Raw genomic sequence first — 72,089 nt, 5'->3', positions numbered from 1 at the left:
ATTTGAGACCCGATGTGTGGTTGGCCCTATCACCTGAGGGGCTGTATTGTCTCAAATGAAGTGTTTATCCTATTGTTTTAAGAGTATTTGCCTTCTCAATGAGTGTCCTCTGGTTCATATTGATTCCTTTTGAATTGCCCCAGTGCAAAGTGATAAGATTAAAACTGTTGACATTTTCTGTGCAATGCGTGCTTTGCTGGTATAAAAATATATTTACTTTGCACTGTGTGAACAATTTCCCTCAGTCTGTCAACCTTGTATAAACAATGAAGGCCTGATTGAGGTCAACCATAAGAGTAAATCTCAAATACTTACAGGATGACCACCTTTCCAATTTTATTAAAATCAGGTACAAATTACCAACATTTTGTTTTTCTGTAACACAAGCATTAACATTTACCTTACTATGTTGTCATCAATAGTTTACCGGGTTTTATGACATCCACGACATACCTTTTCAGAATTGGCTTTCTGTAATATCACTTCAGTAGACAACCAGCAGTTCAGTTTTGGCAGAAGAGTCAAGAAAACCAGCTGGAAATGCACAAATGTGTGAAACAATATCTCTGCCCTATTGGTATTTTGGAAGTCAGCGCACATTTTAAGGTGTAGGTTAGGCTGCTCGATAGAATACAACTGCATCCATTGGTACCTTTAAAATCATGCTCAGTTTCCTATCTTGTTTAACCTAGATATAGAGGTGTGAGCATCTGACCCTGCTTGTCTCGGATATGGTATCTCTGTTCAGCTGAATGACCTTATTCTGTCCCTTGCCCATTCTATAATCCATTGCATAATCTCTGGTATGCGGAGTTATTTTGGACTCCACTAGTTAGATATAAACCAGATAAATGAAAAGTCCAACAGATGGATACACAAGATGAGGTGCAAAAAAATCTTAAAAGAAATTGTGTCATAAAAATTGGATGAAACTCATGGTCTAAATTAACTTGTAACTGTTCACTGGAATAATTTGCACATAAGGTATAGGAACTGATTGATTCATTATGCGAGAAAATAGTTATCCCAGTTGACTGAAGAAGCCGTCACTAGGGTGAGGAAAGCTTGGTAATACTTCCTTCACAAGGTTGACTAGCACCATATTCTCTGGCTACATTAGGTGGGCAAGTGTCAAAATGCTCCAATAGTGGAAAATATTATGTATGTAGTTTGAGGTTCCTGCCCCTTTAAGAGACCTGGTCAGGTGACCTTTTGGGATGGAGCTTGAGTCCAATCTAGAATTGGCTATGGAGCTGTGAGCACCATAATTCAAATGTTCTTGTTCAGATTTACTATTGGTCTACCTGGAGTATAATTCCTGGTTCTAAAGGAAGCACCAATATAACGTACGACTATGATGGTGTCTGGCTCACGATCTATGCGCAAACTGGTTTTGGAAATAGGGTAAGGAGATAATATCAAGAGAAACGGTCGTGAGGGAACTCTGACTGCAGTTGACGCCAGGAAAGAAGGTGCTCACCAGGCAGAGAGATGGCTGAAGCAAAGGATGCATAACTGGGTGTTACTGAAATCATCAGGGAGAGCACTTCCGAGGGCACTCAGGCTGCAGGCGATGCAGGAAGAAACAGTATGTGAACACAGGCAGTGAGGGAGCAGCCAACGCAGGAACATTCACTGAGGGGACTTAGGCTGTGAACAGCAACTAGACTCGAGTGGCGAGAAAATCTCTGTCAGCAGGAGAACAAAATGGAAGACCAATTTTGGGTGATGGAACCATTTTGAGGCAGAAACTTGGATTTTATACACAGAACACTTTAATTTATTCTTAAAAGTGAACAAAGTGGCAGATAAAATCATTGGATTGTTTTGTTTTAATATCATCAGGAGCAGAACCTTTGCAATTGTAAAGATTCTGGAGCAACCAGAAAAATTTACAGAGAAGACTTTTCAAAATCTACATTGTTATGACACGGCAGTGAACCTTTTGTTAGTTTAACCAAATACCCAAAAAAAGCTCACCTCACCTTGTAACCCGTTAAAATATGAGAGACAGAGAACTCCCAAATTCTACTATTTAACTAAAATAATGTCATTTTTTTCTTGAACTCTAAAAGTGAACATTAAACAACAACTCTTCACAACTCTAACCCCCCTTTCTCTTAACTGCTTGCTATCTGCCTCCAAGTCTATAATAATATACTGTGCCAATAAAAACACTTAGTAAAGTTACATCAACTTAATTTCAAAACCATACAGCAACCATCGTCGGGGTCTCTTTTCTTCCGGCTGAAGATCTCCCTGGGTCATCATCTTTCTCTTACTGCGAACATTTTTTTATCTGAAAAGGTACCTTTGATAGGGAGTGTTTGGGTCTGTCTCGATGGCAGCTATTTGCTCCATGACAGTTGCTGTGTCTGACTTTCAAACTGCCTGCCTTTTTATACCCCAACATCGGATCATCTCATTGCTTTGATGTTGGCAAAAATAATTCATTCAAAATCTTTTGGGGTTTAGTATCTTGGGGCATAATTTAAACAGGTTAGATTTGAATTATCAAAACAGCAATCAACTCAGGCATCTATTTCACAGCCAAATGTTACTTTTTTTTTCAATTTTCCGGTACACTCTGAGACTGCTAGTTAATCATATGACAGGTGCTTGTAAGCTCTCAGTGCAAAACAACATTCATTCTCTCTTAACAGTACAGTACACACCTTCACCTTGATAACAATATGAAGTGTGAGGAAATTATTTCCCACCCAAGCCACTGATTATTTTGCAACTTCTCCATTTTTACAAATAAGTACAGGATGCAGGAGGGTCCATTGCCCAGTTTGTGATCACCTTAAGCAGGTTAGTGTAACATCAAAAATTTTGGAAGCTTCCTCTGAGATGCCTTGTGGGGCCATTTAGTTTGCAGCCTCTGACACAGCAAACCCATGGAAGCTACTAACAAGGAGCTTTTGAAATCACTACCTCAATCGAGTTGGCTGCCAGTGAAGTAACCCAGTTGGCTGACAACTCCCTGGGTACATCAAGTAGTGGAAAATCAACATGCAGTAGCAGCTATAGAATGATACAACGTGGCAAGACTAGCCACAAAGGAGTCAACATGTTGGACTCGAAGCCCAGTGGCATTGATTGGGTCATATTGCCCGAAATTGCTGAGTACAACCCAAACAAGAGAAGGGGAGTCAGAAAAAAAACAACCCTGAGAACAAGGCATAAGGATAATGCCACCAGCCAGGGAGTCGTCAGAGAGTCAGCTGGGTCTGTGGGAGAAGCAGGACACCCAGTTAAACATCCTGTTGATATGGGTAAAGCTGAGCACCTATGGGTCTTTGTCAAAGTGGAGGGGAAGGCAGTTAAAAATGGAAGTGGATATAGGCACAGGAATGTCCCTGATCCCTGAATCAGCCCAGAGTGAGAGGTTAAGGGCACTACCATTGAAGCCTGCCAAGATTATATGATGAGAAAGTGAGGAATGCAGATGCTGGAGATCAGAGCTGAAAAATGTGTTGCTGGAAAAGCGCAGCAGGCCAGGCAGCATCCAAGGAGCAGGAGAATCGACGTTTCGGGCATAAGCCCTTCTTCAGGAATGAGGAAGGTGTGCCAAGCAGGCTAAGATAAAAGATAGGGAGGAGGGACTTGGGGCGGGGCATTGGAAATGCAATGAGAGGTCCCGGAAGAAGATTGCAGGTCAAGAAGGCAGTGCTGAGTCCGAGGGTTGGGACTGAGATAAGGTGGGGGGAGGGGAAATGAGAAAGCTGGAGAAATCTGCACTCATCCCTTGTGGTTGGAGGGTTCCTAGGCGGAAGATGAGGCGCTCTTCCTCCAGGCGTCGTGTTGCCATGGTCTGGCGATGGAGAAGGCCAAGGACCTGCATGTCCTTGGAGGAGTGGGAGGGGGTGTTAAAATGTTCCGCCACAGGGCGGTTGGGTTGGTTGGTCCGGGTGTCCCAGAGGTGTTCTCTGAAACGTTCCGCAAGTAGGCGGCCTGTCTCCCCAATATAGAGGAGGCCACATCGGGTGCAGCAGATGCAGTAAATGATGTGCGTGGAGGTGCAGGTGAATTTGTAATGGATATGGAAGGATCCCTTGGGGCCTTGGAGGGAAGTGAGGGGGGAGGTGTGGGCGCAAGTTTTGCATTTCTTGCGGTTGCAGGGGAAGGTGCCGGGAGTGGAGGTTGGGTTAGTGGGGATTGTGGACCTGACGAGGGAGTCGCGGAGGGAGTGGTCTTTCCAGAATGCTGATAGGGGAGGGGAGGGAAAGATATCCTTGGTAGTGGGGTCTGTTTGGAGGTGGAAATGACGAAGGATTATACTATGGACATACACGGAACAACAAGTGTCACTGAAGGGTTCTGTGCTGGAGAAAGTTCAGTTCAGGGACCAGTCTGCAGAATTGCCACTTTACCTAGTAAAAGGCAAATACCCTGCATGATTCAGATGCGAGATGTTAGTGCTAAGGTTGAACAGGAGCATGGTTAGCAGTTTGGCAGACTCCAACATAGGTTTGCAAGAGATTCTGGACAAGTACAAAGATGTCTTTGAAGAAACGCTGGGGGAAATGAAAGGAGTTGAAATTAAGTTACAGCTGAAGTCAGAGGCTCATTCTAGGAATCTAAAAACACTTCTGCTACTGTACACCATCCGGCCTAAAGTGAATGGATTAACTGGAATGGCTGGTGAACCTGGAAGCGTTGGAAGCAGTAACCACCAGTGATTGGGCCACTCCATCCTGTCTTAGAAACAGATGGCACGGTGAGGATTTGTGATGACTTTAAGGTCACAGTCAACCCAGATCTGACTGTAAACCAATACCCCCTTCCACTCATAGAAGATCAATTCAGTGGACTGGGGGGGAAAGAAATTTTCCAAATTGGATCTGTCACAGCCCTATCTACAGATGGGAGTCACAAAGAAGTCTCAGTCGCCATTGACGATAGTGACAACAGGGGCCTTTTCTGCTCCATGTGACTTCCTCTTGACATCACATCAGCAGTGGCTCAGTTCCAGAGGGTCATGACTAAATACTCAGTAGGATTCCAGCAGTCAAGTGGTTTCTGGATGACATTTTGAGGGCTAGTTCCTCAGAAGAGGAGCATTTGAAAAATTTAGAACAAATCCTTAAAGGATTGCAGGACCATGGCTAACAAATGAAAAGAGAAACATGACTTCTGTTTAAAGACTATATTTAGGCCACGTAATTGATGGTGAGGGACTGCATAAGGTGCCCAAGAAGATGGAGGCTATCATGAAGGCCCAGAGACTTGCAAATTACTATGCACACTCATGTCTGATCTGGTAACTATGCTAAAACTGCTGTATTGGTTGCTGGGAAAAGAGGGGCATGGAAATGGATTCAGAAATGTGAGGTGACTTAGTGGAAGGGGAACCAAGCACTAAAGGTATGGGAATGTTAACAAATTTTGACCTGAAGTTGTCACTCCAGTCAGCATGTGACGTCTCACCTTATGGGATTGGCCCTGTGCTGTCCTACTGAAAGGTAAGGAAAGGCCCACTGCTTTTGCATTGAGGTCACTAACAAAGACACAGCAGGATTATGCTCCCATTGAAAAGATTCGACATTGCTTTGGGGTAAAGAAGTTGTCTCGTTTTCTTTTATAGCAGACATTTTATTCTACTGGGCGACCCAGAAAGGTCTAACCTCCATCTTTGATGCAGGGATGCTACCAATGGCATTGGCACGGCTGCAGGGATACGTACTGGCTCTGTCTGCCTACTCCACATGAGATCAAATGCCAACAGGCAGAAAAACATGGCAATGCACATACCTTATCAAGACTGCCACTACTAGTAATAAAGATTCCTGACTGGAACCTGAAAATTATGTACTTTTCCCAGGATAACAAGGCACTGGTATCAGTGAATCAGATGCGGTGCATTACTATAAGTTTGAGCTGCATGGTTCAAAGAGGGAGGAAAACTGTTCAAAATTACACCTTTATCTGTCCAGGAGGTGACAGCTCTGCGTATCAGACTGGTGGTTAACATTGAGAATGAGAGTTGTTATTCCTCCCCTGTTGAGGAGAATTGAATTGAATTTATTGTCACATGTACCGAAGTACAGTGAAAAGCTTTGTCTTGCGGGCAATATAGGCAGATCACATAGTTAAGTAGCATAGATAGTAAATAATAGGTAAACAGCGGCAAAAACAAAAACACAGTTACAGGCAAATGTTCAGAGTTTGTGAGTTCATTCAGTATTTTAACAACAGAAGTGTAGAATAACACTGCAACTTCACAGCACCAGGGTCCCAGGTTCAATTCCAGCCTCAGGCGACTCTGTATGGAGTTTGCACATTCTCCTTGTGTCTGCGTGGGTTTCCTCCGGGTGCTCCGGTTTCCTCCCACAGTCCAAAGTTGTGCAGGTCAGGTGAATTGGCCATGCTAAATTGCCCGTAGAGTTAGGTGCATTAGTCCGAGGGAAATAGGCCTGGGTGGGTTACTCTTTGGAGGGTTGGTGCGGACTTGTTGGGCCGAAGGGCCTGTTTCCGCACTGTAGGGAATCTAATCTAATCTAATCAAACTGTTTCAAAACCGGCTGGTACATATGTTCTGGCTTCTGTACCTTCTCCCCGATGGTAGAGGTTGTAGAAAAACATTGCTAGGGTGGGATGGAGAATGCTGGCGGCCTTTTCTTGACAGTGGGCCTATTAGATGGATTTTCTAGATAGGAGGTTGGCCTTTGTGATTGTCTGGGCCGTGCTCACCACTCTCTGTAACTGTCTCCGATCTTCCAGATGTCATACCAGCTAGTGATACATCCAGACAGAATTCTCTCCATGACGCACCTATAAAATTTGACAAGGGTATTCACTGTGTAGGAAATAGAAAACTTAGGTTTACATGGAGGAGCTCGCAAGGAGTCAACTATATCCGGCACCATCTTGCAGAAAGGTTCTGGAACGAGTGCACCCCAGCATGTTGTGAATGAAGGAGATAACTAGGAGCTAGATTTGGTTGAATATGGACTGCCAAGTTGAGAATAAAGTGGGATCCTTTGAATCCTGCACACTCATAAGAAAGGCCTCTTTAGCCATGTCAGTGGATTCATGTCGATTTTGTGGGACCAATCAAGTGACAGATGCTAATTATGGTTATGGATGCCCACCTCAAGTGTGCTGAGGTGGTGGACACCATGTCTGTATCGGCAGAAGCATTAACAGACCAAGTGGATGAAATATTTGCCAAGGTCGAAAACCCCAAAACAAGTCATGAGTGACTATGGTCCACAGTTTGTGGTGCATGAATTCAAGGAGTACTTAGAAAATCATGGAGTCAAACTTAAGATTGGCCCCATAACACCCTGTGGCAAATGGCCAGGTGGAGACATTTGTACAAACTTGGAAGCAGGCATTAAAGGCTTCACAAGGGGAAAGGGACTGAACACTGAATCAACAGCTTCCTCAGCATGTGACCAAACTGAAGGAGGCCAATGAAGCAATGTGCTGTGGTTCTGTTCGCCGAGCTGGAAGTTTTTGTTGCAAAGGTACAACGGAACGAGGACATGCCGCAACCCAAAGGACTAGCCACACTACCATACATCAAGAACATCTCTGAAATGACAGCCAGACTACTGTGATCACTAGGACTTATAACAGCACACAAGCCAACAGCCACACTCAGACAACAACTCACCAGAACGAAGGACCCGATACTCAGCATGAGCAAAACTAACGTAGTGTACAAAATCCCATGCAAGGACTGCACAAAACACAATATAGGACAAACAGGAAGACAGCTAACGATCCGCATCCACGAACATCAACTAGCCACGAAACGACATGACCAGCTATCCCTAGTAGCCACACACATAGACGACAAGCAACATGAATTCGACTGGGACAACACTACCATTATAGGGCAAGCCAAACAAAGAACAGCCAGGGAATTCCTAGAAGCATGGCACTCATCCACAAACTCCATCAACAAACACATCGACCTGGACCCAATATACCAGCCACTACAGCGGACAGCTGAAACTGACAACCGGAAGCGGCAGGGACAGGCCACTATAAATGCCGGAGGAAACACCACAGAAGCACTTCACAGGAGGCTCCCAAGCACTTAGGATGTCACCTAGACAGGGGACGAAACGTTTGCAACAAAAACTTCCAGCTCGGCGAACAGAAACCACAGCAACGAGCACCCGAGCTACAAATCTTCTCACAAACTTTGAAGTAGTGTGTACTTATTTCTACAAAACTATGAGAAAAGCACTTCTACACAATGGGAAAACACATCCTTGATGTAATCATTAGTCAACCATCCTGGTAGTAGAGAGTTATGGCTTTTTTTTTACTCTGAGAGACTCATAATTCATTGTAGGTGCAGTGTTGCAAACTAATTTCTAATGGGATGTCATAGGACGTCTGGAATCTGATGTTAAAAGTGGCAAGTTCTATTTATTCAAAAGAGCACATAGTTCATCGAGAAACATGTATTTGAATTAATTCAAGAGCATGTGCAGCTATTTCTGGTCATTTGAGGGAAGGCACAAATTGCTATTTTTGATTTAACATTGTTTTGCTCTTGCCATTGAGCTGTCTGTCCCATATGTCCATTTGATTCTACCCTCATCATTCAGGAGAGTTATGAATTTATTATTTGCCATATGATTATAATGTTCCAATCATCTTATTGTTTCTGATTGCAAGACGGGGGGTGGGGTGGTGGAGGTGTGGAAGGGTGGTGGTGGGAGGGCTGTTACTGATTTGAACTGAGTAGGAGGGGAAGAAGTGTGGTTGTACAAATTGCCACGGGGCAGAGTGTGATTATGAACTGGAGATCAGACTGAACTAAAAATCTGCTTCCAGGAGAAGGTAAGGATTTGGGTCAGTATAGATAATAAGGATAAACAGTCTTAACACAGATCCCTATGGAATAAGTCGGAACGTTATCAAAATCTCCATGATATTCCAGATGCATAATGCCGATTGAGCGAAATGGGAAAGACTTGCTCTTCATTTCCAGAATTGTGAGTTGAGCATTGGAGACTTCTCTGGGAGTCTAAGCAAGGAATCTTTAACCCTTTCTCCTCACTTGCCTATCATTGAAGTCGAGCTATTTTCCCAGATCGCACTTGTTACCTTTTTCAAATGTTGATGCAACATTAGCAATCTTTGATCTACGGGAACAACTCTTGACTTGCGCCTTCAAAGATAAAGCTTCTATGTTGTTGAACTTCAGTGTTAACTGCACATTACAACCGTGACAACTGACATACTCTACTGACAAGGTGACTTATATAAAATAGATGTTCGAACACCAAGTAAACGACAAAGAACTGCAGATGCTGGAAATCTAAAATAAAACTGAAATTGATGAAGAAATTCAGCAGATCTGGCAGCCTCTCTGAAGACAAGGCAAAGTCGATGTTTTGGGTACAGTGACAGCCCACCCACCACCACCCCCAGAACTGATTACAGCTAAGAAAAGGTGGTATGTATGTTGAAGTTACTAGGAGTGGGGGTGGAGGTCAAGGAGTGAGTGATAGGTAGAGATGGAGACCCGAGAGGGAAAGGACAAGAGTTGGACAGACAACGGAATGGAGCTGGGGAGAAAGGAAAGCAGATGATAGGAACCATTACTGGGTGAAAACAGGTTGGCTGTGATGAAAGCAGCCCATGACCAGGCCAGGGATGTGGGGGTGAGTAAAGGACATGGGAGGAGATATTTCTTCCACAATTATTTAACTTGATACTGAGTTCTGAAGGCTGTGAGGTTGCCGAGTGGGAAATAAGCTGCTGTTATTCCATCTGACTCTGAGCCTCACTGGAATTCTGCAGCAGGTTCAAGATAGGAATAGTGGCCAGGGAACATGGTGTGTCGATGAGATAGACAACTTGAAGCTCAGGGTCATTTGTGCACATGGAACATTGGTGTTCCGCAAAACGGTTGCCCAGTCTGCATTTTCTCTCCCCAATTTAACCATCACTGTTCTGATGGATCCTTGAATGTTTCTGTACAGTCTTTTATGATGTTCTGATTCCTAACATGGCTTTTAAAAATGTTACTAGCTATCCACTGCTCCCTTCTAGCCAGATGCTTTGTATTCAGAGTTTGTTCCCTTGACTTGAACTTGATACATCTCCCTGTTCTAGTCAGAGTTAATTTCTTTTAGTGTATAAAAGTATTTTAACTGTGGTCTGCTTTGGCCTTGTACATGACCATGATTAATTCAGGTTAAAAAAGAATTAAGAAAGCCAAAGATGTTCTTAACTTTGTTTTCATCTACCAAATGTTGTTGAACCATTGTCCTTGTGTTTGCTGACCTACACTAACTCCCAGTTTGAACATTCTGCTTCGAGTTTCCTCCACCTCTGACCCTACCCGACCAACTCCTGCAGCCTTGCTACCCTTCAGAGGATCTGTACCCTTCTAATTCAGGCCGCTTCGGCTCACCAGCTTTAATTTCCACCACAGTTGGCTGGACTTTCAGTTACCAAGGTTCTAAGCTCTGGATTTCCTTGATGAATGTGGAATTCTAATTGATTTGCATCTGCCAAATTGAAGTGGGATTCAAAGCAGACATTTCACCCAATTCCATGGATTTCTCACCCGTGAGATTCAGTTAAACTACCCTCCATCTCTTATTGAAAACTGGTAACCTTGATTACAACTAGGTACCTCTCATACAAACCTTGATCAGTTTGACTAATTTTGAGAGCTGCTGGGGTATGTATGGCTCAGAAAGATAGACTGAGGTGAAAAATTCAGTGTAGTACATGAAACTACATTTTGAGGAACTCAGCTGTACAGCATTCATTTCTGTTATGTTGGCAATGAGGCAGTCAACAAAGTTTAGGCAATTTGTGCTTCGCTGCATTTTGGTTTGACATTTCTGACACCTGAATTAACCTCCCAACATTTGTTCATAAAGTACATGTTTTTGTAAAGAATTGATTCACCATGTAAGTTCAATTGTAGTGGCTGAAACTGCAGCTCAATAAAACTGTGAGGGAAAACAAACCCATGTCCTTGAGTGAAGAATCACATGTCATGCAAATGTTATAATAGAACTAATTTTGGAACTATCTTTTCTGATATTTTCTAAACCTCCCTGGAAGATGGGTCAGGGCTTCAAAAGGTGTTTTGTTTCACAGATGATAAAAAGCTTTTGATGCCAAATATTTCAAAACTTCAAAAGGTGCAGTACTTCGATAAGGAGCTATGCTTCACGTTACATTGCGTATACATTGCGTAAACTTAGCTTGGATGTAATTTTTAAGTTTAAGGTATGAGTAAAAGATAATTATATTTTCAAAATAACCTATTGGTTTGAACCAAATGAAGGATTAAACCAGTCTGCTTCAGCGAAGGTACAAAAGTTGTATTTTTCCACAAGGAGTTTTTTTTTTGCAGTTATTCTCAGGATGTTGGTGCCTCTGGCTATGCCAGCATTCAGTGCCCATTCTCAATTACCCAGATGGCAGTTACAAGTTAAACACATTTCTGTGGGTCTGGTGACACATGTAGGCCATACATGGTAGCAAACAACAAATATCATTCCCTGAAGGATGTTAGTGAACCAAGTAGATTTTCCCAACAATCAGCAATGGTTTTGTAAAAATTGTGATGATGCTGTGGTTTGTCCTGGTTTATTTTGAGAGAGATTCACTGAGAGGTAACGGACCATCTTTGGTAACATAAACAGCTTATGAGGCCTTGTTTTATTTTAAAGTTGGAACAATAGAAGCAGCCTGGCTGGGTGTGGCCACCTCTCACAGACCAAGATTTCTAGAGGCTTTTTTCAGTTTTTAGTTATTAGATTCAGCAGTTGTTACTGGAGTCTTAAGGTAGAAGCTTTATTTTCCCTCTCTCAGTTACAGCTAGAAGCTAGGATTTCTCTTTTTATTACGAGTGTTGCATATAAGAAAATCTGTTTTCTCAATTTGCCTTTTTGCCATGGGGCATGTTTGCGGGATGTTTTATTGCATTGGAGCAGTTAATTAGTAATTACTGTAACTGTTACTCTGTTAAATTTTCCAATAGAGTTGTTATTCTAAGTTGTCCTTTCTTTTTGTTGTATTTTGCCTATAGTGTTTGAATAAATTGTGTTTTACTTAACATCAAGTAGTTTGACCAATCAAATTGCATTCAGCACACAGCACTTTACAGTTGCCTTTGAAATAAGGAAATGTTAGGGTCTCGGCTACTTTGTCAATATATTTTGAAAGGGTCAGGTCTGGTCCTTAAAACCATTAGACACTTCATCCCAGACATTTTTTATTAGGCCCCATTTGGAGTACTGTGTCCAGTTTTGGTCCCCACACCTCAGGAAGGACATACTGGCACTGGAACGTGTCCAGCGGAGATTCACACGGATGATTCCTGGAATGACAGGTCTAACATATGAGGAACGGCTGAGGATACTGGGATTGTATTCGTTGGAGTTTAGAAGATTAAGGGGAGACTTAATAGAGACGTACAAAATAATACATGGCTTGGAAAAGGTGGATGCTAGGAAATTGTTTCAGTTAAACGAGGAGACTAGGACCCATGGACACAGCCTTAGAATGAGAGGGGGTCATTTCAGAACAGAAATGCGGAGGCATTTCTTCAGCCAGAGAGTGGTGGGCCTGTGGAATTCATTGCCACGGAGTGCAGTGGAAGCCGGGACGCTAAATGTCTTCAAGGCCGAGATTGATAGATTCTTGTTGTCTCGAGGAATTAAGGGCTACGGGGAGAACGCTGGTAAGTGGAGCTGAAATGCGCATCAGCCATGATTGAATGGCGGAGTGGACTTGATGGGCCGAATGGCCTTACTTCCACTCCTATGTCTTATGGTCTTATGGTCTTATTAATTCAAATTCCATCATCTGCAATGGCGAGATTTGAATCCAGGTTCACAGAACATTGCTTGTGTCTGGATTAATAGTCTAGTTGACCCACATTTGAGGACCAGGAGGCATGGCTTTAGATCACACCATTTCACCCTGCACTATAGCAGTCTGGGCTTGCTGGTGGACACTAGTGGAAATGATGGAATTAGAATATTAACAGTCTGTGAGAACAGCAGTTCCATAATTCAGGAAACAGCAACAACTCTCCTGCTGTGGTTCAGGAAACATACTGATCTGTTGAAAAAGCAGATTGAACCTTGGTGAATCCTGTATGACCCTTGGAACAAGGATATTGACAGTCATGATGGCAGAAATTGACGCTTACATTGGACCATTGTCTTGCAATGGATATTGTGATCTCATCAGTTGCTGCACCCTGTTGGGTTTCATTGGTATACCTCTGGAGATTATCACTGCTCTACATTGGTAAGGAGGAGCATGAAATTCTGGGCTAAGTCCTGTACCTAGTTGATGCTGGTGCTTTGCTCCTTGACCTTATGCACAGCTTTACTGATTATGTACATCCGTCGGCCTGCTTCTCTTGCCTGCCCCATCAATATCCTCTTGTGCTCCTGTTCACTAATGTTTGCTAGGAACTGACTCTTGAGTTATTCTTGAGCATCCCTCCTTCCAGTGTGCATTGTACCTGGTATCTCACTATGTGGGGAACTGTCCTCTCTTCTAGTCTCTAAACTATACATCATTTCAGTATTTAAAACTGTTAACTGTGAGTTAAGCTTAGCAATTTCTCCATCGCTATCAGTGACAGTGCACCTATCTAAGTCAGGCCAGCACTGTCTCCTCCTCGGAGGTTAAAACATGTAGGTGTGTCAGCCCTCTTCCAGTTCTATACTGTTACCTCCTCTATACCTCACCTTCTTCGACACAGAAAGAGCAAGTGTGGCATGGTTAAAGAGCTGATAGTATTTGCATGCTGTGACTTATGAGTATAAGGTTTGCATCAGTGCTGAGTATGAAATAAATGGGATTCTTCGTAAGCAATGGGGGTGAAGTGAATGAAGGATTGATTGAGGCTTGTCATGGAGCTGATTAGGTAAAGTCATTTGAAGATCTGTGTCCTCACCTTGACAATACATCTCAAATCATTGAAATACCTTCCTGCATCATCCCTATGCACATCCCTGTTCCTAATTCCCACTGAGGAGATGGCATCCAGTCATGGGATATCTTTCCCAGTTTCCTCTTCAGACATCAGGACCTCCATTACATTCTCTCTTCTTCTCCCTCAGCCTTAAAGGCATTAATTCTGGATAAGCAAGGCGGTGAGAGGTTATTGGGTTTTTGGAAGCAGTGCGAATAAATCATGTCAACCATGATCTTATTGAGTGGTGTTCAGACTCAAGGACCTGAGAAGCCTTTTCCGTGATGAATTTATACATTTGTATGTCAGCAATTATTCATACACCCTCTGTCTCATAAGTTCAACAATTCCTCTGATATCACGGGTCAGATTTACTTTCCAAAACTCTCCAGCTTCCAGTAGTCACAATGCACCTCCCCTTCCCCTTAAAAGATACAGAATATCTTTAAGTAGTGCTAGCCATTCACAACATCAGACCTCTGCTGTGTAGAACCGATGAATAGTGCACATGGCATTGGCTACAATCAGCTAACCTCCAGAGCAGCAGCCACATGAGTTTACCACATGAACTGCGATTCACTGAATGTAACAAATAATATTCTGTTTAACTCTCAAAACTTTTCATTTATCAGGGTCTGCAATGTTTGCCTGCTGAAAAATCCAAACCGTAAGACCTTGCATTAGTTTGAGAAAGAGACTGGATTAAATTACCAGCTTGATTTGCAATATGAAATGGAGATTTCCTGGGTTTAACATCGAGACAGTGCTGTCAAATTGTAGCTTTACAAATTAATCAAAATGATTCTGTCTCAGTAGATTCAAGTATGAGTGCATTCTTGATCTATGTTTCAGCTGGAAGTTTGTATCGCACAAATCACATGCTGGTATCTTTTATTTTTTTCTACTCAAATTGTGATGTGTGTTGTGATATCAGAAAAAAAAATTCATAAATAATTGTCCAGACAACAGTTTCTTGACTACAGTTACTGGCAAGACACCTCAGGAAGGTAAAAGCAAAATATTACAGATGCTGGAAATATGAAATGAACAAAAAATGCTGTGGAAACTTATTTCTGATGAAGTTTCATGCAAAATGTTAACTTTGTTTCTCTATCCACAGATGTTGCCAAACCTGCTGCGGAGTTTTTACAGCATCTTCTGCACTTGGTTCACTGAATGAAACATATTTATGCTATTAAAGAATTAAAAGGATTCAGCAAAAAAAAATTCATGCATTTAAGATTTAAAGTTAAAGTTTCATGTTTGTTCATCATCTGCTATGATTCCTTTTCATATGAGAAAATGAGGATTGCAGATGCTGGAGAGTCAGAGTCAAAAAGTGTGGCCCAGGAAAAGCACAGCAGGTCAGGCAGTATCTGAGGAGCAAGAGAGTCTTAAGCTCTTCTTCAAGAATTAGGTGGAAGGTGAGGCCAAGGGGGATGAGAGATAATTGGGAGGTGGGTGGAGCTGGAGGTATGGTAACTGGAAATGCAATAGGTGAATGGTGGGGGATGATGGTGATAGGTCGGAGTGGAGGGTGGAGCGGATAAGTGGTAAGGAAGACAGATCTTTAGGACTGTTGGAGCTTGGATAAGGTGCAGGGACAGGAGATGAGGAAACTGGTGAAATCGACATTGATTCCACGTGGTTGGAGGGTTCCCAAGGTGGAAGATGAGGTTTTCTTCCTCCAGGTGTCAGGTGGCTAGGATTTGGTGGTGAAGGAAGCCCAGGACTTGCATGTCCTTGGTGGAGTGGGAGAGGGAGGTGAAGTGGTCGGGCACAGGGTGGTGTGGTTGTTCAGCGCATGTATACTGGAGATGTTCCCTGAACCGTTCGTAAGTTGGCGTTGTGTCTCCCCAGTGTAGAAGAGACCATATCGAGAGCAACGGACACAGTAAATGAGGTGTTTGGATGTGCAGGAAAATAACTGCCAGATGTGGAAGGTTAATTCAGGGCTTTGGATAGAGGAGAGGGGGGAGGTGTGAGTGCAGGATTTGCACTTCTTGCAGTGTCAGAGGAAGGTGCCGCAAGTAGAGGGTGGGTTGGTGGGGGCATAGACCTAACAAGGGAATTGTGGAGGGAATGGTTTCTGTGGAACGCACATAGGTGTGGAGAGGGAAATATATTCTGGTGGTGGGGTCTTACTGTGGGTAGCAGAAATGGTGAAGGATGATGCATTGCATCTGGAGATTTGTGGGGTAGAAGGTGAGGACCAAGAGAGTTCTATCCTTGTTGTGGTTGGAGAGTCATGAATGTTGGGGGGGGGGGGGGGGAAGGAGGGCCCAAAGGGGCTGAGAGTTACATGGGGGGCAGTGGAGCAACTGTAACAAGGATAGAATTCCCCAGTCCTCACCTTCCACCCCACCAATCTCCATATAAAACACATCATCCTCTGCTGTTTCTGCCACCTACAATCAGACCCCAACACCAGAGATATATTTTCCTCCCCACCCCTACCTGCCCTGTAGAGACCACTCCCTCTGCAATTCCTTCATTACGTGCACGCCATCCATCAACCCACCCTTCTATGTAATAGAAACAGTGAGGGGAAGAACATTTAAAAAGCTCCTTTACAGCAGTTCCACCTGCCGGAGAATTGCAGATCAGGACATTAGCAGTATTTTTAAAAACATTTCATTTACTCATTTATGGACTGTGGAAGTAACTAGAAAAGTCAGATTGACTGCCCATCCTGAATCACTCTCATAAAGTGTGTGGTGAATGGTATTTTTAAATGCCTGCAAAACATGTGGTAAAGTGACTCACATATTGCTGTCGTGAAAAGAGATTTTGAATTTGACCTGTAAAACTGAAAAGTCAGGATAGGATATCACCTGCATGGATACATTTCCACATGCCTGTTCCTTTTGTCGTTATAGACGGTGTTAGTTATAGGTTTGGAAGGTACAATCAAAGAGGCTTTAATGGCTTGTTGGCATGCATGTTGCAGATGGTGCCACTGTGTACCAGTTGATGGGTGAAGTGTTGATCAAGCAGAATGCTTTGCCCTGGGTGGCATCCAGCTTCTTTGGTGTGAATGGAGCTGCACTCACCCAGGGAAGTACCTTCCTTTGCCACCGCAAGAGGTATAAAACCTCTGCCCACACCTCCCCACTCACCTCCATCCAAGACCCCAAAGGATCCTTCCACTGTCCAGCAGAGATTTTCTTGCACATCCAAACACCTCATCTACTATGTCTGTTGCTCTTGATGTGGTCTCCTCCACATTGGGGAGACAGGACGCCAACTTACAGAACATTTCAGAGAACACCTCTGGGACACATGCACTAAACAACCCCACTGTCCTATGGCTGAACATTTCAACTCCCCTCTGACTCTATCAAGAACATGCAAGTCTCCACCACCAGACTCTCACCACCAGACGACTGGAGGAAGAAAACCTCATCTTCCACCTTGGGACCCTCCAACCACAAGGAATCAATATCGATTTCACCAGCCCTCTCATCTCCCCTCCCCCACCTTATCCCAGACCCAACCCTCCACTTCGGCACTGCCCTGTTGAACTGTCCTACCTGTCCATCTTCCTTCCTACCTATCTGCTCCACCCTCCACTCCGACCTATCACCATCACCCTCCCACCTTCATCCACCTATCACATTCTTAGCTCCCTTCCACCCAACCCTACATCCCTTCCATTTTTCCCTCGGCCCCCTTGGGCCACCTCCCCAGCACTTCTGATGAAGAGCTTATGCTCGAAACGCCAACTTTCTTCCACCTCGGATGCTGCCTGTCCCGCTGTGCTTTTCCAGCACCACAATTTTATCACCAAAATTCATTTTCATCCCAAATAAAATATGCTGATGTTTCCTTCCATCATAAGGTCTGAAGTAAGAGGGGCTGCTCATTAATGAAATCACAGTATTTATTTCCATTTTCAATTCTTCAAATATTGGACCAGTCTGTGTCTCCATGCAGAAGACCTGAACAGGATCCAGGCTTAGGCTGATGTAGCAAGTAGCACTAACACCACAAAGTGTCAGTCAGTGATTATCTTCAATTACAGTCTAATCATATTACCTTAATGGCCAGTGACACACCATCATTCCAGCCCTTCCCCTCAAAATTAAAACAAAATCGAGAGAGTATGAAAAGACACTGACAGCTAAAATAGAAGGGAATTGTTGACCAGAAATAGAACTGGACTTACTAATATAGAGGCTACTAGAGCAAGTCAGTGTTTAGGTATCACTCAGCAAATGACTCTCTAAAGGCTGTACAAAGTGAGAAGCATGAGGAAATATGTTCTACTTCCCTGGGTGAGTGCAGCTCCATTCACACCAAAGAAGCTGGATGCCATCCAGGACAAAGCATTCTGCTTGATCAACACTTCACCCATCAACTGGTACACCGTGGCACCATCTGCAACATGCATGCCAACAAGCCATTAAAGCCTCTTTGATTGTACCTTCCAAACCTATAACTAACACCGTCTATAACGACAAAAGGAACAGGCATGTGGAAATGTATCCATGCAGGTGATATCCTATCCTGACTTTTCAGTTTTACAGGTCAAATTCAAAATCTCTTTTCACGACAGCAATATGTGAGTCACTTTACCACATGTCCTGCAGTCATTTAAAAATACCATTCACCACACACTTTATGAGAGTGATTCAGGATGGACAGTCAATGCTGACTTTTCTAGTTACTTCCACAGTCCATAAATGAGTAAATGAAATGTTTTTAAAAATACTGCTAATGTCCTGATCTGCAATTCTCCGGCAGGTGGAACTGCTGTAAAGGAGCTTTTTAAATGTTCTTCCCCTCACTGTTTCTATTACATAGTTAATCGAGAAACCTGGCAGCTGCTCAAACTTGCCTGCTAAGGGAACATAAGTTAAATGATTCAGAAGCAGGATTTGCACTCGAGTCTAAATTATTCAAGTCTCGTATCATGTTAGTTAGTGCTGCCCCTGTTGCAATCAACTTAAATTTGTTCTAAATGACAATTACGAATGCTCACTTAATTTTTTTTTCTACCCAGCATGGTACAGGAGTTTGAACAGTTTATACTTCACAAAGTATGATGGATGTGGGTGGTGATACAGCAACTATTGGGGTTCAATTAGTTGAGCTACAAACTATGCTCTAAATAGGCAGATTTTGAAAGCAAACTAATGTTGATTCATGGACAAATGGATTTATTTTTCCCAGAACATAATTGTAAAAGCGTCACAGTTCCTGTGGAGACTAAATTTAAGGAATGCTTAATATCTAAAACTCAATGAGCTTTTCACGCACTAGGAACCACGCAAAACCATTATTAAATGTTGAATCAATTGTGTAGTTTTTGCAGAAAAAGTCATGAGTCCAAGAATTCACATGGCAAATTAAAATTTCTGCATCTGATTTGAGAGACACTGACGAAAGTTGGACCATGCAATGCAATCACTAGTCACTTTGAGATGAACATGCATTCAACTGCAAGAGAAATTTTATTGATGCTATTTAAAGGACCTGCCATAAAACATTCAAATAAAATGATTTCGAGTAACCTCCACCAGACAGATCTGTAGCCATACACATGTGCTACTTTGAACGACGTAGTCAAAGTGCAATCAAGTACATTCCTATAAAGAGGCCGATGGACCAGACCAGACCCCCTTAAAATATTTTAGGAAGGTAGCCTGCACTCTATCATTTTCTTATTTTAAAGGTAAATGGAAAGTGCCACGTTCCAAATGCCGTGCAACTGGTCCAACTACTCAACGTTCAATGACACACAATTTATTTAAACACTATAGTTGAAATACAAACAAAAGAAAGGCATTTATAACAATTTAACGATTGGAAAACTTAACCGAATAGTAGTTACAGTATCTATTTCTAATTAACTGTTTCACTATAGTAATATCCCATAACTACATCCCTTGACAAAAAGGCAAATTCAGAAATGATTCTTATATGCAGTTCTCCAATCCAGAAGGAAAAAAACCAATGAGAAATTTTGGAGAAAGTAGCAGCGAAGAGACATTTACTGAAGCTTTTGACTGTTGTGAGACCCCAATGACTTCTTATGCTGATAAGAAAACCAAAACCCAGAGATCTGGATCTTTGAGAGCTGGCCACACCCACTCAGGCTGTTTAAAACACCCCAAGGCCTCACAAGTTGTTTACACTAGTTGTCTTCAATAGCCAGTTCGGCACCTTTGCTTGACAATCTCTCTTCAAAACAAAGGACAAAATAAACTTTTAAAGTGACACCATCATCATGAAGGGAAAGATAAGACAAACAAATCAATCGCTATCTGGATGCCAAAAGAAATAAAGATTAAGTTGAAGGAAAAAATGAGTGCTTATAACAAAAATCAGAACACAATTGAGAACGAGGCTAACTATAGAAGGTTCAGATTAACATTGACAAAACAGATAAGAGAAGCAAAGAAAGAGTATGAAAAGAAGCTGGCAGCTAATATTGAATGGAATCAAAAGTCTGTTATTGGAACATAGTTAGTGGTCTTATGAGATGGAATAGAGCTGTTTGGAGACCAAAGTGGGAGATTAAAAATGGAGGTAATGTGCACAGCTGTTTTTAATCAAAGAAGATGGTGTTATCTGGATCATGATGAGGAGGTAGTTAAGGGTTTAAAATTGATAAGGAGTAGGTAGTTGGTAGTTTGTCAGTACTTGAAGTTGACCAGACATCTGGACCAAATGAAATGCATACAAGGATGCTGAAGGAAGTAAGAGTGTTAAATATTGAGGCATTAGCAATAATATTTCAGTCTCTCTTAGATTCAAAGGTGGGGCCAGAGGACTGTAGAGTTGGAAATGTTATATCCTTGGGGATAAAGAGTAGCCCTGTACTTCCAGGTCTTCAGTTTAACCACAGTATAAGGGAAGATTTAAAAGTGATAATTAGTGACAAACTTAGGAGTCATTTGATAGGTTGGCTAAAGAAGCCAGCATGGACTTGTTAAAGGCAAACTTAGTTTTCTAACATGTTAGAGTATGTTTTTGATCAGGAATCAGAGGTTCATGGGGGTAATTCTATTGTTGTGGTGTCTATGGACTGTCAAAAGGCATTTGATAAAGTAACAAACAATAGAATTGTGAGCATGGAAAGAGCTCATAGAATAGCAGTGAAAGGTGCAACACAGATATGAAATTGGCTGAATGATGTGAAATAGTACTGGTGAATGGTTCATTTTCTTAAACTGGAGAAAGCTTTATCATAGAGTTCTCTCAAGATTGATGTTAGGAGCCCTGATATTTTTTTAAGTCCCCAGTCTTGATGTACAGGATGCAATTATAAAGTTTGCAGATTATACACAATATAATGAGAAAGGTAGTTTAATACTTGATGAGGACAGGGATAGGTTGGTGGAATAGACAGAAATGGGGCTGGAAATGTGTTGCTGGAAAAGCGCAGCAGGTCAGGCAGCATCCAGGGATCAGGAGAATCGACGTTTCGGGCATCAGCCCTGCTGCGCTTTTCCAGCAACACATTTCCAGCTCTGATCTCCAGCATCTGCAGACCTCGCTTTCTCCTCGGAATAGACAGAAAGGTAGCAGATGAAAAGTAATGCAAGGAAGTGGTGAATTTGTTCATTTTAATAGGTAGGCTGGAGAAAGGTAATATTAAATGAAAGGTCCTTCTCTAAAGATGCTGCAGGAGTAAAGGGACCTGGGTTGATATATGCACAAATTATTGAAGATAACAGGACAGGTTGAATAGCAAATAAAGCCAATGGCACCCTGGCTGTAGAGTATTAAAAGTTATGCTAGAACCAAGTAAAAAACACATTGGTTCAACCTCAAATGGAGTATTGTGCCTGGTTTTAGGTTCCACACTTTTTAGGGTGTGAAGTCAGTCAAAAGGTTCACAGAAGTAGTTGCAGGGATGAGGAATTTCAGTGTGTAGAAAGGTTGGGGAAGTTGGACCTGATTTCCTTGATTAAGAGGAGGATAAGAGGCAATTTGATAGTGGTGTTAAAAATCATGAGCAGTCTGAACAAAATAGAGAGGGAGAAACTGTTCCCATTGGTGGAAAGACTGAAAACCAGAGAATGCACATGTAAGGCAATTGGAAAAAAATAGCAATGACATTGTGTGAGGGGAGGAAACGACATGTAGTGCATCCTTAGAATCTGGAATGCAATGCCTAACACTGTGGTTGGTTTAGTTAGACTTTAAGAAGTGTAGTGGATTCTTAACTGAAATGGAAACATTTGCAGAGCTGTGTGGCAAAAGGCAGTGGAGAGTGGCAGGAGGTGAATTGCTCCTTCAAAGGGCCAATACAGATTTTGTTTTATTTCTCTCACAGGATGTGGGTGTCACTGGCTAGCCAGCATCTGTTGCCCGTCCCTAGCTGCCATTGAGAATGTGGTGGTGAGTTTCTACTATATGGGCTGTATGGCCTCCTTCTTTGCTTTAACCATTCTGTGATTCTAAGGAGAGATTGTGGATGCGATATAGTGTTTTTAGAAGTGCTGAGATGAGTTTCTGGATTTGGCAAGAAATGTTACTGAATTCTTACAGAGAGGGTGGTCTGTCTGCACAAAGGCTACAAAAGGTAAGGTTGGAGAGCCCATGGATCTGAGATACAATGCAAAGCCTGAGCTGAGACTGGGGATGAAGAAGCTCAGAAGAGGTGTGAAAAAGAGACCTAGACTGTCTCCTGGCCAAGCTGTCTGTGAATATCTATTCAGAATCTGACTCCCTAAAAATGGCATCCATTTACCAAACTACCTGCACCAAGCCCACTTCTCAATTTATTTATCCCAAGAAACCTGCAATAAAAGCCACTAACCATTTTATTAAAAAAATAACATTTAACAGTATAAACAGAATTAACAATTTGGCCTTGTATATTCCTCTCATGTCTATCCCAGTGGTGTCTAGCTGTCCTAATGCTTCGACACAATGCTGCCCCAGGGGCTGCAGTCTCAGCTCGGAGAAGGCTGCTGACATTTACTAATGGAAGCTGGAGATAACACAGATAACCAGCTCCAGGCCTCACAGGCAAGGATTGGGACTACAGCATCACTGCATGGACAGCAGCAGTCTCAGCTGGCTTGTTGAAAGGGTCAGTTGGAGCAGCAGTGATGACAGTATGCTCAGAGAGGATGGCAGTTTCCTACTTAACAGTGCCACTGTCACTCTCTCACAGCAGCTCCTTGGTGAGCTTTGTAACCTACTGGAACTCAGACTGCGGGCCTGTTGACTGAGAGCTGCAGCCATGAAGGCATCAGTCTGACTCTGAACGTCAGCCAGCATGGATCTCAGCATTATCCTCTGAGTGACCAATGGAGCACCCAGGGAGATGATAGCTTCCATTATGTTTCAATAAAAATTGCTGAAAGGGGTCCAGAGATTGCATTGCTCGTGAGTCCACAAGTGGACACCATGGCATCTCGGAATCTTTGGTTGTGCAAATAGAATTGGCCACCATCTGGATGGGATGGGCTCCAATTTCTATGCATGGAGCAGCAGGATGTTATAGTAGCTCTCAGGTATAAGGGGTTTCATCTGGGTGTAGTGGATAGGGGTATCATATGAAAGTGCATTCCCCTACCTTTAAACACCATGAGGTGTCATTAATATTCTTATTCTCCCAGGCCCTTGGAGCCAGACTATGGGTATTGGTCTCCCTGGCTACCTCCTTCCTTCACAGTTTTGCATGAAAGTCTCCTGTATCTCTTCAGGAAATATGCCCTCTTGTGCCCTTTTGACCCACCCTGGGATCTCTTGCAATGCATTCATTAATTGGGTGCTCAACTTGTGTAAGTTATATTTGGAATCGGTGTGAGGAGATAGTCAGCAGCTGTTCGTTTCCACTGATTATTGAACCCTTTCAGAAGAACAGGCTTCCTTTAATAGAAGCTGCACCAATCTTGTTGCTAGGTCCTGAGCTAAGTATTCAAACCAACAGCAACACAGCTCTTAAGCACACTGGGCCCTATGCGAAAAGCATGCCGATTAAGAAACAGCCCAGATTTAGTGGAATCAGGTATGGGTAGCTTGCATTTCACACTCCCACACCTGAGAACAGACTTAATGGAATTTTTAGTATCCGTAAGAACAGGTTTACCCGTATCTGTGAATCTCATTTCTCACCACACACACCAGGAAATTGGCATGAAGAAACTAAACCTCAAGTACAGGGCGACAGAAAAAAACAGCACCATTAAAAAAAGACTCTTTAGAAACCTTCCTTGAATGAAAGCATTGGTTACCAAAATAAATGTGTTTGAAGAATCTGATCTGCTGAAACGAGAACAGTGTTACTGAGAGTTGGTGAGAGCTCCAAAAGAGTTTGAAAATCACAAGAATTCAGACTGAACTCTACAGTACTTTGGCAAAGGACAATTTTTGTTGAGTTATTTAGAGGCTTTATTTCCAGGACGTCTCATTATTTTGTGTGATCATCCAAAACTCATCTCTAACTACTAACTCACCTCCTCGCGGTGCCCCCTCTTCTGATGCCAGCTTGATTTTTTTTCCACTCACTGTAGCTGGAAGAATTCACCAATGCTGAAAAATGTGTTGCTGGAAAAGCGCAGAAGGGCTTATGCCCGAAACGTCGATTCTCCTGCTCCTTGGATGCTGCCTGACCTGCTGTGCTTTTCCAGCAACACCTTTTCAGCTCTGATCTCCAGCATCTACAGTCCTCACTTTCTCCTAGAATTCACCAATGGCAGGATAAGCTGGCATGTACCCTGATTCATGGATCTGGTACCACCTGGAAAAGTACCTGGCACTCCAGAGTTGTCCTGCACTACCAAAGTCTCTGAGATTCCATGGAGAAATGGCACTCCATTATGTGTCAGGAACTTTGAGATCTTGCTGGATGGTGCCTTTCAGAAGGAGATTGTCCTTTTCTCTGAGGATGGTCACCAAGGCTCATTCCCTACCACTCTCACTATTGTATGCCGCATCGTCCATCACTCCCTCTCAGCTACCCAGTCCCCCTACATTACTAATTCCGCAGGGTTCCAGTGCTCACTCACTCAGGACCCCTGCTGATCTTTGCCCCACATCAGTGCTAACCACTATACCACCCATTTTCACCTCACTCCAACCCTCCCTGTCTTCTGTTCCAGGAGAAAGTGGCATTTAAAACACTTGAGCGAGTATAGGGGTGTTAGACATTTGATTCCTTACCCCACATGATAGGGAGGATCCCAGCTCTCCTACAGAGATTCAGAGACATTCAGATGCCAACTCCAAGTAAGAAGCATTATTCACTGTTGCGTAACTCTCTCAATGCACAGGAGGATAATGATTATGTACTCCTAACTTTATTATATCCCTTGGTCATGAAGCTTTGACTGCTTTTTGTATATTGCAGATACAAACAGCATGCCCACTGAGACCATCATAATGGGGGCTGCCCTGCAAGATAACCCCCTCCCCTGCTCCTGCGGAGAACAATATGGAAGTATCGGAGGGAGCACTGGAATGGCTGCCTCCTGGACCACCCCCTACCAGCTCAGGTTCAGGCATCGTGCTCGGCATTTTATTTAAGCATGACTTGGAGGTGCCGGTGTCAGACTAGGGTGAACAAAGTTGAAAATCACACAACATCAGGTTATAGTCCAACATGTTTATTTGGAAACTTTTTTGAAGTGCCGTTTCTTCCTCAGGTGATTGTGGAGAATAAGATCATAAGACACAGGATTTATAGCCAAATGAGTACAGTGTCATGAAGATGATTCTTTAAACAATTTTAGATCAAGTCTTTCATCTTTTAGAATGGGATGTGTTGATTTCTGTTCCTTGATATGTAAATCCCAGAACTTCTTTTACTTTCTCAAGAAATGTCTATCTTTTCTAACAATAGGTGCCATTTCAGCTCAGACAATGCATTAAGGTGTGAGGTCTGTCTGTGTCCCAATGTTGATTTCTAAAGTGGAATTTACAGAGTTTTACATGGAGTCATGCAGTTTTTGAGCAAAATAAAATGTAATTCTGAAAAAACAAAATGCACCCCATAAACTTATATGTGTGCGCTGGCAGGAAAGACAGAGTGAGTGTGTGAGTGCATGTGATAGTGTGTATATGTGTGTGAGTGTGATGGGGTATACGCCTGTGAGAGAGTGCATGCGTGGGTGTGAGTGCGGAGAGTACATGTGTGTGCTTATGAGAGAGAGCATGTGTATGAGAGAGAATCTGCATGGGTGTTTGAGTATGTAGGAGTGTATGTGTGTTTAAGAGAGTGTATAGTACAATGGGGTCGCCTGTAGTGTGACATGAACTAAATATCCCGGTTGAGGCCATTCCCATGGGTATCGAACTTGGCTATCAGCCTCTGCTCGGCCACTCTGCATTGTTGCTTGTCCCAAAGTCTGCCTTGGAGGATGGTCCCCCGAAGATCTGAGGCCAAATGTCCCGGACCACTGGAGTGTTCTCCAACTGGGGTGGGAACATTCCTGTCTGGTGATTGTTGTGCAGTGCCCATTCATCCGTAGTCATGGCATGTGCTCGGTCTCGCCAATATGCCATGCCTTAGGACATCTTTGCCTGCGGCATATGAGATAGACAACATTCGCCAAGTCAGATGAGTGCTCACTGGGTTCATGATGGGAGGCATCCCCACGTGTAATGGTGGTATCTGTGTTGACACACTGACACTCATTTTATTTAATCAGAGTCAGGTGGTCATAGAGTCACAGAGATATACAGCATGGAAACAGACCCTTCAGTCCAACCTGTCCATGCTGACCAGATATCCCAACCCAATCTAGTCCCACCTGCTAGCACCCGGCCCACATCCCTCCAAACCCTTCCTATTCATATACCCATCCAAATGCCTCTTAAATATTGCAATTATACCAGTCTCCATCACATCCTCTGGCAGCTCATTCCATACACGTACCACCCTCTGCGTGAAAAAGTTGCCCCTTAGGTGTCTTTTATATCTTTCTCCTCTTACCTGAGGTATTCCTCTTCGCTGTCCACTACACTTCCAACTTTGGTGTCATCTGCAACTTACTAACTGTACCTCTTATGTTCGCATCCAAATCATTTATGTAAATGACAAAAAGTAAAGGCCCAGCACCGATCCTTGTGGCATTCCAGTGGTCACAGGCCTCCAGTCTGAAAAACAACTCTCCACCATTTCCCTCTGTCTTCTACCTTTGAGCCAGTTCTGTATTCAAATGGCTAGTTCTCCCTGCATTCCATGAGATCTAACCTTGATAATCATGATTAGATTAGATTACTTACAGTGTGGAAACAGGCCCTTCGGCCCAACAAGTCCACGCCGACCCACCAAAGCACAACCCACCCATTCCCCTTCATTTACCCCTTTACCTAACACTACTGGCAATTTAGCATGGTCAATTCACCTAACTTGCACATCTTTGGACTGTGGGAGGAAACCGGACACGCAGACACGGGGAGAATGTGCAAACTCCACACAGTCAATCGCCTGAGTCGGGAATGGAACCCGGGTCTCTGGTGCTGTGAGGCAGCAGTGCTAACCACTGTGCCACCGTGCCGCCCATGCTGGGCATTATGTCACTAACTAGAGGGTGTAGGTTTAGGGTGAGAAGGGAATGATGTAAAAGGGACCTAATGGCAACTTTTCACGCAGAGGGGGGTGCGAACATGGAACGAACTGCCAGAGGAAATGGTGGAGGCTGGTACAATTACAACATTTAAAAGGTATCTGGATGGGTATATGAATAGGAAAGGTTTAGAAGGATATGGACCAAGTGCTGGCAAATGGGACGAGATTAGATTAGGATATCTGGTCAGCATGGACGAGTTGGACCGAAGGGTCTCTTTCCGTGGGTGCCAATAGACCCAAAGCAGGAGCGGGAGTCACACACCAGCAAACCCCCACCCCTCTCAGTGGTCTCCTGTCAGCACACTCCTGAGGTGGTCACTCTGAGCACCTGCAGCCTCCCTGCCACCATCAGCCCTGGGGCAGGGGAGCTCAAGCTGAGGAGGCTGCACTTTCCCCTGGGCAGGACATACTCAAAATATTGAGGCCCTTTGGTCACAACTGCCCCAGAGTCAGCCAAACGAACCTCCAAAGTCATTGTCTCCATTGCAGAACAGGATCTGCCCCATCCAAGCTGCAGAACCTGAGTCTGCACTGAGATGTAATGGGAGGGAGTGGAATCAGACCTTCTGGGGGCACACTGGTGGCACAGGTGGCCTGCCATTGTAAATAGGTTCTCACTTTTGAAAATAAATGTTCACTTTTTACCACCATCTGGTGTGCAAGGCTCTGCGTCAGCATTGCAGATACTGAAGCCACCTTTCCTTATCCCTACATTGTGTTCCATGGACCAAGGTGTGAAGTGACCAGGCAGCTGCTCACTGTGACCCAGGCAGTGGGTACATCGCAGGTGATTGTCGCTTTGGTGACCGTACCTCGTCTTCCCAAGTGCAAAGACATCGTTATTGGCAATCAGTCATTATCCGGTATTAACTAGTCAGGAGGGTTTCAGCAAAGAGTTGCCTACTCACTGTAAGCTAAGGCCTAAGAGTCACAAGGAATGCAGTGCTCACAACTCTCTCACCTTCATTGTACAAGTGCGTACCTACTGGTGTTGCTCTTTGAAGGGCCTCACGTCACTCAAAACTGCAGACCCCTTCCACACAGATCGAAACACTTGTCCTGCCTGCTCCAGTTGTGGTCACAGTCATTTTTATTCCTATAGGGCATTTGTTGTTAACAGGATGATGGAAGACAACAGAAGCTATTCTTCAGGCAATGATTTCCAGGCTGTCTCTTTACCTAGGTGAACCCCAAATCATGACCATCCCCTTCCAATTCGCCCTCCCTGTCAACAAGGTCACACTTAACCACCAAACCTTTCCAAGTCTGCATCCGTCTACATTATCTGCACCTTCAAAGCCCCAGGCATATGAGGTGGAAATGCCAGATGTGGTAGTACATTGTTCCTCAAACCACCTCACTCCAGGGTGCTGCTTGCTGTTGATGATCATCTAGTTTCCACCTACATAGAACATAGAACAAAGAACATTACAGCGCAGCACAGGCCCTTTGGTCCTCGATGTTGCGCCGACCTGTCATACCAATCTGAAGCCCATCTAACCCACACTATTCCATGTACGTCCATATGCTTGTCCACCTGTGAATGATAGAACAACTACTGGCATAGTAACGAGACAAGACAGTGTTAAGGAAGGTGACAGTTAGCAAGAAACCATCTTGACGTATGACCATCAAGAAAGGCCACATTGAACTTCTCACTTCATTCTCCCAGATTTCTCGCTGGAGCCCATGTCCTTCAGGAATGGAAAGATTCTGCCCTACATCACTTGTCAACTTCGGTTTCACCTTTAGATAATGTGTTGATCAGAACGTTGGAGAAGGTTTCTGGAAAGTGAACTATAAAGTCCTCTTTGTCTTTATCAAGATTTAGCAGCATGTGGTAACAACATAAAGAACCGACTAGACTTATTATCAACACTAACACCAAAAATGTTTTTGCTGAATATGTGGGAGGCACTGCATATTTAATTCTTTTGGTTTGGCCAATATAATGAGAAATTAATTCACCAATCTGTAAAATAAATAGATTGAAATCGAAGAGGAACGTGAATCTTGATGAAATTGAAAAGTATCAAGCAATTGAAATGATAAATGTCATTCCTGAACAAGAGATGCATAACATCTTAAACAAAGTTGTGAACCCAACATTACAATTAGCTCTTTCCATAGCTTTGAATATTCTAGGTGTAGAATTAAATAAAAAGATAAAGCAAAAACTCTCATTACTCTAGGGATAACAATTTTTACTTGAGTTGATCTTTCCCGACTTCCAATTTCTGAAGATGTTATGAAGGTACTGTGTAGAAAATAAATCCCTCAGCTGCCATGCTATGGAGAACTAAGAGACAAATGCAAGCAGCTAACAAGTAGTCAGTTTTTCAATCTGACCCTGTCCTCCCTCCACTCCGGGGAACATGAAACACTAACTGGTAATCCATCAAAATCGATAAAATCTACAACGATTAGTTAAAATGTTACAGACAAAGATAGGAATTAGAGTTAGCAATTCCATCCTTTTGCATTTTTCAACTCCATCACATTTAATTTAGATGATGATAGATATTTTCAAATCAACATGTTTGGAGATGTTTTTCCATATTTTGAAGCAGACGATCTTGAAACTGGGCACCTTAGCTCAGAGATGTGGACACCACCACTGTACCACACAAGCCCCAGTTTTGATAATACCATATTAATCCCATCACTTGGTTTATCATTCCATACTCTGACCTAACAAAAAAAGTTATCAACTTCAGTTTTGAAGTGTTCAATTGAGCTAGCTTCGTCAGATCTTGGTGAGGGAGTAAGTTGACGATATTTCCAATTCTTTTCGGTTGAAGACATCATCCCTGAAACTGGCACTTGAGAAAAATCAGAGGAGATCTAATTGAGGTATAAGATGTTAAAGTGAATTGATAAATTCAACACAGAGAGGATGTTTCCTCATATGGACCAATCTAGAATGAGAAGTTTTCGTTTGAGGATAAGGGGTAGCAGATTTAAACAGTGTTGAGGAGAAATTACTTCTCGCAAAAGGATTGTGAATCTGTGGAATTTACTCCCCCAGAGTGTGGGTGGATGCTGGTAGATTAAGTAAACTTATGGAGGAACTAGCTGGATTTTCATGGATTCAAGGAATATGGCGAGTGAGCAGGAAAATGGAGTTGAGGTCGAGATGAGATCAGCCATGATCATATCAAATTGTGGAGCAGATTCAAGCGGTTGAATCACTTACTCCTGCTCTTATTTTTTATGAACAGTCTGCCTCAGGTCTTCAGGTGATTGGCCTTAAGGTGATTGGCCTTCAGGGAATGCAGCAAAAAGAAGGATAACTTAGGACATCTTATGACTTCCAATACCTCTAACGATAAGAAAGTTAGCATTAAGGCACTTTACCTGAATGCTCGTAGCATGCGTAACAAAGCAGATGAACTAATGGCACAGATCATCGTGAATGATTATGATGTGGTAGGCATCACAGAGACGTGGTTACAGGGGGGTCAGGACTGGCAGTTAAACATCCAAGGATTCACAACTTATCGAAAAGACAGGCAGGCGGGCAGAGGGGGCGGGGTGCCTTGTTAGTTAAGAACAAAATTAAATCTATGGCACTGAATGACATAGCGTTGGATGATGTGGAGTCTGTGTGGGTGGAATTGAGGAATGACAAAGGCAATAAAACCATAATGGGAGTTATGTACAGACCTCCTAACAGTGGTCAGGACCAGAGGTGCAACATGGACCGGGAAATAGAAAAGGCATTTCAGAAAGGCAAGGTCACGGTGATCATGGGAGAGTTCAATATGCAGGTCGACTGGGTAAATAATGTTGCCAGTGGATCCAAAGAAAGGGAATTCATGGAATGCTTACAGGATGGCTTTTTGGAACAGCTTGTCATGGAGCCCACAAGGGAGCAGGCTATTCTGGACCTAGTGCTATGTAATGAACCAGACTTCATAAAAAATCTTAAAGTAAGGGAAAACTTAGGAAGCAGCGATCATAATATGGTAGAGTTCAGTCTGCAGTTTGAAAGAGAGAAGGCAAAATCGGATGTAATGGTGTTACAGTTAAATAAAGGTAATTATGAGGGCATGAGAGAGGAACTGACGAAAATAGACTGGAAGCAGAGCCTTGCGGGGAAGACAGTAGAGCAAAAATGGCAGGTGTTTGTGGGTATAATGGAGTACACTTACAGAGGTTCATCCCCAAGAAAAGAAAGATTATTCCGGGGAGGGATGAGACAGCCATGGCTGACAAAGGAAGTCAGGAAATGTATTAAAGAAAAAGAGTGACCCTATAAAGTGGCCAAGAGCACTGGGAAATCAGAAGATTGGGAAGGCTACAAAGACAAACAGAGGATAACAAAGAGAGGATCAAATATGAAGGTAGGCTAGCCAGAAATATTAGAAATGATAGTAAAAGTTTCTTTCAATACATAAGAAACAAATGACAGGCAAAAGTAGACATTGGGCCACTTCAAACTGATGCTGGAAGCCTAGTGATGGGCGATAAGGAAATAGCTGGAGAACTTAATAAGTACTTTGCATCAGTTTTCACAGTGGAAGACATGAGTAATATCCCAACAATTAAAGGGAGTCAGGGGGCTGAGTTGAGTATGGTTGCCATTACAAAAGAGAAAGTGCTAGAAAAGCTGAAAGGTCTTAAAATTGATAAATCTCCAGGCCTCGATGGGCTACATCTTAGAGTTCTGAGGGAGGTGGCTGAGGAAATAGCGGAGGCGTTGGTTGAGATCTTTCAAAAGTCACTGGAGTCAGGGAAAGTCTCGGATGTTTGGAAGATCGCTGTTGTAACCCCCTTGTTCAAGAAAGGATCAAGACAAAAGATGGAAAATTATAGGCCAATTAGCCTAACCTCGGTTGTTGGTAAAATTCTAGAATCCATCATTAAGGATGAGGTTTCTAAATTCTTGGAAGAGCAGGGTCAGATTAGAACAAGTCAACATGGATTTAGTAAGGGGAGGTCGTGCCTGACAAACCTGTTGGAACTCTTTGAAGAGGTGACAAGTAGGTTAGACCAGGGAAACCCAGTGGATATGCTCTATATAGACTTCCAAAAGGCCTTTGATAAGGTGCCACACGGGATGCTGCTGAGCAAGGTGAGGGCCCATGGTGTTCAAGGTGAGCTACTGGTATGAATTGAGGATTGGCTGTCTGACAGAAGGCAGGGAGTTGGTATAAAGGTTCTTTTTCGGAATGGCAGCCGGTGACAAGCGGTGTCCCGCAGGGTTCAGTGTTGGGGCCGCAGCTGTTCACGTTATATATTAATGATCTGGATGAAGGGACTGGGGGCATTCTAGCGAAGTTTGCCGATGATACAAAGTTAGGTGGACAGGCAGGTAGTACTGAGGAAGTGAGGAGGCTGCAGAAGGATCTAGACAGTTTGGGAGAGTGGTCCAGGAAATGGCTGATGGAATTCAATGTGAGCAAATGCGAGGTCTTGCACTTTGGAAAAAAGAATACAAGCATGGACTACTTTCTAAACAGTGAGAAAATTCATAAAGCCAAAGTACAAAAGGATCTGGGAGTGCTAGTCGAGGATTCTCTAAAGGTAAACATGCAGGTTGAGTCCGTGATTAAGAAAGCGAATGCAATGTTGTCAATTATCTCAAGAGGGTTGGAATATAAAAGCACTGTTGTGCTACTGAGACTTTATAAATCTCTGGTTAGTCCCCATTTGGAGTACTGTGTCCAGTTTTGGTCCCCACACCTCAGGAAGGACATACTGGCACTGGAGTGTGTCCAGTGGAGATTCACACGGATGATCCCTGGAATGGTAGGTCCAACATACGAGGAACGGCTGAGGATCCTGGGATTGTATTCACTGGAGTTTAGAAGATTAAGGGGAGATCTAATAGAAACTTACAAGATAATACATGGCTTGGAAAGGGTGGACGCAAGGAAATTGTTTCCGTTAGGCGAGGAGACTAGGACCCGTGGACACAGCCTTAGAATTAGAGGGGGTAAATTCAGAACAGAAATGCGGAGACATTTCTTCAGCCAGAGAGTGATGGGCCTGTGGAATTCATTGCCACAGAGTGCAGTGGAGGCGGAGCGCTAAATGTCTTCAAGGCAGAGATTGATAAATTCTTGATGTCACAAGGAATTAAGGGCTACGAGGAGAATGCGGGTAAGTGGAGTTGAAATGCCTATAAGCCATGATTGAATGGCGGAGTGGACCCGATGGGCTGAATGGCCTTACTTCCACTCCTATGTCTTATGGTCTTATGGTCTTTGTTCTGGATTTGCCCACAGAGTCACTTAAAGAGGAATAATTTCCTATCAAATTAATTCATCATTTTTAACAACTTTATCAGATCACTCCCCAACTTTAACATTGCAAAGCTATTCAATGCAGCCAGTAGTTTGAATCTGACCCTTTCAGCATGGCATTATTTGGAGTGTATATTATCCTAGCATTTCTGTTTCTGTTACTCTTGAAGGAAAAGGGTAGCCTTGATGAGGAGAACGATGGAGTGCAATACAACATTGCATGTGTTACTTCAACACCAAAAATGAATATATCTCAATGATAATAGACCATTGGACATGGTAACAATGACAAACACAAAATCTTTTAAAATTGGATGGTTGATTCTTTTTAACTCTTTTTATCCAGGCACTGGCAATAACAACAGCAAACCTGATCCTGTCAATCTTACAAAGTCTTCCTTACTAATATCTGGGGATTAGTAACATATTTGGGAGAGCGGTCTCACAGAGTAGTTAATTAACAGCCTGAAATCATACCTTACAGCCAATGTAGGCACACAAAACAGCACCGCTATCTCTGTGTATATTATGTCTCCCCCATTGTTACACAGCCAGCAGAAATGGCAGCACTATGATGCACAGTAAGGAGGGAGTTAGCCTGGGAGTCCACAACATTGATCACAGACCCCATGAATCTCATCTTTCCCCATGAAGTGTCATGGCATCAGATCAAATTGGGCAACACAACCTCTTGCTGATAGCCACACATATGTGTTCCCTCTCCCACAGCTGCTGATGAATCAGTGCTTCTTTTTAATGATAGATACTCAAACAGATCTAGCAACTCAAGACTGGAATCCATCAGAATTTTACTCCAACACAATCTGCAACCTCATTACCCAGCACGTCCTCAATTCTACCATGATTATCAATCTGGGGTCAACCCTGCTTCAATGAAGAGAGCAGAAGGCATGCCAGGAGCAGCAGATTGCTAAAACTGAGTTGTCAATATCATGAAGCTACAAAACAGGCCTACTTGTATTCTAAATAGCATAAGCAGGAAGTGCTAGAGAGATTTTTAGAGTCATAGGGTTATACAGCATGGAAACAGACCCTTCAGTCCAACCAGTACACTCTGACCACATTCCCAAACTAAACTAGTCCCACCTGCCTGTGCTTGGCCCATATCCCTCCAAACCGTTCCTATTCATGAACTTATCCACTAAACAGATCAGATCTAAGTTCTTCAGCCCTGCCATATCCAATCATGATTGGAGGTGGAGAATACTCCACAAACCTCTGCATCCTGAATGATGGGGACCAGCACATCTGTACAAATGTTAAGGGTAATGAATTTACAAGAAATGTCCCTCACAAGTGCAGAGTGGATGATCCATCTCAATTTCCTCAGAGGTTCCTAACAATAAAGACACCAGTCTTCAACCAATTCAATTCACTCCACGTGATATCAAGAAATGGTTGGAGGCATTGGATGATGAAAAGACTGTGGGCTCTGCAAACATTGCAGTAGTAGTAGTGAAGACCTATGTTTCAGAAGTTTCCATGCATCTAGCCAAGCTGTTCCAGCACAGCTGCAACACTGGCATCAATCCAACATTGATGGAAAACCTTCCAAGTGTGTCCTGTACATTTCAAACAGGACAAATCCAATCCAGTCAATTTACCGCTCTATCAGTCTATCCTCTGTCATCAGTAAAGTGATGGAGGCTCTCATCAACAGCAATATCAAGCAGCATTCGCTTAGCAATATTCTTCTCATTGACACTCAGTTTGTTGGTTCCTAGGACCATTCAGCTCTTGACCTTATTATAGCCTTAGTCCAAATATGGACAATAGACCTAAGCTCCAAAGTAAAGTGGCAATGATTGCTCTTGACATCAAGATCACTTTTGACTCTGGTATCAAGGAGCCTAGAAAACTAGTCAATAAGAATCAGGGTGTACCTTGTCTGCAAGTTGGAATAATACTAACCACAATGTTTGATTGTTGGCGGGCAATCATCTGAGCAGCAGGACATCCCTGAAGGAATTTCTCAGGGTAGTCTACTTGCTGAATCAGCTTCAGCTGTTTCATCAAATACCTTACCTCTTCTAACCATTATACAATTTTCTGCACCTTTCGCAACTCCTCAGATAATGAAGCAATCCATATGCAAACGCACCAAGACCTGGGCAATACCCATACCTGGGCTGTCAAGTGGAAAGTACTTTGATGCCACACCCATACCACATATCTCTAACAAAAGAGAATTGAACAATTCATTCTTAAAAACCAAATACATTATTTTAGCTGAGTACACAACTATCAGTATCTTGGGGGTTACCATTTACCAGAAACTGAATCGGACCTGATGACAGCGGTAAGTGGGCCCAGTGTGGACCTCATGTGGTGGTGATTACGCCCCTGCTTATTTTGTCGGGGTGAGCAGGGGCTTGGCATTGACCTTGGTGGCTGCTACGTCAGTGGAGGCCACATTGGCAAGGTAAGCTCAGCAGCAAAAGATGGCGCTTGAGGATCGGCAATCATTGGTTGGGTCCAGCGATGGTGGAAGAACATCACGGTGACATCCAGATGGGCCCATTGGTGAGAAATACGACTCTGACATTGGCATGTCTGGCGCATGCAGTAGCGAGGCATAGAGTCAGCCCAGCGGAGAAGGATAGTGCCTGAAGAGTGGCAACATCAATGTTAGTTGAGTCCGATGTAGATGGTGTTGAGGCAGCTGGAGGAAGGATAGCAGCACAAGTGTCATTGATGATGGGCTGGCTTATGACTAATGGTCTCTCTTTAGGCCATGTATTTCTAGATTTTTTTTCTTATTCTTCAAACTATTCAAAATGGCACTGATTGTGGCAACAGTGGAAACATTTTTCACTGTTTTTTACTGTTTTTCTCACTGTCAAATATATGTGACAATAAAAATCGTTCATTCATTCATAAAAATACTGTGGCTAGCAGAGCAAGTCAGAGGTTAGTGGTCTTTCAGTGAACAACTCATTTCTTGACTGACAAAAACCTGTCCACTATTTACAAGCTGCATATGAAGAGCATAATGGTCATTTACCTGGATAAATGCAGCTCCAATAACATTCAAGAGCCTTGACAGCATCCAAGACAAAGTAACCCGATTGACTGGCATAACATCCACAAGCATCCATTCCCTCCACTACCGATGCTCAGTGGCAAAAGTGTGCATTATCTACAAGATGCACTACAGCAATTCACCAAGGCTTCTTAAATAGCACCTTACAAACCCACAACTCTGACTGTCGAGAAGGACAAGAGCAGCAAGTACATGGGTACATCACCACCTGCAAGTTATCCTCCAAGCCACTCGCCATCTTGACCTGGAAATATAATGACAGTCCTTCAGTGTATCTCAGTCAATAATCTGGAGCTCCCTCACTAACAGCATTGTCAATCTACAACAATTGGACTGCAGTGGGTTCAAGAAGACAGCTCACCATCATCTTTTCAACAGCCAGCATACTTAGCCACCATACATACATCCCATGAATAAATGAAATGAAACTGTTAGAACACAGATAGAACACATAACATTACAGCACAGTACAGGCCCTTTTGGCCCTTGATGTTGCGCTGACCGATGGAACCAATCTGAAGCCCATTTATCCAAGATTATCCATTTTCATCCATAGGTACACAACAGTTGTGCCCAAGAGAACATTCTCTTCTGTTCAGCCCAAAAAACAGTTTTTAAAAATGCCGAACTTGACAAATCTTGGCTTAGCGAGACAATAAAGGGGACTAAAATTAGCATAAACTGCAAGAATTGAGCAAAATGTGGATGCATGAAATTTGTGCACTTTACCTTAAGCTATTGCTCTGACATCTTTTAAATGTGCACTTCAAATTGCAAACTTTAAAATTGCGTCCATGTTCTTATAAATTATTTTCAAATGTCACTTAGTGAATTGTGATTAAGTTAATGCTACTGAAAAACTGTTTGCAGAGTGGAGTTAATTTAAGTATAAGTTTCCAAAGCATAAGCTATCATCAGTGGATGTGGAATTGAGGAAAATTATGAATAAAACTAAATCAGCAGGCAAGGAAAACATAGAAATAAGTTTGGAACAGCACAAGACATATAAATGATATACGCATATCAAACACAAAAGGAAAATTCTCAAAATCAAAAGACTCTTGAAGAATGGATCTGCATTCAAACAGATGAAAATACAATACTAAACCTAATCTAGTTGGGAACAGAATTACAAAGAAGATCTTAAATGCCACTGGCAGTTGAGAGGCAAAGGACATACAAAGAGATTTGATGCATTTTATATTGTGTGCTGTATCATTTGAGAATTCTGTTTTATACAGGGGATGAAATTAAATTATAGCGGTGGAAATCACAATGAGCTGAAATTTGCTGCAAGTTGGGGTTTCAGTTGCATTAGCCTTGATATTGAAAAACAGCTTTACAGTGCTGTAGCACAAAATCTCATTCCATTTGTTACATAAACTGAGCTGCCAGGGCTTTCCTCTTGATATCACAGTCGCTGTTCAATTGTATTACTGTCTTATAACTTCCTCCTACCTATCTATTATTTTTTGTGACCTGAGATTGCACTCTGCAATTAAAAGTAGAAGCCATGGATATTAAATTTATTTTCCAATAACTAAACTGAGGCACTACCTTTTTAAAAGTAAATATAAATTTAAAAGGTTATTTGTAATGGGTTAGAACCTCTATTAAAATAACAAAAAACAAAATTGCATTAGCATTTGGAGTATGCTATTGTACTGCAAAATGTTTAGGCTTTGACAGTAAATCAGGTAAAAATATTCAGTCTTAGATTCTAATGCAGTACCTGTAACAATTGTGTTTAAAAATTTCTTTGTCTGTTAACATTTGTGGTTTTCTCGTTATTGAATGGTTGGAAAAATATATGTATCTGTAAAATTCTCACATCCAGTAAATGTCCAGCATAATCTAAGTTTCATACTTTACATTGTTTTCTTTTCATGATAAAATGCAACAGTCTTATCCAAAAAGAAGCTTTCATTGATCTGTATCATGAAATTCACAAGCACTTACAATTGTCTTTTAAGTGACAACAATTTATCTTCATCTCAGCAGTTGGGATTTGCTTATTTAATACAAGTCTCTTAAAGGAGAAGCCAATGGTAACTGCCAAATAGAGCAAATGGGCTCTCTAGCCATGAGGGATACTACAGAAAATCTGATGTATTTTAAGATAAGATTATGTCACATTTATTTGGAGTGATGGTGCTTGGCAACAATGCATGACACAGTGATTGGTGTAAGCCCTTCTAAATACAGGCATAAAGAAACAGCATTTTATGGACTAGGCCAGATCACTCAAAATGTTATTAAGCAGACAGCCCAGACCATAAATTTTCAATTTGTTTTGGTAAGTGTACAATGAAAATTACCAGGATTAAGTGAGCGAGGCTGACTACCAAGTTTTAAAACTGACAAAAGTTTATTCACAAAATTACACAATGAAACACAAAGAACAGGTAAAGAACACCTATAGAACCCAGTCTATCTAAACTAGACTTAATTATGCTGTTCCAAATACGCACAACAGTTCCAATAAGCAAACCCCCTTAGAAACCAGTATAAATAAATGGAAGAGATGCTTACAGGTTGAAGTTAGAAGGGCAGAGAGAGAGAGAGAGTTTGTTTCTACACAACTTACTGTTGAACTCCCAACTAGTTCTGGACTGAACTACAATGCTCAGCTAGAGAGCTGACCACTCCCCTTTCATTATATAGGTAACTTCTAAAACAAAACCACTTTGGCCTGAAGTCTCATCTGTTTACATATAAACAAAAAGGCCTCTCAATACCCTTTAATCTCTGTACCAAACCGGATTAATCGGCACCAAGAGCAGTTTATTACCCCTCTGAAAAAAATCAAGTGCATAGTATCTTGAGAAAAGGAACAGGTTTTTAAAGAAAATAAACCAGCTTTGTGACAAGTGGAATGTGTCGTTGAACTGAAATCTAAATGTCCCTTTTGGAGAAGTTCAACGAATCAGAGTTACACCCTAAAACAAAAGAAATTAATCAATTTAGTAAACTCCCAGTGTCTAAAACTGCACTTCAGTCTCTATTGTGTCCATCAGTAGTAGAAGGTCTCAATGGCACACTTGCTGCTCAGGGCCATCTGGAGATGACTGAAGGTAAGTAGTAAAAGGTTTAGTTACATTGGGAGCAGCTCAGAAAAAAAAAATCACAGCACTCATGACTTTGATGAAGAGCATTAAAAAAAGGAGCAGGAGTAGCCAATTCAGTCCCTCGAGCCTGCTCCGCCATTTGATGCAATCATGCCTGATCTCATTTTGGCCTGAACTCCACCTTTTTATGCACTCTCCATAACCTTTTAACACATTATAAATTAAAAATCTGCCTATCGTCTCTTTAAATATACTCAATGTCTCAGCATCCACCAAACTCTGGGGATGTGAATTCCACAGATAGAGTGAATCTCTTGACAAAATGTTGAGCAAGTTGGGTCAATCCTCATTGTAATTTAGAAAATTGAGATGTGATCTTATTGAATAATATCAGATCCTAAGGGAACTTGATATGGTGGCTCTTTCATTTTGGAGATGAGAAGGATTGTTTTCTGAGTATCATTAATTTGTGGAATTTTCTTCCCCAAAATATGAAGGAGGCTGAGTCTTTGAATTTGGTCAAGACTGGGTCAGACATTTTGTTTTGATAGACAATGTGTCAAGAGATGAAATAAAGAACTGTGGATGCTGAAATCAAAAATAGAAATTGCTGAGAAACTCAGCAGGTCGAGCAGCATCTGCAAAGAGAAAGCAGAGTTTCTGCTTTTGTTTTAGTGAATCAACAAATATGAGTGGGAGAACAGGCAGGAAAATGGTGTTGAGATCACTATCATGATCTTATTAAATGGTCTAGTTCTGCTCTTAGGTTTCACATTCCTTATAGATTCAGTTAGTAAGAGTGAGCACCTCCTCAAGTTATATCCAACCTGTTGCATGAACAATCCCTTGCACTGCTGACTATATTACATGAGTTCTATGTACTATTATACTGTTGCAAAGTTAGATTTGTTGCTGCTTCTTCAATTAAATCATGCTCTTTCAAGGATTATATGAGTCCTGAGGTTAAAGTATGTGTGAAAGACTTTTAACTCTTCAATGAACCAAGATGTTCATTGGTTCTTCACACCTTACTGAACTGTAAACTCATCAGATCTGCTCTTAGTTGAATGGTGCATTCCTGATGAAGGGCTTTTGCCCAAAACATCTATTTTCCTGCTCCTCAGATGCTGCCTGAACTGCTGTGCTTTTCCAGCACCACTCTAATCTAGACTTTGAATTCCCGCATCTGCAGTACCCACTTCTGCCTTCTTGTTTGAATGTTTATATGTTTTAATACTTTCAGCCCCTGATTTAGAAGCTGTTCTGCATTTTCTCCAAGATATCCAACTCTATGCTCTGCTTGGACCATGTCTGAAATAAAATTTTCCTGGCAGTATTATATATGATACCAAGTCTTCCAAATGTGATTGTTTTCCTTGCTTTAAACATTCTGAGAGAGCTTGACATGATACATGCAGAGAGGTTTTTTTATCTTCTTGTGGACGAGTACATAGTTCAAGCGGGCATAACCTCAGAATCAGAGATCATCCAGTTAGGACCAAATTGAGGAGGAATTGCTTTTCTCAGAGTGTCGTCAATTTGTTGAATTATTTTCCAAAGTAGAGGCTGGGTCCTTGAGTACATTCAAGGCAGAGATACAGAGTTTTAATCAGTTATAGAATAATTGATTATGGGGAAAAGGCAGGAGAGTGGATTTGTCATTCAATAGCAAAGCAGACTTGATGTGCCAGACAGTTTGCTTCTATTCCTATGCCTTATGGTCTTAAGGAGATCCTCAGACGTTCCCACTGCCTGGCAAAGATCATAGAGATGAGTCCAAGTATGGCATGTTATTTTGGGTAATGAGACTATCATTTTAATGATGGTATTTAAATTGCATATAAATCAGAGCTGCAAGTTAATTTTCTTGGAAAATCAGAAATGTCCCCATTATTCTGTAACATTATTCAATATTGAGAATTTTTAACTGATTGGCACTGTATAAATACATAAAAATGTTGAATATTACAGTTAGTACTATAATGACAATAGGCAGGAGAGTGGATTGCACACTTGCAACTAATCTTTTTTTGTCTTTTATATGCTTTAGCTTTCAGCTTTAGCTTCAGTTCTGATGGCATGCTTTACAAATGATAAGGCAAGATATCTGTTCTAGAGAAAGTAATATCTGTGACAAAAGAAACAGTGTTCAAGAAAGTTTGAGAGATGTATAGAAATAATATTTGGGCTGTTACTGGGATTGCTGACTTTGGGTGGAGGTGGAGCAGGGAGTAAATGCAGTTCAGTCATGAAGGGCACATATACTGACTTAACAAAATACCCAATATTTTAAATGAAAGTCAGCAACCACTCTTGTTCAATCCCTGATTGTTTGACATTTGATTTCCTTTCCCTGTCCTAGTGTTTGTAAGCAAAGCTGCCCCAGTGGTTATCACATGACAGGCAGAAGGCTGCTGACTTTCAGAAGAGAATACCTCCAAAGGCTTTGAAGGATATTCTCAAATATCTCCAAATATACAAGGTCCAGTTCAAGTAATATGGATGACAGTAATCTTTGGTGGCTGGCTGGCAACAGAACACTGGTCAACAGCTGCTGTTAACTCAAGTGAGACAGAAGTTTGGTGCTCCATGAATATGATGTTACTCCTCTGAGGTGGTCCCTCAGCAATTTTCAGAATCTGCTGACACTTCCACACTGGAAAGAGTGAGCATCATCTTGTACATGTAACAAAGTGGAATCAGAGTCCGCTCTGCTCTCTGACTGTGGCAGTAGGCAGGCCTGCCAATATGCCAATCACTTCACAGTTTGGGCCCATCAGCCTCTGTCTTTATGCCATCTGTCAGAATTATCATCTGAGTCTTCTGCAGTTGAACGTCTGCATGACTTCTGGGGAACTGACACACATCCTATCATTTTCGTCTGTCCTGGCTAGATCCTGCCTGTTCCTTGTAACTCAAAGTCGGATTCACCTTCTTATGTTTACGTAAGTGCTAATATCTAAGCTAATTGCTGTGAAAATCAAATCATGCGTCTTCAACAGTCTCATTGTCCCTATTGCACTTTCGACTCCTTCACCATTTTTTGTACAGGAGACAGTTCTTGTTATCTGAAAGGATAAGGTTGGGATGAGGAAAAGAGCAATGCAAAAGGTGTATGGTTGCACAATCTGCAGCTTTCGTATCAGAAGAGATTTTGTAATGAGAGCTAAGTGAGTTGTAAGATGGTGAGTTAGGTAGGAACACAGGATTATCTTCTAGGATATCAGACTCATCACTAACCATGGGTCCAATCCTGTGTGCCCTTCTCCATGAGGGAGTTGCTTCCAATTATAGGCCACTTCATCTTGCAAGAAAAAATGAAGTGTGTCAGTGAGTCTGGTACAGTTTTGCTGGACGATAGGCATGCTATCATTGAACTATTGTCATTCTGTGAGGTATAGGTCTGAGGCTTGCAGTAGTGTTATGGTGAAATGAGTCATGCTATATCAAATGCATTGGGAATTAAATGAAATGGGTGCGATGAATGGAACGAGGTCTGAAGCCAGCCATTCATTCCTCAACATACAATATTTAAAGATGCATTCACAAGGTTTTGACTTCTTGTCTGATGTCATTCTTTTCTGGCTTTGCATCAAGGTCCTTGGATCTATTGTTGGGATTTGCTGCAATGTTTAACTATTCCCACATAGTTCACACTGCTTTTTTTTAAGAAATAGAAAAATGGTAAATGCGTTATTAATTCTGGGCACCAGTCAATGTTCTTAGATAACAAGGAAAGATATAAATCACCATTTCCTGTGATCACAAAAATTGAAAGGCGATCCTTTGCGTAATCTAGCTCTTTGACCAGCACCTTGGATTCCAGCGTCTGCAGTTTTTTTTAAACTCTAATTATGTAATCCAGTGGCAATACAACAGGAGCTTACAAATCATTTTCTGTCAAAATTATCATTCAACCTAAATTGAAAGAAAGGCAGTAAAAAAGACTTGCATTTATATTCTGTTTTTTTTTAAACGCACAGATACTGCAAGGTACTTTCCATGAATGAAGCACATTTTGAACTGTTGTCACTGTTGTATTTAGCATGTGTGGCAGTCACTTCCTGCACAGCAAACTCCCACAGAGAGTAACACAATAATAACCAGATAATCCATTTTGGTAAAGTTGATTGAGAAATGAATAATGACCAAGATATCAGGTAAAACTCACCGACTTTTTGTTGAAATATGCTGCAATGCTACATTATAGTGTTCACCTAGATTTTGTGCTCAAGTCCTGGAGTGGACTTTGAACCCACAACCTTTTAACCCATAATAACCATTTCTAGTAACCAGTTAGTGCACCTCCAATTCAATTACATTTTCCATAGAACTATAGGAAGTTCATGGTACAGGAAGAGGCCATTCTGCTCATCATATCTGAACCACCTTCATCATGTCATCAAAAGAAACATTTTGACACAGGAAGTTTTCCTTTCATCTGTTTCTCATGCTTTGGGGTGTCTGTTACACCAAATATCTTTTGAGTGATGTACATCAAACGGTCTTTACATGACTCTAAGAACAGCAGGACATTACATTCTCCAGAAGATGCTCCTCTGTCACCAATTTTATCCTTCATTGTGTGTTTAGAGGTTTATCCACTCGGCAATCTAATAGTTTTGACAATTGAATTTCTGCTTTATTTATTATATTTTAGGCAATTGAACTTCTGCTTCATTGTTATAATTTGGAAAACAGATTTGGATTTTCCCTCATTTCATTATGTTGTTGACTGGATGACAAGATAGGAGAAAGTGAGGACTGCAGATGCTGGAGATCAGAGCTGAAAATGTGTTGCTGGAAAAGCGCAGCAGCATCCAAGGAGCAGGAGAATCGACGTTTCGGGCATGAGCCCTTCTTCAGGAATGGGGAAAGTGTACCAAGCAGGCTAAGATAAAAGGTAGGGAGGAGGGACTTGGGGGAGGGGTGTTGGAAATGCGATAGGTGGAAGGAGGTTAAGATGAGGGTGATAGGCCGGAGTGGGGGTAGGGACAGAGAGGTCAGGAAGAAGATTGCAGGTTAGGAAGGTGGTGCTGAGTTCGAAGGTTGGGACTGAGACAAGGTGGGGGTAGAGGAAATGAGGAAACTGGAGAAATCTGAGTTCATCCCTTGTGGTTGGAGGGTTCCTAGGCGGAAGATGAGGCACTCCTCCAGCCGTCGTGTTGCTATGGCATGGCAATGGAGGAGGCCAAGGACCTGCATGTCCTTGGTGGAGTGGGAGGGGGAGTTGAAGTGTTGAGCCACGGGGTGGTTGGGTTGGTTGGTGCGGGTGTCCCAGAGGTGTTCTCTGAAACGTTCCGCAAGTAGGCAGCCTGTCTCCCCAATGTAGAGGAGGCCACATCGGGTGTAGCGGATGCAGTAAATGATGTGTGTGGAGGTGCAGGTGAATTTGTGGTGGATATGGAAGGATCCCTTGGGCCTTGGAGGGAAGTAAGGGGGGAGGTGTGGGCGCAAGTTTTGCATTTCTTGCAGTTGCAGGGGAAGGTGCCGGGAGTGGAGGTTGGGTTGGTGGGGAGTGTGGACCTGACAAGGGAGTCACGGATGGAGTGGTCTTTTCGGAACGCTGATAGGGTAGGGGAGGGAAATATATCCCTGGTGGTGAGGTCCGTTTGGAGGTGGCGGAAATGACGACGGATGGTATGATGTATATGGAGGTTGGTGGGGTGGTAGGTGAGGACCAGTGGGGTTCTGTCCTGGTGGCAATTGGAGAGGTGGGGCTCAAGGATGGAGTAGCGGGAAGTGGAGGAGATGCGGTGGAGAGCATCGTTGATCACGTCTGGGGGGAAATTGCAGTCTTTGAAGAGGGAGGCCATCTGGGTTGTTCAGTATTGGAACTGGTCCTCCTGGGAGCAGATGCGGTGGAGATGAAGGAATTGGGAATATGGGATGGCGTTTTTACATGGGGCAGGGTGGGAGGAGGCGTAGTCTAGGTAGTTGTGGGAGACGGTCGGTTTATAGAAAATGTTCGTGTTGATTCGGTCATCCGAGATAGAAATGGAGAGGTTTAGGAAGGGGAGGGAGGAGTCTGAGACTGTCCAGGTAAATTTGAGGTCGGGGTGGAAGGTGTTGGTAAAGTGGATGAACTGTTCAACCTCCTCGTGGGAGCACGAGGCAGTGCCGATACAGTCATCGATGTAGCAGAGGAAAAGGTCGGGGGTGGTGCCAGTGTAGCTGCGGAAGATGGACTGTTCCACATATCCTACGAAGAGGCTGGCATAGCTGGGGCCCATGCGGGTGCCCATGGCTACTCCTTTGGTTTGGAGGAAGTGGGAGGATTGGTTTGAGAACGTGGCTGAAGAGCTTCTGGGCAGAGGAAATGACCTGGGGTGTGCAGTGAGCGAGGGACTCACTGAAATCCTTGTAGAGGGAGGAAGAGAACTTCTTCAAGGAAGGCATCCTTGCAAGAGGATTTGCAGTAGGTTAAAATCTTCTAGGAGAAAGTGAGGAGAAAGTATGACAAGATAATAAACATCAATTTTGTTGCTCACTTTCTTCCTGTTTCAAAATCAACCTGATAAAAATTAACATTCATCTGAACTTGAGAGATTTTACTGTTCCAACTGAGAGAAAATAGTCAATATGTTTGCAAAGTCATCTTAAACTCTCCTTTCCAACACCTTCAAAAATAAACAAAATACATGTAGGTGCAAGAATTGTATAAGAATTCTCAGGGTTCACTATAAAATAAAATGAATCTCTGTTTAATCTTTGTGATTTGTACCTGATCTGAAGTCATCCTTGTAGCCATTTACTGGCAGCACTTCATCATTTGTGAATAGACATTAACAGAGGTGCTTCATTATTTTTGAATTCATTTATACACAGCTTCTAGCCCATAGCTTGTAGACAAATAAAATACTACTGATGAGTCATGTGCAACTGATGGTGTAATTGCATATTAGCAGAAGAGATTTGTTCAGTGGGGTAACATTGGTATCGTATATGCTTCAAAAATATTTTCAAATTGGATTGGTGTCGGTTACATACCAATCATCTCTTTAGGATTTCAGGAAAACACCAGAACTTTTGACAATTTCTAAAACTGCAAGTGCCCATATAAGTGCAATCAACGGGCTTCTCAATTTTAGGTTTAACTAAAGTTCAACTAAAGGTGATTCAGTGGTTAGCACTGCTGCCTCACAGTGCAATGGACCTGGGTTCGATTCGTTGCCCCGGTTTCCTCCCACAGTCCAAAGACGTGCAGGTTAGATGAATTGAACATGCTAAATTGCCCATTGTGTTCAGGGATATGAAGATTAGATTAGATTACTTTACAGTGTGGAAACAGGCCCTTCGGCCCAACAAGTCCACACTGACCCGCCAAAGCGCAAACCACCCATACCTCTACATTTACCCCTATACCTAACACTACGGACAATTTAACATGGCCAATTCACCTGACCTGCACATCTTTGGACTGTGGGAGGAAACCGGAGCACCCGGAGGAAACCCACGCAGACACGGGGAGAATGTGCAAACTCCACACAGTCAGTCGCCTGAGGCGGGAATTGAATCCGGGTCTCTCGTGCTGTGAGGCAGCAGTGCTAACCACTGTGCCACCGTGCTGCCCACCAAGATTAAGTGCATTAGTCAGAGGTAAATATAGGATAATAGCGTGGAGGAATACATCTGGGCAGGTTACTATTCAGAGGGTCAGTATGGCCATGTTGGACCAAAGGGCTTGTTTCCACACTGTAGGGATTCTATGATTCTAACTTTAAAGTAGGTTCCATTGCATTAGCTATCTGTGGTTTAATACAGAATTTTAAGAGGAAAACAGGGTTAAGGATCAGAGAAACTGACTATAATCAGTTAAAGCCATTCCTTGATATAAGGAATTAGGAATGAAGAGAATTCAGACTGTCTGCTCAAAAGGGGTTATCAAGAATGGACATCTGAAGGAGAATAACATTAATCAACAATTCAAGTTGAGCAAAATATGTAGTTGTGTCAAAAATTTGTTCTTACTCCTCACTCTCTGCTGATGCTGAGATTTTTGAATAACCCATATTCCTACATTGGTTTATCTCTTTTTAGTCATCGAGTCATAGAGATGTACAGCATTGAAACAGACCCTTCGGTCTAACCTGTCCATGCCGACCAGATATCCCAACCCAATCTTGTCCCACCTGCCAGCACCCGGCCCATATCCCTCCAAACCCTTCCTATTCATATACTCATCCAGATGCCTTTTAAATGTTACAATTGTACCAGCCTCCACTACTTCCTCTGGCAGCTCATTTCATATATGTACCACCCTCTGAGAAAAAAAGTTGCCCCATAGGTCTCATTTATACCTTTCCCCTCTCACCTTAAACCTATGCCCTCCAGTTCTGGACTCCCCGACCCCAGGGAAAAGACTTTGTCTATTTATCCTACCCATGCCCCTCCTGATTTTATAAACCTCTATAAGGTCACCCCTCAGCCTCCGGCGCTCCAGGTAAAACAGCCCTAGCCTACTCAACCACTCCCTGTAGCTCAAATCCTCTAACCCTGGCAACATCTTTGTAAATCTTTTCTGAACTCTTTCAAGTTTTGCAACATCTTTCCAATAGGAAGGAGACCAGAATTGCATGCAATGTTCCAACAGTGGCCTAACCAATGACCTGTACAGCCATAACATGACCTCCCAACTCCTATACTCAATACTCTGACCAATAAAGGAAAGCATATCAAACACTATCCTATCCTATCACTATCCTATCTACCTGTGACTACACTTTCAAGGAGCTATGAACCTGCACTCCAAGGTCTCTTTGTTCAGCAACACTCCCTAGGACCTTACCATGAAGTTTCTATGTCCTGCTAAGGTTTGCTTTCCCAAAATGCAGCACCTCGCATTTATCTCAATTAAACTCCACCTGCCACTCCTCAGCCCATTGGCCCATTTGATCAAGATCCCGTTGTAATCTGAGGTAACCTCCTTAGCTGTCCACAACACCTCCAATTTTAGTGTAATTAGCAAACTTATTAACTATACCTCTTATGCTCACATCCAAATCATTTATATAAATGACAAAAAATAGTGGACCCAGCACCGATCCTTGTGGTACTCCACTGGTCACAGGCCTCCAGTCTGAAAAACAACCTTCCACTACCACCCTCTGTCTTCTACTTTTGAACCAGTTCTGTATCCAGATCTAACCTTGCTCACCAATCTCCTATGGGGAATCTTGTCTTCTGTTGCCAGTTCCAAAGTATTGTCCTTCCATGGCTAAACCCCGACCTCTTCTAGTACGGTTATTATTGGAATCTGATAGTTGTCTGAACATCATGGGCTATGGTGTGAAACAAAACAATCACGAGAGGACTCTAATACCTCTGCTCTTTGTAAGTTTTATAAATGACTTGGATGACGAAGTGGAAGGGTGGTTTAGTAAGTTTGCCGATGACACAAAGGTTGGTGGAGTTGTGGATAGTGTGGAAGGCTGTTGGAGGTTGCAATGGGACATTGACAGGATGCAGAACTGGGCTGAGAAGTGACAGATGGAGTTCAACCTGGAAAATAGTAAAGTGATTCATTTTGAAAGGTCGAATTTGAATGCAGATTACAGAATTAAAAGCAGGATTCTTGGCAGTGTGGAGGAATAGAAGGATCTTGGGCACACGTTCACAGATCCCTCAGAGTTGCCACCTAAGTTGATAGGGTTGTTAAGAAGGTGTATGGTGTTCTGGCTTTCATTAGCAGGGGGACTGAGTTAAAGAGCCACAAGATTATGCTGCAGCTTTATAAAGCCCTAGTTAGACCACACTTGGAATATCGTATTCAGTTCTGGTCGCCTCATGATAGGAAGGATGTGGAAGCTTTAGAGGAGGTGCAGAGGAGATTTACCGGGATGCTGCCTGGACTGGGGGGCACGTCTTATGAAGTTGAGGGAGCTAGGGTTTTTCTCACTGGAGCAGAGAAGGATGAGAGGTGACTTGACAGAGGTGTACAAGATCATGAAAGGCATAGATAGAGTGGATAGCCAGAGACTTTTCCCATGGCGGAAATGTCTATCACAAGGGGACATAATTTTAAGGTGATTGAAGAAAGGTTTAAGAGAGATGTCAGAGGTAGGTTCTTTACTCAGAGAGTAGTGGATGCATGGAAGGCAATACCAGCAGTGATAATCGAGTCAGATAATAGTAAAATGTGAGATATGTAGGTTCATTTGATCTTAGAACAGGATGAAATATCTGCAAAACATTGAGGGCCAAAGGGCCGGTGCTGGGCTGTACTGTGCTATGTTCCATGTTGAGTCCAGCAAGGCCTGTCTCAATGTCAGGAACAACTCATTGCATTTTTAAGGTAAGTTTTGGATGTGAAGGAAAGACATTTAACTTGGGAAGAGCAAACTGCCTATGAAGGGGCTTTGTTGCTGATTAATTATTACTTTAGTGCACTTCTCAACTCATTAATAGAAGGCTTTCTATCCTATCACCTGTCACAAACTAGATGCGAAAAATTCCTGACAGGAAGTCAGGCAATATATGAATTGGTGCTGTTGTAAATAGTGAGGAGGATGGACTTAGGTTATAGGAGGGTATGGATGGCTGAGCAGATAGGTCAATCAGTGGCAAATGGCATTCAATCCAAATCATAGCATATAGGATCATTGAATCCCTACAGTGTGGAACCTGGCCATTCAGCCCATCGAGTCCACGCTGACCCTCCAAAGACCATCTTACCTAGACCAACACCACCTGCCTCCCAGTCCCTGCAACTCTGTATTTCCCATGGCTAATCCACCCAGCTTGCACATCCCTGGACAGTATGAACAATTTAACATGGCCAAGTCACCTAACCTGCACATCTTTGGATTGTGGGAGGAAACTGGAGCACCCGAACAAAACCCACACAGACAGACACGCCAAGAGCATTAAAACTCCACACTGATAGCAACCCAAGAATCCCAGGTCCCTGGTGTTGTGAGACAGCAGTGATGATTACTCAACCAACGTGGGGGTACCATGTATTTGTAAGGCTGAGATATGGGGACAGAGGGGAAGCAGGGGACAGTTGTACATGTTCAGGAGCCCCAGATCTCCAGGGGGCACAGTATTTGATCACATCTGGCATGGTCATATCATGTGCCATGGGCTGGCCAATCCCCATGTCTTTGGTCCTGGCTGTACACACAAACATGGAGGCAGACAGATGACCACATGCTCGAGACAACTGGTTCCCCAGAGCGTAGCTGCTCTCCTGCATTCTCTAGCCTATGAGGGCCATTGACTCCCACAAAGCAGTCTTCTGCTTGTATACCTTCCTGTGCATGTGCACACAGTCCCTGGTTTCCATCATCAATGCATCTTCTCCTGCCTGGAACAAAGCAGATACATGGTCTCTGGCAGTCCTTCGAGTGCCGTCACAGTAAGTGGTCACAGATTTTCAGAATGTCACCTTCCCATCGCGATCTCAGGATTTAACCTGCTGGCAGGTGGGGTAGGTGTACCAGACAGTCTTGTCAAGGTATTGTCTGAGACTTCTGAACTCACTTGCTCATTTGTTGTAGAATTATCAAAATGTAGATGTCGATCAGTTTGCAGATGATACAAAGATCAGTAGAGTTGTGGATCATGTAGAAACTTGTCAAAGGATACAGCGGACTATAGACCAGTTGCAGAAATGGGCAGAAAAATAGCAATAGGAGTTTAGTCCGGGCATGTGTGAGGAGCTGCACTTTCGAAGATCAAATATTAAGGAAAATGTATCGAGTTAATGGCAGGACCCTGAACAGCATGGGTGTACAAAGGGACCTTGGGGTTCACATCCATAGCTCCCTGAAAGTGATCATGCAAGTCGATAGGGTGAGAGGGACTCTTGGGTTACTATCAGTGTGGAGTTTGCATGCTCTTGGCATGTGTGTGTGGGTTTTGTTCGGGTGCTCCAGTTTCCTCCCACAATCCAAAGATGTGTAGGTCTTCACAGTATGTTATGGACTAGGCCAGACCCCCTCAAAACATTTCAAGAAAGTAGCCCTAATTTTGCTAGTTGTTTTTAGCAGATGTAACACAGATATTCCAAGAGGGATGCAGCTGGTCAAACCACATAGGTTTAAACAAAACTTCTATGATATCTATTTCCTTCCTAATTTTGGATGTTTCTATAAGATCCCCCGTCATTCTTCTAAATTCCACTGGTGGGTGAAACTACGACAAGATGGCATAGCCTCAAGATGAGAGGAAGCAGATTTAGAATTGAATTGAGAAGAAACTTCTTCACCCAGAGTGTTGTAAATTTGTGGAATTCCCCGCCCACTGAAGTGATTGAGGCTTCCTCAGTAAATGTTTTTAAAGCTAAGATAGATCATTTTTGATGAGTAAAGGAATTAAGGGTTATGGTGAGAGGACAGGTAAGTGGAGCTGAGGCTACGAAAAGATCAGCCATGATCTTATTGAATGGTGGAGCCAGATGGCCTACTCCTGCTTCGAGTTCTTCTGTTCTTATATTTGAAAGAAGGTGTTATGGCATGCTTGCCTTTATTGGTCAGAGAATTGACTCTGAAAGTAGGAGTTTAAATTGCAGGTTTATAAGACTATGGTTAGGCCATACTTGGAGTAGGCGTTCAATTCTGGTCACTACATTACAGGAAGGATGTGAAGGCTTTGGAGAGGGTGCAGAAGAGGTTTACCAGGATGCTGCCTGGATTAGAGGGTATGAACTGTAAAAACACAAGTTTTTTTTTTCTGGAGCGGCGGAGGCAGAGGGGAAACTTGATAGAAGTCGATAAAATTATCGATGGATAGATAGGGCTGACGGTCAGAACTTTTTTTCCAGGCATTGAAATGTCTAAATTTGGAGGGCATGCATTTAGGGTCAGAGGGGGAATGTTCAATGGAGATGTGAGGGGTAAGGTTTATACACAGAGAGTGTTAGAGTCTGGAATGAACTGCCAGGGATGATGGTGAAGGCAGATACGATAGAGGCATTTAAGAGACTTTTAGGTAGGCACATGAATATGCAAGGAATGGAGGGATATGCACCAAAGTCAGGCAGAAGGGTTTAGTTTAATTTGGTGTCATGCTCGGCAAAACATCGTGGACTGAAGTTCTAGTTCCTGTGCAGCACTGTTCTATGTTCTATGTTCTACCTTCTAGCCAGTTTATGCAAATTGCCATTGGCGCTTAGTAGACATGAGAGAGAAGGAGCTGCATCCCCATGGTTAGAAGTGTGTGTCATAACTGACACTGATATTGTGAGAGATGTAGTGGAATAAGGAAGTACTCAATTGGCAGAACAGTGGATGTCTCAGCATTCCTGTAGGAGCAGTGTCAGCCTTCTTCTACGAGGGACAAGATTCATTATGCTTAAGAAGACAGATGTCAAGCACTCCTCAACAGCTCATGGACCCTGCTTCCCTGCTGTGAGCTGTATTGAGAGAAAGGAAGTGACTAAGTGGCACATGGAAGTGGATGGTACAGCTTTTAGTGCAGGTACAGGTGGTCAGAAGCTGGTGCTCTGGAGTTGTGAGTAAACAGCACAGAGGACCTACCAGATTAGTAGAATAGGATGTTGGGATGGGTGACAACAAGCAAGGGAAGATATGACTTATAATAGTGAGAGTGCTGGAGGTGCAGTCTTGGTTAGATTTGGGTGCAAGAAGTGTGTTAGAGCAAGTCAGAGGTTGAGACAGAGGAGTGTGCCACTTACCTTAGAGGTATGGAGAGGTTATTGACCTTCTTGTGACACTGCTGGCCATTCCTCTGAACTATGGAGACCACACTCACCCTAGTGGTGACCTCAGACTAGGCTGCCAGGCCTGGCAGTGTGGACTCCTTTGCTAGCCCTCCATAAGGTGGGATGACCCTCCTCTAGACCGTCTTTTCCATCAGGACCTCCAGGTCCCTGTCGGAGAATCACAGCACCATTTTCCCCCTTCTCAGACATCTTCAGAATGACTATCCTTCAATGAGCAGAGCAGCTTTGAGATGCCAGTGCTCATTCAGGTGGTCAGTGGTCTTTTAAAGATGGCACAGGCACCAGGGATGCTGGCCTTGGTGTGGGACTTACGTGAGTGGCGAGTTGTTCCAGAAACAATGAATAATAAGATGACACTAGCTTCAGGTAAGAGGGCCGCCAATAAAGCAAGTTCAGTAACTTAGATGAGAGATCTCACTTGGTCTTGTGGAGCAAATCCTGAATGGAACTGAACAAAACTGACACATTGCCAAAAATAACATACAACCAAACCTCATTTTTTCAAAAGATTTTTCTTTTCAAGCTCATGCATCCTTTGTTATCGATTCTTACCCCTTTTCTGCCTGCTACTCTTGCATAAGATCACACACAAGTTTAAGATCAATATTTAATATATTGGACAGTGACACCTAACTGTGGAACTCCATTAGCACCACTAATGCAGAACTGGCACTGTACCTGTTGCACAACTGAAGACATGAATTCATGTCTCTCAACTGATCTATCCTCATTCCTTCTCACTAGCAACTGTATTACTCTGGCTAAAATTCCATCAATTCCCACGAACTACTCACTCCGCTGAAGTTGCTTATATTTTGAGATGAGAGTTCTCACCAATCTGTTTCGTTTCCCAGATCAGCTTACCAGTAGTGGGACCAGATGGCTCTCTCCACACTCTCTTCAGCACTGCAGAAACCAGCATTCAACCGATCCTCACAGCAATATTTCAGGTCTGTGATGCTCCTTCTCACTGGCCTGCCTATTGCGGTCTTTTCCCACTCATAAACATGAAGAAATTCTGTGTTGTGCAGTTTGCCCAACACACGCTGATTGGACCACTCTACCTGATCACATCCATTAAGGAAATAACTTTGCAATACAAGTTGCCAATTTAAATTAATTGACACAAGAGTCTGAACTGGTGTCATTTGTTCCCAATTTTCTCAAGGATTTAAAAAAATACCATTACACTAGCTTGAGGAATTTTCTTTCTATATAATTCTCCCCTCTCTATTTGTTACTAATGGCATACCACTAGACTGTTGGATCATGTTTTCAGTCTTCTCTCCTCCATCTTCCCTTTTTCTCCATGTCTCCCTTTCCTCCTTGTGATATTCCCTAACTCATACTTTCAAGTGAATACTATTTAACTAGTATAAGTTGTTCAATATTCTGAGGAAGCACAGACCATGAGTTAAAGAGCTGGATAGGAAGTGTTCATGCTTTCGAACACAATGCTTAATGTTGCAGTGCTTGATGTTAATATTCTTGCTTCATTGTTCAATAGCTTTGCACTGTTTTTGGCATGCGCAAAATTCCAGCTTCTGGATGAAAAGCAAATCTGACTAGAAAAGAAAAGGATTATTGAGTAGTTTCCACAGTGGGAATTGGAACACAGAAGAAGCTATGATACATTGCATTCAGATAAATGGTGTAAAATAGGTTGCTAATTCATTATGGGTTGCTTTTGGCTCTGTAAAGCAAGCTGGAAATGCATTTATTCTTAAAATAAGTATAGCAAGGCATGTCACATTCTTGTGCCCAGTACCTTGTTTTTCACAAACTAAACAAAACATTGCTGGAAAAACTCTGCAGGTCTGGCAGCATCTGTGGAAAGAAAAACAGAGATAACGTTTCAAGTCCAATTCTGACGTAGGGTTACAGGACTCATAATGTTAATTCAGTTTGTCTCTCCACAGATGCCAGACCTACTGAGCTTCTCCAGCACTTCTTGTTTCAGATTTCCAGCATCAACAGTTCCTCGTTTTATTTTACCTTGATTTTCACCTGTGAGTGTATTGTTCTTAGGATCTTAATGCTTTTTTTTTCTATAAGCAGGTGTAAATGGTAGAATAGGCATTCAAATTGTAATATGGAGGCTTCAGAAACCTGAAGCAGCATGGAGACTTAAATAGGAACACTCATAATATTATTGATGACAGGAACCATGGGACCACAATGTTGACAATTTGAGATTGAAGAAAATTAAATAAATGGATAACATCATAAACTCAAAGAACAGAGTACACTTTGCTTGAGTTTCATCTGATAATAATCTTCATATTAATGCACAAAAATTTCATTGAAACACAGTCTCCATGTCCTCCTGGAATCATCATGTACATATGTGGAATACATCAGCCGAAATTGAACTTCATGTTGTCACTGATTGAAAATGCAGAGACAAATTAGAGAGGAATTGCAATTTGAGCTGCATTTGAGAACTAACCACCATGTTACATCTCAGAATTTAGTTCCATGTTTAAATGCAAAACCAAGAAGATTATCGCAGCAGGAAACTATCAATTCACAAAGATGCGCTAATTGCACGTAGTTAAATGAAATGCAATCATATTGCATAACTGATAATAGGATACTTTTTGAAATGCAATCATATTGGTCCAAATCATCTATTCTGGGTCAGAATGGCTACTTGCAAATCAAATCAGACAATGAGATACCTCCATACTTTCCAAGATTTTGTTGGGTATGAATCCAGTTTCCAGGATCTATCCCAACATACACAGTCTGATGAACCATACAGGCAGTATTGGAATGAATCTTCATAGAAGCTGGGTTCCTTTTTACTGCAATAGCTGTTGTATTTACCAAGTAAACACAGTTTAACCATCCCAAATCCACTCCAATAACTACTGAGAGAAGGTAAATGTTTGAGCTAAGTGGGTGAGGTGGTAGGCTGGCAGAAGAATGAATGAGATGTTAAGGTGGCAGTGAGGAGGATAGTGAGTTCAATATCAAGGCAACAGGGAGTGATTAATCATGTCAGACCGAGGATTTGGGTATTGGTGTTTGGGGCTAGAATGCAGGGGCAGTTGGGGTGAGGGGGCAGTTTGTCTGTGGAAGGGCTGGTCCTGGGTTTGGTGAAGGAGATGCTGTAGTTGTAGAGGTCAGAGTCTGAAGGAGTGGGTGATGGTCATGTGCCCAGATACAAGGTGATGATTGGGAGTTCATCAGGGGAAATTAGTGGTCAGTGCAAGTGACTGGGGGGTCAGATTTATTATTACCAAAGTATTTGAGTATCGATACTCAAAGGATCCTGACATAAGCTATCTTTGGTCCAACTGTTATTCCTTCAGTTATCATTCCTAAGATTTCTTCCCCTTGTCCTGAAGTCACCAATCTAAAGGTCATGAGTTCAATACCCACTCCTGAGTTTTGAACATATAAGTCAGACAAACATTCTCATAAAGGAGATGCCTTTGCAACTTTCAAATGAGCATTGAACCAAGCTCCCATCTTTCCACTCACAATCACATAATAGATTCCATGGTGTAGTTTATTGCCATTATCGCATCCAACATTTATCCATCAGTAAACATTTAGTAGAATTTAATGAAGCGCACAAGAGTAAGCACAGTGGCTGTGTAGGGGGTTGGAGCTATCCCAAGAGAATCAGTCAGTAATACTTATATTGGCGAAACTGTCACCCAATTGAGATGGAGAGTCGAAAAGCCCAAAGCTGGAATTGCTACCATCATCAAGGTTAATGAGATTCCTTGAGGAGTCACTTGACTCCAATCATTCCCATGCCAACCAGAATTTACCACCAGCTCAGGGATTTAATGGGGGTTGCATGTTTCTCCCACATTTCCAAAGGGCTGGCTGTAATCTCTGTGGTGTTTGCCTGTACCCTCACAATGTGGAGACCCTTGTTATGAAGGCCCCTGCATTGAAACCCAATCACTCTTCATGACACTGAACTGCCTGTCACCTCCACCTCTGGTCTTTCCCCATCTTACCCCCCTCAGCCGAGTCATGAAATCCAATGTTGACCCTTGGGATATCCCTGGAAGTAAAAAAGCCATCCCTAGGAGCTTGGCACAATGAAGAGCTGCTGGCCTTTGATTGACTGGTAACTGTCAGATAAAGGGAATTTTCAGTCTTGGGTTACCAATTAATGTGGGAGGCCCAATGCTACCCAGTTAAGAGTTTGATGATTGCTTGACTGCTTTGACCACCCTCTGTAATAGAAATAAAGAGTTTCCATTGGTTCTCCGAATGGTTGGAGGAGTCTCATCACTGGAAGAAAATCCTGATCCTTAAAGCAGGTGATCTGGTGTTTCATTGCTGCTTTTTTGACTTTGCTGTGTGTAAACTGACTGTGCATTTCCCACTTTACAACAGTGATGACACTGCAAACATTTGCTTTAAACTGTTTTAAACATTGCCATGTCCTAAGTTGGTGATGGATTTAAAGTAAATATAAGTCCATTGCTCCACCTTTAGTTACGTACATGTTATCTGCGAGACATTTGCGTGCATCAGTAGTCTTTCAGTTCATGATGGGCCGAAGGACCGCTTTCTGTGCTGTACTGCTCAGTTGTGGGCAGAATCGCAGGCTCAGCTAATCTTATATGCACCAGATCATATACACGCATAAGTACAGTACAGTGGATAGCAATGGGTGTGCAAAATGGCTGATCCTTCTTCCTGCTTGGTAGTGAAATTGTTATGGTTCTAGCTGTTACTAACACGGGATAAGTCAGATTCCAGAGTAAACCCTGGCTTGATGGATTGAAAGTTTTATTATTATTTTTGTTTACTGTGGTGGTAAGTCTCTGAACATATTTATAAAAGGCTGCCATTGTACTTTAATTCATTTTTATGTTCTTTTGCTTCAGAAAAAAATGAACCTGATTACATAATATATGAAGCATTGAAAATGATCTCCTTAAAACTATCAGAAATCCAATTTGGAAAACTTAGTCCTCAGTTTCAGTGGTTGATAGTAAATATTTTTTCTGTTACATGGCTAAATTCTAAAAGGAATAGAGAGTGAACAGCAAATGAAAACATTAAATATCCTCATGATTCAGCAGTTATTCAGCAATTCATTAATAAAACTCTTTTCATTCCTTTTACCACCCTTCCCACCCATCCCCACCTCATACATGCTTGACCTTCAGTGAAGAATATCGCTTATCCCAACATATAACTTCTTGTTCAACTGGCATAATTGCATTCAGTTTCCTTTTGGTAAATTTTGACTATGCATGCATTTGGTACTGTTTGCTTCACAGAGGATGGTGCGTGTATGGAATGAGCTGCAAGAGGAAGTGATGGAGGTGATTACAACATTTAATGGCATCTGGATGGATACTTGAATAGGAACGGTTTAGAGGAATATGGGCCAAAGGATATGACGAGCATATAGGACTAGATTGATTTAGAATATCTGGTCGGCATTGACAAGTTGGACCGAAGGATCTATTTCAGTCCTGCACATCTCTGATTCCAAGGTTCAGTTAATGTCCAATTAGAAATTGGCTGCGAAGTAAACTGTGCAAATAGTTATCCTTGGATTGACTCATAGCTGACGCAAAATCACACCATCCTTCATCAATCTGTGGATCGTCTTCTTTGTCCTAGTTTTTATTATAACCGACTGCCAAAGGGGATAGATTTTATTCATGAATTGATGACTACTTTCTGAATCATGAGAAAATGGAACTTTTCCATTTGCTCTTTTTTCTCTTTTTTTTAGAATTTAGATATGTAGCAGGAAAGGATTTACCATCCACCATTGAAGCTGGGGATTATTTTTTTTCTGAATTAGAACTCACAACCCACATTGATCTTGACTTATTAATGAGGAGAATGAAATACTTTATTGAGATATGAGAAATAATGATAGAAAAGAATAGAATAAATACAAAACTTACACATAATGGCATGTATCTAATATAGTGTATGGACCAGAAAATTGGAAAAAAAATTAAGATAAAATTCTGAGCACTGAGGTGGTTTTGCAATTCTCCCTATTACCATTTTCGATGACAGTAACGGAACAAGACATTTCTCAAGCAGAACATGACTGACTGGCCAAACTTTATTTTAGAGATGCAACCTGAGTACAACAAAAAAACCAAATTTATTTCACACGAGTGACTGCAGCTGAGTTTCTTAGCAAACAATCATTTTCCTTATCTTATATGCAATGGTTTTTTCTCAATTTGTCTCTGTCTCCTATTTTTCAACTCAATGTAACTTGTAGCAAATGCAAAAGATTTATGACAACTGTTTTTTTTTGCTGAAGTTAGAACTGAGAAGAGAAAAACAATAGAAAACACTTGAATTAATTTAGAATTACACCATGTAAAATTGCAAGTGTCACTTTGATCAGAAACTTAATTAAAATAATTGTCTGCACATAGTGATTGAAGTAAATTATAACAGTCTTGGAGATGGACATGAAAAGTATACTTACAAAGTAGATCATAAATGTGGTAGATAACATATCTTACACAAAATGTGTGTCTTGGGATCAGTAAAGCTATCCATTACAAGTGTCCTGAAGGCTTTGCAATTAATAACCAATCCACATTTTGCTGATTTATTAGTTAAAGACATCTCCGCGATCTGTGTAGATCAGCAAATTACTCTTAAAGTTTTTTTTTGATATACAAGCTGGTGTATCAGCACTCAGCCTTGCCAATAATTTCATATAAGCATAGAAAAAAATGATGAGAATTTCTGTAATCTGCCAAAGGTTTTAACCAACCCAACCTTCTTTGTCATCAGGTGTTTCTATTCAGCAGTGAAAACGTGTGTGGAAACAATCAACACCATCATTGATTGTAACATACGTGAAATTCTGTGTAAGTTATTGCAATGGTGATTTTATAACCAGAATAGACAGATCAATAGTCTGCGGAAAGTGATTTACAATGTAGTAATCCAGCTTCAATTCCTCTCTTCACTAATTATAGTGAAAAGCATAAAGCAGGACATAAAATATGAGGCATTGCTGTAAAACTAACATCAGCAGAGAAAGCATGTACACTATTCCAATAATTTTCTGCCTCAAAAAAAGGGAAGAAACAGTATTTTACTAAAGCCTTGGTAAAAATGAGTGATTGACAATTATTTTCAGGAACTGAAGTGATTTGTATGGAGAGTTTTGTTTTCTGACCAAGAGAACGTCTTTGGAAAGAGAGTGGTGTGCATATCACAATACAACAAAAGCAAGAAGTGTATGATCTGGGAACACAGAAGGATAAGTGGTGCTTGATTCACAGCAGGTACTAAAACAGCACGTGGGTGTATTGCAGCAGAGTCAGCCAGTGGGCATGGCAGCAAACACTGGAGAAAGTCCAAAATATATTTACAAGGATGATACCAAAACTGAGAGAATATACAACAGCAGGAAATGTTGAAGAGTCATGCACTTTTCACTGGATGTATCAGTAGATCACTATCAGGATGACACAAAAACTGGCTTTAAGACTACAAAGAGATTTGATGGGGTAGTTGCAGAGAAGATGGTCGACCCTTCTGACTTTTTGACTTTCTGTTGAGTTTTACAGAGAGCTTCTCTCCATGAGGATTTGTGAAGTTTGTCAGCAATTTATCTGAAACCTGTCTCACTAACTAACCGTACCTAACTAGCCTACGGCAACCTTCTTGTTCACTGCTAGCCCAATTCTACCACTTGCTATTTGCAGAAGAACTCCCCACTCACTGGATATCTAGACATCACTGACATCAACTTTAAAAGGCTGTTGCGCACCCGGATGAGCATTAAAATTCTGCAACTTGCCCTGCGTGGTAAGTCACCTTTCTCCTAGACATGAAAGACAGGGAAACCTGCCACCCCCATTTTGCTGACAGGGACCTTAGGGCCCTGGTCAATGGGTGGTGCAGACAAAGGAAGCTCTCTTCCCCCTAGAACTGTCAGAGGAGGCCAAGCCATCAAATCCTGCCAGCTTGGTGTGAGGTTGGCACAATCTGGATACAAGGGCAAAAATGTCATAAAGGACATTTCTCCACTCCACCAGGCTATGCATTACCATCTTCTCTCTGCAAACTAATACTCACTGTATCCATGCTACTGCACCCACTTCCCACCAAAAGTAATGTTCTACCCTACCACTTGTACTGTGACGTGCAACATCTTCCTTCACTCGCTCATCATGCGGTGAGCGAGTGAGGGAAGTCATGCGGTGAATAAGGCTTTATTGGTCGAGGGATTGAGTTCCGGAGCTGTGATGTCATGCTGCAACTGTACAACACACTAGTGCAGCCTCACTTGGAATACTGTATACAGTTCTGGTTGCCCTATTACAGGATGGATGTGGAAGCATTGGAAAAGGTACAGACAAGATTTACCAGGATGTTGCCTGGTCTGGAGCGAAGGTCTTATGAGGAAAAGCTGACAGACGTGGGTCTGTTCTCATTGGAGAGAAGAAGGCTAAGAAGGGATTTAATAGAGACATACAAGATGATCAGAGGATTAGGTAGGGTGGACAGTGTGAGTCTTTTTCCTAGGTTGATGACATCTGCTTGTACGAGGGGGCATAGCTGCAAATTGAGGGATGGTAGATTTAAGACAGATGTTAGAGACAGGTTCTTTACTCAAAGTGGTAAGGGCGTGGATTGCCCTACCTACCAATGTAGTTAACCCAGCCACATTAGGGGCATTTAAACAATCCTTGCATAAGCAAATGGATGATGGTGGGATAGTGTTGGGGGACGGGCTCAGTTTAGATCATATGTAGACACAATATCGAAGGCTGAAGGGCCTGTTCTGCGCTGTATTGTTGTATGTTCTATGTTCTATGTTAGGTGCATTAGTCAGGGGTAAATGTGGGGTAGTAGGGTAGGGGAATGTGTGTGGGTGGGTTACTCTTCGGAGGATCGGTGTGGACCTGTTGGGCCAAATGGCCTGTTTCCACACTGTAGAGTTCTAAAAATAAAACCAATCCTGCAGTTCCTCTGTGCTGCCTACTACAGTACATGTTGCTACCCTTCCCACAGCTGCAACAGCACCAACAAATGTGCCACCCACTTTCAGTTCACTCGAAGTCTCATTGCACGAAAATGTCACCCATAATAAGACCAACAAGGTCCATGTAGATGGTAGAAAGATTTAGCTGCTCAACCTGATGAATCCTCATCATCACAGGAGAAAAAGGAACTGTTCCAGCAGGGATGACCATTCTTCATTTGAAAGCTTCTCTTCCATTTACCCCATTGTTAGTATCATTCACTAAACACGTCTTATAACTCTTTGCTGAGACACCATCACTTTTTTGTGTCTTGCAGTTTGGAGGGAGATGTCCACTGTCTTGGTTGTCAAGCAGAGTGCCCCCACAAGGAAGCACATCTGAGGAGGAGAGTTCAGAGGCTTCAGAGGAAACATTAGCAAAGTTGCCTCTTGCACACATTCTCTGGTCAGTTCCTGTCAACTCCGTGGGAATGCAAGTTACTTTGGCCTGAACTACTGTTCTGTTTAATGATGCCGCTTTGTACCAGTCTAGTTTTGACTCATCCAATATCTGATGACTGATCACCAGCTGAACTCAGACATTGAATTCCTCTTGCAGATCACCACTTTGTGACATAGCCTAAGCCTTGCGGCTCCATGTCTTTGCTGTTACAATGCAACTTTTCTCCAATCGGAAATGCTTTCTGTCATCCGTCAGTGTTGAATGTTGCCACAAGGTTTTGTTCTTTACAGTTTGTTACATTTTCAGCTTTCAAGTGATGATCTTCGTAATACTTCCCTCTATTCTGTAGCAACAGGCAGATCAGATTTCAGATCTCATTCAGATGGCCACTCCTGATCACCATGTTGCATGGTGAGGCTGAAGCAATTCTGCAGATCGTCACAGTTCACCATATTGCATGTACTGCCACCGGTATCTTCTAGGTATATGTTCCAAAAGACTAGACTATATGGTCTAGTGTGAATGAGGGCATTCACCACTGATCTGGCTAAAAACAACCCTTGTAGGAAACAACATATAGTCTATGGCATCTCTGCAACAGACCATTCTGACTGGGTAAAAAGTCTGGAACTCCTTTCCTCTGGGTGCTCAGGTTTCCTCCCACCATCCACAAATGTGCAGTTCAGGAGCATTGGCTATGCTAAATTGCCCATGCTGTTCAGTGTTATGTAGGTTAGGTGCATTAGTCAGGGATAAATATAGGATAATAGGGTAGGGGAAAGGGTCTGGTTAGGTTACTCTTCGGAGGGTCAATGCGGACTTGTTGGGCCGAAGGGCCTCTTTCCACACTGTAGGGATTCTATGATTCTATGATCACCTAAACTCCAAGGACTCCATCAGTTCAAGAAGGCAGCTCGCCATCACCTTCTACAGGGCAAATCAACATTAAAAGTTGGTCTTGCCAATGAAACACACATCCCATGAACAAACAAATAAAACAAGTTCCAAGTTATAGGGAGATGGCTACATTATTGCAGGGATTGTTAGGAGAGCCTAATCATTGGTTTTGCAACTTCAAGCTCCTTAGTTGCATACCCCACCCATTTACCATGAGATCATCCACAGTGGGTGGTGCGTGTGGAATTTAACCATTCCCCCTTTCAGCCCCATATATAATGATCAATCTAATTTCAACAATTTTTCTTCACCCAAAGAATGCTAAAATTTGAAATGAACACATGAAATAATTCAGGTGAATTGGATAGTTGTATTGAAAAGGAAGAAAGGTTATCACAAGGGAGCAATAAACTGAAGGATTTGTTGATAGTTGTAATGAAGAAAGTTGGGTGTTGATGTCTGAAATGTAGACACTGGCTTAGATCAGCAGACTGAATGATCCCTTTCTGTGTTAGAAATTCTATGTAAAGCTGTGTAACACGGGAAAGTGATGCCCTCGTGGTATTATCACTATCCTGTTAACCCAGAGACCCTGGTCTGAGGAAATAACAGAAATTGGTGGGAAAACTCAGCAGTTCTGGAGGGATCTGTGGAGAAAAAGCAGAGTTGGCATTTCAGATCCAGTGACCCTTCTTTATATCATGGTATGAGGGCCTGGATTTAAATCTCTGACATGGCTGATGGTGGAATTTGAATTCATTAAAAATGTGGAGTCTAATGATAACTGTGGAACAAGGGAAAAACCCATGTGGTCATGCAGGGAAGGAAACTGTTTTTCTCTATCTAGTCTAGTCTACACACCATTATCAGACCCACAGCAATGTGATTGACTCTTAATTATCCTCTGAGCTATCAGGGATGGACAATGGGCAGCACGGTGGCTCAGTGGTTAGCACTGCTGCCTCACAGCACCAGGATCTCACGTTCGATTCCAGCCTCGGGCGACTGTCTGTGTGGAGTTTGCACATTCTCCCCGTGTCTGTGTGGGTTTCCTCCGGGTGCTCTGGTTTCCTCCCACAGTCCAAAGATGTACAGGTTAGGTGAATTGGCCATGCTAAATTGCCCATAGGTTAGGTATGTTAGTCAGAGGGAAATGAGTCTGGGTGGGTTACTCTTCGGAGGGTTGGTGTGCACTTGTTGGGCCAAAGGGTCTGTTTCCACACTGTAGGGAATATAATCTAATAAATGGTGGCCCAGCCAGTGACAACCACATCTCGTAAATCAAAAGAAATCAGAGGAAGCTCAGATTTATCAGGGAGACTATGACTGTGTCATGTTACTTGGGCCACCAAGGGCTGCAGGGAGGGATAACCATCTGTCATAAATTATCTAATTAACTATTTGTCACAAATCCTCAATGTGCCTGTCCCATGAAGTACATCATTGTTGAAAACAGTGGTGTGTTTTACTTATAGACAATATAGAGTGCAGGATGAGCACAGCAGTTCAGGCAGCATCCAAGGAGCTTCGAAATCGATGTTTCAGGCAAAAGCCCTTCATTCCTGATGAAGGGCTTTTGCCCGAAACGTCGATTTCGAAGCTCCTTGGATGCTGGCTGAACTGCTGTGCTCTTCCAGCACCACTAATCCAGAATCTGGTTTCCAGCATCTGCAGTCATTGTTTTTACCCCAATATAGAGTGCAGTTCTAGCCAGCACTCTATAGGAAAAATGCGATTGTATTAGAGAGGGGATTCGCCAAGGTATTACCGGGGATTAGCTATAAAGAGAAGCTAGAGAAGTTTGGGTTGCTTCCTTTAGAGCCGGGAAGGCTAGGGGGGTCCTCAATTTGATGTGTGAAAGATTATAAGGGGCATGGACAAGGTTGACAGGAAGCAGTTGTAATCATAGAATCCCTACAGTGTGGAAGCAGGCCATTCAGCTCATCAAGTCCACATTGACTCATGGAAGAGCACCCCACCCCATCCTATCCTAGTACTCTGTTATTTCCCAGGGCTAATCTGCCTGCACATCCCTGGACACTATGGGCAATTTAACATGGCCCACCCACCTAGTCTGCACACGTTTGGACTGTGAGAGGAAACTGGAGCACCTGGAGAAAACCCACACAGACACAGGCAGAAGATGTAAACTCCACACAGACAGTCACCCTAGGGTGGAATCGAACCCAGGCCTCTGGTGCTGTGAGGCTAACCACTGATCCATCATGCCATACAACCTCCCGTTAATAGAAAGTTCAATAATGAGGAGGTATAGGTCTCTAATGCTGCAGTGGTAGTGTCCCTATCTTTGAACCAGAAGCCCAGATTCAAGTCCCTGTTGGTCCAGAGTTATGTAATTGCTTCACTGAACAGGTTGATTGGAAAATATCTAATGAAAAGGCATACGTTTAAGTTGAAGGGCATGATGTTAAGAAGGGATTTGTTTTCCCCTGGATGCTACAGCATTGAAATGGAATTTTGAGAGATTGTACACTTGGCATTGCCATGGAAGCCAAGCTCAGAAATGATGGAAGAAATGCAGAGTAATGCCTATGCATAGGAGTGTTTGAGCAAAGTGTTAATCTGATTACGATTAGCGCTTCATTGCCGATATAGACCAATTTCACCCACTCAAAGCCGTCAGAGTGAATCATTTCAACCTTTAATTGAGTAATAACAAGATTTGAGCACAAAGACACTTCACGAGGGGATAAGAAGACAGAGAAGGAGATTGGAAGAGCATTATCAGAAGTATACAGTGGGAGAAGTGAACTAAATATAGTTATGTTTCATTCATTCTAGTACCTGCAACCTATTAAGCAGCGTTTCCAGCAGTTAACGTTTTACAGCAGTTAACGCTCAGGAGCCCAAGCTTCACTGATTTTATATACAATAATTTTATGGAAGTTTAATCAACAGTGCAACATCTGTGGGGATTCACTTGGCTCTGGAAAATGCAAGAAAACTTTGATCCTTATATAAGTACCAGGGGTTCCCTGTCAGATTCTCTAATATTGATTGTATTACAGTAGATTCCTGATTCACTGGTGAACACTTAAATCATTATGGATGCCTCTCATTGTGAGGACAGGAAGGGTTTGTGGCATAGGTCAGGAGATATATTCCCCCTCAGCAGCTCATGAGTCTTGAAAATTATCTTGGAAAGGCATATTTGAGAGGGCTTTTGGCATATGGGATATCATTGGACTAAATAAAGATGCCATCTCAAAATATTAATTTATAACATATGGGAAATGCTAGAATTCTATACATTTTCAGAATCAGGGTGATTCAGCTTGGAAGTTCCCACCCATCATCTGTTTTTCTGCCCACATATAGCAACAATGTACTTTATATAATCCATTACCAGTTCTCATTTGTGCCTATTTCATTTTTACTGATATATTTCTGTGTCAGTGTAGTGCAATTGTATTATCTTATCACTGCATTCAATAACCTTTATGTATTACATTCAGTGATAGTTTATGATGGTATTCATGTATTGTTTCGTGTTGGTCTTTCCCACACCTTCAATCTGACTGTCTGCCTAGTTACGTAAACAGTTGATATAAATTTCATTGTTTGACCAAAGCTGATCAATGCAGAGGATGTCTGACCCAAGAAAAAGTTCTCATTGTGTTTCTCGATTCAAGTGGTTCCTGCCATCTGCAAATTTTCTCAGTAGATTTTGTTTGTGAATGGCTTGGTATTTGACTTTTTCTAGAAAATCTGCAACCTGGACTGGACTAAAGACCTTCATTATTACATTTATAGAATTTGCAAACCATTCGAGCTTTCTTAAAGAACTCTTGTACCAATATACCAAGAATGGCTACAACTGAAATTGTGCTATCACATTTTTGTGATCTTATTACAGGGACAAAATTCTGCTTCTGAAACATTTTTATTCCAGGAGCAAAGCTTAGGCTTTTATTTTCCAATTATATTTCACACTATGAGCATAGTTTGTGATCAGTTTGAGTATCAAAGAAATGCTGTTGTTACTTTGTATTCATCACATTTATCCAAATTTGGTTGGTAGAACTGATATATCATTACACATTACTACAGCGTCTTGAAATAGTTTTAACCGTGTTCGAAGCACTGTCAAGCATGTGTCACTCCTTGTTACTCTATCAAATATGTATATTCTAAGGTCTTTTTTTATTTGATGTGTAGGCATATTGACTATGTTGAAGGTAGCGAAATAGTGAGGGCAAAAAATCAGATGATGATGGAAGGTCAACTGAATGGTAGCATGTGATTAGATAGATATCAATAAAGAATACTGGCATTTATTGAAGAAGTGTTGATGAGAAGAAATGCCTGTTGCTGAAACTTCCCATCTTGCACTCATCAGGTCAAATGCAGCAATGTCACATTTCAAATGATTACAATAATTTATACTACGTGAGGAAAGGGTACTGATTGGTTACCAAGTCAACTTTGCCAAGTAGAAAGCATGAAGGAACTGCAGGTGGTCACCCAGTTATAGGAAGGATATTATTAAGTTGGAGAAAGTTCAGAAAAGATTCACCAGGATATTGCCGGGTAAGGATGTTTGAGTTATAAAGAAAGGCGGAAGAGGCTGGGACTATTTCACTGAGTTCAGGAGGTTGAGAAGCAACTTGAAAGAAGTTTATAAAATAATGAGGGATATAAATAGAATTGATGGTCATTGTTTTTTTTCCAAAAAGTGGAGGATTTCAAGACTATTGGGCATGTTTTTAAACTGAAAGGAGAGAGATTTTAAAAAATACATAAGAGGCAAATGTTTTACATACAGGATTGGTCACGTGTGGAATGAACTTCCTGAGGAAGTGGTAGATGTGGGTACAATTGCAATGTTTAAAAGACATTTGGATAAGTACATGAATAAGAAAGATTTGGAGAGACATAAGGCAGGTGGGACTGGTTTAGTTTAGGATTATGTTCGGCATGGACTGGTTGAACCGACGGGTCTGATTCCGGGCTGTATTACTCTATGACTATGATGTTATGATTATAGGCTCTCTGAGCTCTCAAGTTATTTGTGTCAAAGTGAAAGGCTTGAACATATTCCTTTTATTCTTTTAGAGATAAAGTTTCTTCATAACAATGTATATCACTTCTAACAAGTGACAATGAACAACACTACAAAATCAACTGAGTACAGAATGTCTGCACTATATGTTGCCCAATATGTATTGTTTTGCATATACATCCTACTTTATTAGGGAGCAAGTTTTAAAACTCATTCAATGGTTTGAGCTGTTTCATTCAAAATACTGCCAAAAACTCATTCATTCATTCTTATAGGAAATAAGCCCCATTTTCTCAGTTTAGATTAGATTAGATTAGATTACTTACAGTGTGGAAACAGGCCCTTCGGCCCAACAAGTCCACACCGCCCCGCCGAAGCGCAACCCACCCATACCCCTGCATTTACCCCTTACCTAACACTACGGGCAATTTAGCATGGCCAATTCACCTGACCTGCACATCTTTGGACTGTGGAAGGAAACCGGAGCACCTGGAGGAAACCCACGCAGACACGGGGAGAACGTGCAAACTCCACACAGTCAGTCGCCTGAGGCGGGAATTGAACCCGGGTCTCTGCTATTCATCAGATTTTTCTGAAATGTATTTTTCCATGGGATAGTGAGAACTTCTGAATTCCAACTGGTTGTAGTATAGCAATTAGCACACTCTGGTTATTCAGCAAGTGGTGCCCAATCACAGGATCACACCTAACAGCTGATGTTCTGTTTTGGAACTAACTGTTTCTGGCAGAATCCAAATGAAGCATGGATGAGCATGTCATGACTGAATAAATATCTTGCAATGATGCTTCATATTTAATCATTTTACTGGGCTTGAGTTTTAAGGATTCTGTCGATGCCTGGATTTTTTTTTAAAAATGATAGCCTCAATGAAAAGACATAGTGTAACATTTTTTTTAAAGAAGGCGTTCTTTTGGAAACCATCATGTCCAAGATAATTACTGGTTTTCATTACTTGAATTCATTTTAGGGAAATCACCTGATCATTTTCCAATCAGATTTTATGACATATTCTGTTTGAAAGGCATTTGCAGGCTTGGAGTTTATATTTGCACTCGGAATTTCAGGAAAACATGCTACTGATCAAGCTGATCACCTCGTATCTCCCGTCTGAGGAACTGTCTAGTCTGTCAGAGTCGGGTGATACTTGATTGTTCCTCTGGAAGAATAACCAAAAGAACTCAGTATTATATTTCCTGAACAATCTGAATCTACCAAGACCCCAGAGACAATCATGCATAATTAGTGAATTGATTACACATGCAAAAACACATCAACAGAATTTAAAACATTCTATTCCTTATCCATTTTGCCTTCAGGAATATGCACGATTGGCCAGAAGGAGTTTCACTTTTTTAGTGGGTATCTCTGCAGAGAGAATTCCATTTCTTATCTCAAATTTATATGTGTTGTTTGTTTGATTATTTAGTTGAGTAAACGCCTATATTTTTATGTTACAAATTGTGTGTTAAGCAATTTTGCATCTTTCTTGAATCAGTTTCATTTCATAATAAATTTATTGTTTTTATCTATTAAAGAAACCTATTGCTGAATCTTTTTGCTCCATATCTAATATAGAGGAAGTATACATTCTCCTGCCTTCTTCCTCTAACCTTTTATCCTCTGTAGTAATCAAGAACCTATCTAGCTTTGACTCAGCCCTATTTTGCCCTGCACTTCCAAGTACTTTAATAATGGACTCTTAAAGCTTACCAATGACCAAGGTCAGGTCAACTAGCCTCCCTGCCTTCTTAAACAGTGGTATTACATTAGTCACTTTCTGGTCTTCTGGCACCCTCCCTGACTCTGATAATTCCTGAGAGTCACCACCAACGCCTCCACAATCTCCTCAGTTATTTCCTTCAGAACATTGAGGTGTAATCCATCCCATCCAGTTAAATGATCCATACTTAGACCATTCAGCTTGCCCTGCACCTTTTCCTTAGAGATGTCCACTACAATCACCTCTCCCTCGATTCTCTTGAAGTTCTGGTATGTTAAGCATGGCATCCACAATGAAGACTAATGCTAAGTAGCCATTCACTTCCTCAGCCATTTCTCTGTGTCCCATTACTAATTCTCTTGTCTCATTTTCCAGCAGTTCCTTGTCCACTGTTGTCTCTCTCTTACTTTTTATGTACCCAAACGAATTTCTTGCAATCTTCTTTCATTATTACTGGCTTGCTTAACCTCATATTTCATCTTCTCCCTCCTTATTGCTTGATTCGTCATCCTCTGCTGGATTATAAAGGCTTCCCAATCCTCTGGCTTCCCAGAGACAATCATGCATAATTAATGAATTGATTACACCTGCAAAAACACATCAACAGAATTTAGAACATTCTATTCATTCACCACATTATATATTTTCCTATTTTGCTTTTAAGCTGTCCCTAGTTTACCTTGTCAGTCACTTCATCCTCAGTATGTTTTCTTCCTTGGAATGAATTTCCACTGTACCTTTCAAATTATCCCCAGAAACTCATGCCATTGCTGCTTTACCATGATCCTTGCTAGAATTACTTTCCAATCAACTGTAGCCAGCTCTTCTCTCAAATCTTTGTAGTTATCTTTCCTCAATTCTAATATCATTACATCTGATTCCAGCTTGTCCCTCTCAAACTGCAGGGTGAATTCTATCATATTGTGGTCACTGTCCCCTCAGGGTTCCTTCACCTTAAGTTCCTGAATCAAGTCTGCCTCATTACTGATTACTAAATGTAGAATTGCTTGTTCCTTAATGGGCTCTATTACAAGCTGCTCCAAAAAGATATCTCATGTAAATGGAAGTGTTGTAACTGTACTGGAACAGCTTGGTTAAAGGTACAGCTTGTTCAAGAGCACAAATGTTCAATCCTATAGCTGAGATGTTGGCAGACACTATAGTCTGTGCAGTATCCAGTGTCTACTGTCATTTCTGGCAATTGTCACAGCTGTGAAGCTTGTAAAATGATGACGTTTTGGGAGTGCAAATTTAAATTTAGGCTAGTGAAGGGGATGTTACAATCTGTTCTGAAGTCTGTTTGACACTAACCCTCGGTGGTTAGAAAGCTTGGATGTTATTACTGAGATGAAGCTACAATGTTTGGAGAAATTTGCAGCAGTCTCTGAGTTTAAAATGAGTAAACTGAGGCTGTGCAAGTTCCAGAAAGATGTTGTAGTTTTCATATATGGATGTGGTGTGAACTATCCATGCACTT

General features: G+C 42.1%; 1 long non-coding RNA gene across 1 annotated transcript; it reads left to right on the top strand.

The window, feature by feature from the left end:
- The first annotated feature begins 15,187 nt into the window (after positions 1-15,187).
- Positions 15,188-25,841, top strand: LOC148146129 (uncharacterized). Its single transcript, XR_015760782.1, has 3 exons — positions 15,188-15,357; positions 22,221-22,285; positions 25,248-25,841. It is a non-coding gene; the product is annotated as an uncharacterized LOC148146129 (long non-coding RNA).
- Positions 25,842-72,089: the final 46,248 nt, after the last annotated feature.

The sequence above is a fragment of the Chiloscyllium plagiosum genome, unplaced genomic scaffold (genome assembly GCF_037043375.1).
Source record: "Chiloscyllium plagiosum isolate Xiang-an unplaced genomic scaffold, Cpla_swu_hap1 HiC_scaffold_21, whole genome shotgun sequence".
Classification (NCBI taxonomy): Eukaryota; Metazoa; Chordata; class Chondrichthyes; order Orectolobiformes; family Hemiscylliidae; genus Chiloscyllium; species Chiloscyllium plagiosum.
The sequence above is the reverse complement of the archived record's forward strand: the minus strand, read 5'-3'. Positions and strand labels throughout refer to the sequence as shown.